General features: G+C 44.7%; 1 protein-coding gene across 1 annotated transcript; it reads right to left on the bottom strand.

Moving 5' to 3' along the window:
- Positions 1-13,682: 13,682 nt before the first annotated feature.
- Positions 13,683-59,137, bottom strand: ppp1r14c (protein phosphatase 1, regulatory (inhibitor) subunit 14C). Its single transcript, XM_028820816.2, has 4 exons — positions 58,625-59,137; positions 25,267-25,350; positions 19,366-19,398; positions 13,683-14,854 (listed from the first exon to the last, which is right to left on the bottom strand). Exons 1-4 carry the CDS (start codon positions 58,865-58,867, stop codon positions 14,780-14,782), a joined length of 435 nt encoding a protein of 144 aa, XP_028676649.1. The 5' UTR covers positions 58,868-59,137; the 3' UTR covers positions 13,683-14,779.
- Between the last annotated feature and the right edge of the window lie 9,458 nt (positions 59,138-68,595).

Here is a 68,595-nt window from a genome sequence, read left to right on the forward strand (position 1 = left end):
GGGTGCGCTGCCACTCATACTGGCTCATGCCAGTCCAATCTGAGTCTTAACCAATCAGCCTAGAGTAATTTACCCAAAATTACCCTACACAATACCCCAGAACACCAGCCAAGGGGTCTTGTTTTTTTAAATATTGTATAAATTGGAGCGTGAATATATGCATACCCCAAAAAACTCAAAACTGCAGAACCCCCAAAAAAATGGGGTACACACATTTGGACGCAATTTACCCTTTAGAAATCACAGTCATCTTGTAAATGTGCAGAAGTTTTAGAGTCTGTAATAAGAAATAATTTGATACAAAGAATTGGGGTGGTTGCCCCGTATAATGTCCGTTGGCCTTTGCTTAAAGGATTAATCAAAGTTGGAGAAGAACCAAAAATTGACATCGTACAGGACTGCGAGGGTGGTGTTTATACAAAAACATGGCTACAGGATGTGATGTGCCAGGAGATGATGTCACTGCTGTCGTCATGAGGAACCAGAAGTGACGGCATCTTGGTGGAGCTGGAAGTGACATCATCTTGGGGGAGCAGGAAGTGATGTCATCATTAGGAACCAGAAGTGACGGCATCTTGGTGGAGCTGGAAGTGACGTCATCATGAAGGAGCAGAAGTAACGTCATTGTGGCGGGACAGGAATTGGAGTGTGAAAATATGCATACCCCAAAAAACTCAAAACTGCATAACCCCAAAAAAAATGGGGTATGCACATTTGGACGCAATTTACCCTTTAGAAATCACAGTCATGTTATGGACTCCATTCTGAGCACATCAGTGCTAACAGTCAGTCAGTCAGTCAGTCAGTCAGTCAGTCAGTCAGTCATTGTCCAACCCACTATATCCTAACTACAGGGTCACGGGGTTCTGCTGGAGCCAATCCCAGCCAACACAGGGCGCAAGGCAGGAACAAATCCCCAGGCAGGGCGCCAGCCCAACGCAGGGCACACACACACACACACACACAGCAGGGACAGTTTAGGATCGCCAATGCACCTGACCTGCATGTCTTTGGACTGCGGGAGGAAACCCACGCAGACACGGGGAGAACATGCAAACTCCACGCAGGGAAGCGAACCCAGATCTCCTTACTGCTACCACTGCGCCACTGTGCCGCCCGGCTCAGTGCTAATAATGTACCCTTTTTGCAGCTAGGGAATTTTATTATACAGGTGGCTGCCCCAAACCTTTTTATGACTCTTGCGTCTGCTTTTCGTGACGCTCTTCAGAGTCGTAGATATAGATATCCTGATTTAGTCAATGGTAATTCCTGAGCAGCTTTTGATTTAAGGATCGGTATTATTTGCTGACTATGCTGTGATCTTCGTGGAGTCAATGGAGGCCCTGATGGGGGCACTCAAGAGACTGAGTGTCTGGGCTTGTGAGTGTCCTGATAAAAACCAACATCCAGGCCTTTACTGACCTCTTGGGCACGGCCGTCAGCAGTGTGTCTGTCTGTGGAGAGAGTGACGACCTCATCATCGAGAGGTTTACTTAACTCGGCAGTGACATTCGTGTGTGTCTGGTGACTCTTCCTATGAAGTCAGTAGACTGATTGGGAGGCCATTGGGGGGTCATGATATCGCTGGAAAGGGGTGTGTGGCGCTCTCGATATCTATGCAAAAGGATGAAGGGCCAAGTCTTTAGAATCCTGGTGCTTCCTGTTTCTGTGACATGAACGCTATCCAGTGACCTGAGACGAAGACTGAACTCCTTCATGTGTGTCTCTTCAGAGAGTCCTTGGGTCCCGCTGGTTTGACTTTGTGTTGCTCACGAGGTCCCAAATGAGGCACAGAGCCAGACTTCAGTCCAACTATGAGATCTGAAAATTCCCGTCCACCGATGGCCTCCATCCAACCTGACAGAGCTGGCAAGAATCTGCAGAGAAGAATGGTAGAAAATCTTCAAATCCAGGTATGGGAAGCTTGTCAGGTCAGAGCCAAGAAGACTTCAAGCTGGAATTGCTGCCAAAGCACTGAGTAAAGGGTCCGAACGCCCACGTCGATGGGATATTTCAGTTTTTTTATTTAATGACCTCTTGGGCACAGCCATCAGCAGTGTGTCTGTCTGCAGAGAGAATGTCGACCTCGTCATCGAGAGGTTTACTTACCTCAGCAGTGACATTCATGACTATGGTGACTCTTCCTATGAAGTCAGTAGACGGATTGGGAGAGCATGAGGGGTCATGAGGTCGCTGGAAATTGGTGTGTGACGCTCCCGATATCTATTTAAGACTTTAGAGTGCTGGTGCTTCCTGCTTGTGAGACATGAACGCTATCCAGTGCCCTGAGATGAGGACTGGTCTCCTTCATGTGTGTCTCTTCGGAGAATCCTTGGGTCCCACTGGTTTGAATTTGTGTTTCTCACGAAGTCCTGAATAAGGCACAGAGCCAGACTTGAGTCCAACTATGAGATCTGAAAATAACCGTCCACCGATGGCCTCCATCCAACCTGACAGAGCTGGCGAGAATCTGCAGAGAAGAATGGTAGACAATCGTCAAATCCAGGTATGGGAAGCTTGTCAGGTCAGAGCCAAGAAGACTCCAAGCTGGAATTGCTGCTAAAGCATTGAGTAAAGGGTCCGAACGCCCACGTCGATGGGATATTTCTGTTTTTTTATTTAATGACCTCTTGGACACGGCCATCAACAGTGTGTCTGTCTGCAGAGAGAAATGGGACAAGAAGTTTTATTCAGATGTTATAATCATAGGGGTCTGTTCTGCTCCCACTCTGTTCGATGCTTGCATGGACTGGGTGTTGGGCAGGGTTGTGGGGTCCAGCAGCTGGGGGGCCTCTGTTGGTGAAGAGAGAGTCACTGATCTTGATGCTGTGATCTTCACCGAGTCAATGGAGGCTCTGATCGGGGGTCTCGAAAGACTGAGTGAGGGATCCGAGTGTCTGGGCTTGTGAGTGTCCTGGATAAAAAACAAGATGGAGGCCTTTAATAACATCTTGGACACGGCCATCATCAGTGTGTCTGTCTGTGGAGAGAGTGTCGACCTCGTCATTGAGAGGTTTACTTACCTCGACAGTGACATTCATGTGTCTGGTGACTGTTCTTATGAAGTCAGTAGACGGATTAGGAGAGCATGGGGGGGTCACTGGAAAGGGGTGTGTGACGCTCCTGATATCTGTCTAAGACTTTAAAGTGCTGGTGCTTTCTGCTTCTGAAACATGGACGCTACCCAGTGCCCTGAGATGAGGACTGGACTCCTGTGTCTCTTCAAAGGGTCCTTGCGTCCCACTGGTTTGACTTTGTATTTGCTCATAGAGTCCCAAATGAGGCACATGACCTGCATTGTGAAGGAGCGTCAGTTACGGCACTACGGCCATGATTATCCGAGGGTGATCCGGCTCACAGGGTCTTTATTGTTGAGGACCAGGCCAAGGGGATGCCCCACGTGACATCTGGCTGCGACAGATGAAGGGTGGGACTGGACCACGTGTCTGCCTGGGGGATCCTGAGCTGTTTCGACGTGTGGTGGTGGTGCGCCAATGCTCCGTACCAGTGCCTGCTCCCCATCCTGGCCTGACGTTCAATGTTTTAATTCTACCAGATGCATTGCAACATGATAGGTGAAGGGTCCCCGAAGTCAGAGTGCGGGCCGCTCAAGGGTATCCATTTACTTAGGTACTCAGCACAATGAACCCAAGGGCAATCAACAAACTAAAATGACAGAATCGGAAACCCCACCTCGGGTCAATTTCTGTTTCAAGAATGTTAATGATGGCCGTTGGGTTTTTTGTAACGTTAAAATGTAATCGGTGCCATTTTCATAAGTCGTGAGGAGGATGTACATGTCTAGAAGCAGACACTGGATTGACTCACATGCGGATCACATTCACGGTTGAGTTGATGTACAATATATTTGCGCGATTAGTTCTTACACCTCTTGGGGTTGGTCCTTCAGCTGAAAGGAAAGGAATTAAAAAATCAAAAGAGTCAGAAAGCATGTGGTGGAGAAGAGAGGAGAGGGCAGATTGGCGGAGTCGAGCACGTGAACAGGTGAACAACACAAAGAGCACACGCAATCAACAGGAGCGCACTTGTGGCACGAGCTAGCAAGGGGCAGCTGAAGGGAAGGTGCAGATCAGAACCGACAACTGTCAACAAATCGACAAAAACTGAATGAAGATTAGATTCGGGTGGCAAGTAGATTTGATAATATACGGTAGTGCAATTTGAAAGTTATTCGTGTTGTGTGCTCGGTAATATCTGATGAAATGTATGGAGGAGTCGTTTGTGTTAATAAAGCCCTTTGTTAGGAGTACAAAAGTGCTGCTCCAATTTAGATCAGACTCATTACAGAAGAAAAGACAGGCAGCGTGGTACAGTGCTGAAGACCTTGGCTTTCAAATCCTGAGGTTGTGAGTTTAAATCCCACTTCTGACACCACGTGGCAGCAAGAAAGTCACTTCATCTGTCTGTGCTCGAATTGGGAAATGTAAAGAAATGTAGCCGATTGTATCTCAAGGCATCAGTCCGATAATAAGTTAAAAAAAATATGAAGTCATGGAAGAATTAAAACAAAACTCAAAGGAGACCTCACATGGTGTTTTTCTTTGTTTAAGCGTCGCCATTTTGACCATCACAGGAGTGATGCTCTGCAGTGCCTGTAAAAGTATTCAGCGCTTAAAGCTTTGCCCGTTGTACAATACTGAAGCCCACTGGATTGAATTTGCCATTCTGGATGCTGATCAACACAAAAAGACTCCTTAATGTCAAAGTGACCGCAGAGCTCTGCAAGGTGCTCTAAATTAATTACTAATAAATAAATAAAAAAGACTAAATCATTTTTCACAGTGTTGCTGGCTCTTTAGCGGGTGGACTGCTCCTGAGGTTGTGACCTGACCTATAGATAAACTAGAAGAAACAAACGGGGATGGTTCAGGTTGCTGATCAGTCAAGCAGCCGTGATTTACAGCTTAGGCCGATTGCAAGAAGCCCCCGTGAACAACAGAAATCCCCCCACGTTATTGCAAAGTCGGCAAATTCACGGCTGCTTAACAAAGATAAATGAATGCACTCGGCTCAGCCTCACCATCAGTTGCGTACCGCTGGGCTGAAGCGAAAACCCTTCAGGATTAATGGGGCTTTGTTATTACACGGCCTAGCGAGCGATTGATTTTACTTCTGGGTTTTTGTGAAAAAGATATATTGTGTTAGCGACAGCTGTGTAAATGTATCATAGAACAAGTTAAATAGTAAAAAGGCAGATCGTTCACTTCTATGTGTTGTTTTTGCCGTGATGGAACAGTGGGTTGAGTCGCCCGCTCACATCAATTAAACCAGAAAAGACAGAACCTAGAAAGACAGAAGAACGTAAGACATTTGACAAGTGAGGGGAGACCATTCAGTCCACCAAACTTGTCCTACTATCAGGATAGATAGATAGATAGATAGATAGATAGATAGATAGATAGATAGATAGATAGATAGATAGATAGATAGATAGATAGATAGATAGATAGATAGATAGATAGATAGATAGATAGATAGATAGATAGATAGGGACATGGCCGGCCTTTTATCCTGGCCAATACCCCCAGGCCGCCAGGTGGAGCCCTGCCTGCAACATAAAGATGCCCCGAGTTCCAGCAGGGCATCATGGACAGTGGAGTTTTTCATCACAGCCCTGCTGGATACCATGGGAACCTCCAGGGGACATTGCAGGAAGGCCCAAAGACTATTATGTGCCCAATAACCCGGAAGTACGTCGTAGTCATAGCAACAGGAAGAATGACGTGCTTCCGGGGTGAAGAAGAAGAGTTTTTATCTGACCCGGAAGTGTTCCAGGTCACATGGACAGAGAGGGCAAAACACTTCCGGGTCAAGGACTACAAAAGGACTATGAGAAATCCCAGATGTGGAGCTGAGCTGGGTGGAAGGGTGGCAACGCGTCTGGGAGTGGAGGATTGTATTGACTAGTGTATTGATTGATTTATGAGTATTGTGGAGTGGAGGGTGCTTTGTGCACTGTATATTGTTCAAATAAATTATATTTGGACTTTTACCTGGTGTCTGGAGTCAAGTCAGAGGGTTCGAGAGGACGATAGCGCCCTCTATCTGTCACAATAGATAGATAGATAAGATAAGATAGATAGACAGAAATGTATATGTCATTTCCAAACAACCTACATGAACATGCATCTGCTGTGCAATTAGCAGAAAACCAAGTCCCGCTAGCTGAACTTTACTATTTACTCAACGATTCAGTTTACCAAAAAGGGCTCCACTCCTAAAGCACAAGAAAGAGACTCACATTAAAGCTACAAACATGCCCCTTAATAAAAGGATAAGTGTCTATCTGTGTGTCTGTCCAGCTGGTATGCCTCTTTGATTCCAAAAGATGGCGCATCACATACATTTTTAGTAATTAAAGGTAATGCATGTGTCATTCCAACAGATGGCGCATCACAAACATTAACACTGATTTTACTAATCCCATACCAAATGACATATTACAGAGACATATGCATTGCATGATGCACTATAAACATTAACACTGAGGTCTGCATTGATTATTTAGATTTCCACCCGTCTTAGACAGGTAGCACAGCTAGTAATAGAAATAACACAAATACAATAAGATATTGATTTAAATATAAGAAAAGCAACAAGAAAACATAAAATCCATTTGGAGACCTAGGTGCAGTGGATGGACATCATTCTTTGTTGCTAATAGTGGGCAACTGCTATTATTAGACTTCCACAACCTGTGTCGGTGGTGGGGGGGTGGCAGAGCACATGAACTATCAGTAATATAAATTGCACCCCTTTGTTTATATTTCTCAGACTTTATGTAGCACATGCCCCTTGGTGTGCGCAGCGTATGCCCTTTTACTTTCATAAATGGCACCCAGCAGATAACAGCGCCCACCCAATATGATCAAAGTGTGACGAACATTCTCCCCCTCAGTTTCTGGAGTGCGTGCCCCTTCAGTGCCTCTTTGTATTTATTAAGGAGTGTGCACCCCTTGGCATACAGAGCATGCGCCCTTTAATTTTTCATAAACAGTGCCCTGCAGGTGACATTGCCCACTCAATGTCATCAGAGTTGAATGACCATTCTGCCTTGGTGTCTGGTGTCTTAAATTTCATAAATGGCCCCTAATGGATTGAGCGGCTGCAGCTCTGCATGAACTGCCCACAAACAGCTCCAGCCCAGGGCCTCCACTTCTGTCTTTTCAGGTTACTACGAGGACATTCAGTTGTTTTTATTTTTCTCCCTGCCCATACTAAAACATAGGTGGCTCGATATCAAGCGCCTTTTTGGACCCCATGGCAACACCAGCGAGCTTGACTGCCATTCACCAGAAGAAAATCATAGCAATAAAAGCAACTTCCTCCCTGCTTCTTTAAAAAATTCTGGACGGAAAGAAAATATGCAGTGTACTTAATTAGCTTACTAAAAATGTAAATGTTTGCACTAATTATGCACTGCACTTTCTGACTAATTTTTAAATTGGCTGACATTTTTATTTTGGGTTACTTTGATATGTAGAGGAGAGAGCAGAATAAAAGACTTCCTACGCCTCCGTGACTGGGACTAAAAAAAAAAAATATTCTATTATAATGTCAGCCCCCCCACCCCATCCCACTGAACAATCTGAAATGCCAAATATAAATTTACATGCAAGCAGTAAGCCAGGCATATTTCAACGGAATGCTTCCCGTCAAATTAAAATAAATGATTGCAAGTTATTATGATGGCATCGTTTTTGAGCACATCTGTACATTACAATACAGAAACAGCTCGGTCATAGGAAAGTGATCCGGCTAATGGGAGGCGTGTTACATTGATGGCAGCACTTCCACTCTGAGATTTTGCACTTAGAAACACCTTTAAACGGAAGATTCTGAAAGTCTTCAGACCCCTTCACTTGCTGCACACTTTATTGTGGGGTACATTTCATTTTAAATGGATACCTTTATCATTTTTACCCATCAATCTACACTCAATTACCCTTGTGACCAGTAGGGGGCATTGCAGCATCCCAAACTCCAGACACAACCACAATGGCACAAATCCCAGGTTCAAATAAAAGGTTTACTATAAAAAAAGTACCTTCTGCGTAATAATAATAATAAATAAATACCTGCACAACTACCTTCTTTTCTCATTTCCTTCTCTTTCCACTCCTCCGGGTGAGTTTTGTCCATCTTCCACCCAACTCCAACTTCCATCTATCTATCCATCTATTAAAAAGTGCTTTTCACATCAATCTTATCCTGCCTTCTACACTAAATTATTATCTATCTATTATTTAGTGCCTTTCATGTCTATCTATTTTATCCTGCCTACTACCCATCCTTCCATTATCCAACCCGCTACATCCTAACTACAGGGTCACGGGGGTCTGCTGGAGTCAATCCCAGCCAACACAGGGCGCAAGGCAGGAAACAAACCCCGGGCAGGGCGCCACACACACACCCATACACCAAACACACTAAGCACACACTAGGGACAATTTAGAATCGCCAATGCACCTAACCTGCATGTCTTTGGACTGTGGGAGGAAACCCACGCAGACATGGAGAGAACATGCAGACTCCATGCAGGGAGGACCTGGGATCACATCTATCCATCTATCGATCTAATCCTGCAAACTAAAATAAATAAAAATCAATGTATCTTATCCTGCCTACTACACTAAATTAAAATCAATTATATAGCGCCTTTCACATCTATCCATCTAATCGATCAAATCCTGCCTACTAAACTAAATTAAGATCAATCTATCTTATCCTGCCTACTACACTAAATTAAAATCTATCTTTTATATAGTTCTTTTCACATCTATCTGTCTATCTGTCTGTCTCCTTCAACTCCTCCAGTTGAGCTTTGTCCGTCTTCCACCCAACTCCAACTTCCCTGGATGAGGTAGAGAGGCTCCTTTTATCTGAGGGCAATGCCCTTGCAGCAGAAAGTACCCTATAGGAAACACTGGGATAATACATTCCTTGCAGTGCCTCCTGGCAGCACCCACAGAAACCCAACAAGGCTTCTCCATGGGACTGCAGTTCCCAGCATGCCTTGCAGATGTCACTACAGTTAGCGTCATTGGGAGGGGGGATACAGCCCTGACAGTTTCAACCCCGTCCTTCCATGTAGACTGGCCTCCCCGGCTGGGTAATATTCCTCAGGGTGGTGCACTGGCATATTCTGCCCACTTCCTGGCTTACACTACCCATAATGGCAAAGTCAAAACACGTTTTCATAACTTGAATTTACTTTGAACATGACTGTCGCCTCGATATTTCAACTTGTCACATCTTTATAAGTCCTAACGACTCCTGTCCCGACATTTTTGGAATGTGTTGGGGGCACGATAAGATCTTCAAAAAGCAATGGTGGTGATTATCTGAAGAAAATACAATGTCTGCCATACCACCTGCACTTCAGAAGAGCTCATCCACCTGACGCTCAGCATGTTCTGGCTCAGCCAGTACTTGGATGGGAGACCATGTAGAAAATGCTGGGGTTGCTGCTGGAAGGTGAGGCCAGCAGGGGGCGCATGCCTTGTGGTCTGAGTGTAGATCCCAATGCAGTGACAGGAGGACACTGTGCTGTAAAGATGGCGCCGTCCTTTGGATAAGATATAAAATTGTGGTCATAAAAGATCCCTGGGTATCCTTCGTAAAGAGTAGGGTGTATCCCAATGTCCTGGCTACCATAGCCTGGTAATTCTGGCCCCCTACTCATCCCCTGTCTCTAATTGGCAAATCACCCCACCACCTAACAGCTAAAGTGTGCGGAGCATACTGGCATAAAAATGGTGGTTCTATTCAATAAGGGCGCGCACAAAAAGGCGACCTTCAAAAGGGTGACCTCAATTGGGCGCGGAGAATAAAAGCGCACATAAATAAAAGCGATCTTCAAAAGGGCGACCTCAATTGAGCGCCGAATAAAGGAGCGCGTAAATAAAGGAGCGCTTCAAAAGGACGACCTTCAGAGCGAATTAAATTAATTGTCCTTGATTATGCTAATAGACCGCATCTCGAATATCTACGTGGCATTGCACATAATCTACAGCTTCAAGTGTAACTTGCTTTCACCTTTTTATACATTCAGTCATTGCCTTAAATCGAATTTTCTGTAATTTTGAAAACAACGAAATATAGAGAGCTTTAGAAGTAGTTCGTTAGAAGTTCATGCATTAATTAATTGGATGTTTTAATATTATTGCTTTCACCTTTTTATACGTTCAATCATTGCCTTTATCTAATAAATTTTCTGTAATTTTGTTGCGTTTGCCTTTATTCGCTGCGCCCAATTGACGTCACCCTTTTGAAGGTCGCCTTTATGTGCGCGCCCTTATTGACGGATACCAAAAAGGGCTGCCATCACATCATTCAGGTGGATGCTACACATTAGTGGTGGTTGAAGTGCCCCCCCCTTACTCAAGAGCTATTTAAATGTAAAGAATGATTATTATTATTGTTGTTCTTATCTGCGTTTTCCATAGTGTCTCAACCTTTTTTGGATTCAGTGTTATATGAAGTGTGTCCTGCGGTGGGTTGGCACCCTGCCCGGGATTGGTTCCAGCCTTGTGCCCTGTGTTGGCTGGGATTGGCACCAGCAGACCCCCGTGACCCTGTGTTCGGATTCCGCGGGTTGGATAATGGATGGATGGATGTTATATGAAGTATCCAGAACAAGATGAGGGACGATCTAACTGACCCGCCAACCTTTCCCTACCACGGAGTTAGACGCCGATTTGCATTAACGGACCAGAAAATTCTTATTTTTCGGCGTAACAAGTGGCTCATGCACTGCACCTCTCTATCCCACTGTAAAAATGTGGCACAAAGTTTACGATGGACTGTTGTTGGTCAAACTTTCTCCTCAGCCTGTAAAGCAATGCAATGCTCTGACTATTAAATGGGAAATGCTCAGAATAACAATAAGTTGAGCAAATTAAAGTAAATTCCCGTTTAGCAACCGATTTCAAATCCATCATTAAGCATTCTGCTCACAGTCGCTGCCTAACTAGATGGCGGATGGTTTACAGACGCTGATGCCACAAGCCTTATAACTGTATAGCAGAAGAATATATATATATGGGTCACAGAATTGAAATGCATGCCGTGAAGCACTTCCCTTTAGTTTCCTTCAGACACGCATAACTAAAATGAATTAATTCACCGAGATATTCTTGCGACATTCCGGGGGGTCAAAACGATGACTACTAATGAAGTTCATTTACACATCGCTCGCGGCTTTCAGTACGCAGCACATTTAAAAGCCCACGTGTGATTTGCATGCGGAAACGCACATCTCCCAGATCCTCACCTTTTCATAAATACTTTTAAAATGGAGCGATGATGAGCGCGATTCGTCTGGGTGACCTGTGAGCCACAAGTCTTACCACCTCTGCTTTTCAATAGAGGCGCCATCGCAAGGAGTTTCGCCTCTGGAAACTCGACTTTCAATTAACACGCTAGAGAACGTTCGGCAGAGTTAATTATTCCGTTCCTTTAACCTTCTGGTATTAAGAAAAATTCATCCAGGCTTAATTTTATTATGGAGACTACCAGCAGCCATACCATATTCTCTTCAGAAGAGATCATCCACCTGAAGCTAAGCTTGTTGGAGCCCCCAGCCAGTACTTGGATAGGAGACCATCTAGGAACAGCTTGGGTTGCTGCCCCGAAGAAGTGTTGGTGAGGACAGCCGGGGACACGTACCCTGTAATCTGTAATGTGGACCCCAATGCCCCAGTGGAGTGTTCTGTAAGAATGGTGCGGTCTTTCAGATGAGACATCAAACTGAGGTCCTGACTCTCTGTGGTCATTGAAGATCCCTGGACATCCTTCATAAAGCGTAGGGTGTATCCCAGTGCCCACCATGGCCTTGTCATTTTGGCCCCCTAATCATCCCTTTTCTCTGATTGTGTCTCTCTCTCTCACCACTTTACCACCTAATAGATAATGTGTGGTGAGCATACTGGCACCAAAATGGCCGCCGTCACATCATCCAGATGGATGCTACACATTAGTGGTGGTCGAAGTGGCTCCCCACTCACTATGAAAGCACTTTTGGTAGTGAGAAAAGTGTTATATTACTTTCACTTTCTGGGGATATTTAACAATATTTTATTAACCAATACATGTAGTTTGCATATTGTTAGCAGACGACTGGATTAATAAAGTATATCAAATCAAATGACTTGACATATGGATTATGCGACACGAGTAACGCGAGGTTCTTTCATGGACGTCTTTAATTTTGTTTGTCACTGTACAGTGTTGGTCATCGTTTGGGAGCCATTGGATCATAAACTTTGTTATCAGTATTCTCTGTGAAAACATGAGATTAAAGAAAGTGTTGTCAGCCATCACTATAAACTACATAAATATCATTATTGTTGGGTGGGGGTATTCCTTTAATCTAAGGGTCTTGACCCATTTTGGGTCACATGTTGTCTGAATTTGGGTCATGCCGAGTCGGGATTTACAGTGGTACCCAATGGTCATGTTTGGTTTGTGGAGCATCAGGGAATAGGTCATTGTGGTCAGTTCAAGCAGATGGCATTACAGACCCCCCAGCTATGACCTGTGTTTGTGACTCCCCAGGAAGGGAAAGGGGGGGGAACCCAGGGGGGAACCCACCCGAACCCACCCGACTCCCACGGATGATTACTGGTCATTCAAAGAGTAGGTGGGGAATCTCGATTTAAAATTAGGTTTAAGAAAGTTGAAGATCCACCGCTTTGAAGGAAAGACCCTCTCAAACAAGAATCAACCACATGCGAGTATTTAGGGATAAAGAGCATTGGTTTCATTTTTGACTTTGATTTCTGGTTGCTGTTTTGGGTGGAGAAGAGTGTCAGGAGTGATTGGTGACAGACGGGTATCAGTAAGAGTGAAAGGGAAGGTCTACAGGACGGTAGTGAGACCAGCTATGTTATGTGGGTTGGAGATGGAGGCACAGGAGACAGAGCTGGAGGTGACAGAGTTAAAGATGGTAAGATTTGCATTGAGTGTGACGAGGATGGACAGGATTAGAAATGAGGACATTAGAGGGTCAGCTCAAGTTGGACGGTTTGGAGACAAAGTCAGAGAGGTGAGATGGCGTTGGTTTGGACATGTGCAGAGGAGAGATGCTGGGTATAATGAGAGAAGGGTGCTAAGGATAGAGCTGCCAGGGAAGAGGAGAAGAGGAAGGCCTAAGAGGAGGATTATGGATGTGGTGAGAGAGGACATGCAGGTGATGGGTGTGACAGAGCAAGATGGGGAGGACAAAAAGATATGGAAGAATATAATCCGTTGTGGCAACCCCTAACGGGAGGACCCGAAAGAAGAAGTAGTAGTTTTGGGCGTTTTCCGATTTGGGTGCACAATCACTGATTGTCCAACTACTTCTACGAAAATTTCCTTAAACTTGATCACATCTCCTAACACACTTACTTTCACAGACATCTTTAGTCTTGTTGTCCACCGTTGGCCACCAGCGGCTTCCGTGATATCAGAAACTTCACGTCTTTTCTCCACAAAAACCACAAGATTACATTTTTATTTTCTTGGCCATATAGATGGGATAAAGTAACATAAATAAAAATATATCACGTTTGGGTGGAGAATTCCTTTAAGTGTGCTGAAACGTTCTTCTCATCCAAAAGAAGAAAACGTTAAGATCACGCAGCACGCTCGATGGTGTTCAAACAATCAAACAGAAAGAAGTTCTCCAACTCTTTATTTTCAGCAAAATACAGTACGTTAAAAAAAATCCATACAATACAAAAAACTGGTCTTTAGACGCAACAAAACATTTGGAAACATTTCTTTTAGAGAGTTGATCGATTTACCTATAAAAAGTAGGGTCATAACATGCAAATTTCACGTAAATCGGGTTCCTACTGAAAAGGCGAACATGGGACTCCTGTGGGGTTTTCTCCAAAGCTTAACCAGCATAACGGTGTTTCAGAACTCCAGGGGCAGCTAAGAAATTACTCTTTGAACGATGATGAACCATGAAATAGAAATCCCATAATTCCTGGTGGACTGCAGGGCTCCATATTCTCCTCCTGTGTTGACCAGTCATCTTCATTCTCTAGTAAGGCTTTGATGGGGACGAGAACATAATAATAAAAATCAAGAAACCAAAAGCGGCGGAGCGTAGCTTCTCGATTGTACGCCAAGCTGCTTGGCACGTTTTTGTGCTCATCGTCGCCATTTCTTTTTAAATTTAAAAAAAACAAATCAAGCCAGAAAGACCCTTGGGGAAAAAAAAAGGTAACGTGTCTGTCTCCAGACGTAGAACTGGTAAGCTTGTGCGGTCGCTATTAAAGTTAACTCAGCCAGATGAACGTGGACGATAACAAAATAAAAAGATCTTCAATATTTGTTTGTGTAATGAAGTTTGATCACTGAATCGGCAGACATTTACAAAAAAGAAAAAATTTTTAAAAAATAGGAAACGTTAAAAGCAAACAACTCTACAAACTTCGAGATGGGTAACGAGAGCAATAGGAACAATGAGACACACGAAATCTCCAGTCCGCAGTCACAGTCTGGCGCGCTGGGTTCAGAGCGTCCAAAAAAATAAATAAATAAAATTAAATCATTGATCACGGTTAGTTGGATGAGGCGGCTTAAATGGTGACAAAATTATTAAAAGCTAAAAAGAAGACAAGCTTCAGACGTTTTCTGTATAGAAATAGTTCTTCTGAAAACGGTTACAAAAAAAATTTGTTGAGGGTTTATTGAATCGTCTTTTGTTATTTTTGTCCCCCAATCCAATGACAGGATTTCCATTAGGGGAGAGGCGATGACATTATAAAGGTTTCTTTTGAGGGGCACTGAGTTTTCTCATTCCTCTTATCCTTGACAAGAGTTCTTTAACAAATTCCTAGAAGAAGGAAAAAACAAAAAGTTGAAATCAGCAATAAAATTCATTCACTCATTCATTCATTGTCCATAACCGCTTATTATAATAGAGGGTTGCTGGCGGTCGACGCCATTCAATAGACTCCAGCTGCAAACGAGACACTCTGAAGCCTCAGGCTCATTCAGGGATCTGAGACACTCGGAGGCCCGTAAGCCGACGCCCATCTTTAGACCCCGCCCACTCATTAGAAATCTGACACATTATCAAGCCTCAGAACTAAATATTCTTTAACTCTTTGAGGGCTGAATATTTTTTCCAAAAAAAACTCAGTTTTCTGAAAAGCACACAAAGCAATGGTTTCACACTTAAGCCAACATAAAATGTCTGTTGCTATGTGCTGCGGCTGATGTCGGCACATGTTCGTCATCTTTGGCGGCAGTGGCTGCGTTGGGGGCACCTCCATGGTCGGCAGGAATGCACAGAGGGCAAGCTGTCTGGCTGTCTTCGCACAGCAGGTGGGTGGCAGTGGCGTTTGCATTGTGATGCTGTATGGTTTGTACCTCTTGTCATCATAAGTGGTGGTCCTCCCAGGCAAACGTTGCTGTAGGTGCATCACCTACACAAAAGTGTTTACCACCATGATCAGCTAGGGACCGATCAGATGATGCTGGTACCTCACTTTCGTTTTTGATATCCATCTCCAGATCACAGAGTCCAATGAGTCAGAGTTCTATTCAACGAAATTACGTAAAACGTCCATTGAGTATTTCGATTTGTACATTCGCTTTGGTCTTCCGCCAGATGTTGGTGCCATTTTAGAGGTTGTTTGCTCTTCGTTACTCCTGCACGCGTAGGGAATCGAGGTTAAATCAACAAAGCTCTGTAACTTTCCTTCTGGCAAAGAGAGTCGAACTAACACGTCAGAGCGAGGTTTGTTGCAGTTAACAGCTGATTACCGTCCTCTACTCCTGAATTTTGACAAAAGTTGACATCAGCCCTGAAAGAGTTAAATGCACCTTAGGAGCTGTCACAAAAAGTGATTTGTTTGTGTTACACAATGACAATAAAGTGCTTGAACCTGAACTTATTTTATGAATATTTCAAGTTATACATGATGCGATCAGAGGGTAAAGATTTCCCATATATGTCGGACCAAACGAATCAAAAGAATCGATTCACTTAAAATGGGCTGATGGAAAGAATCACACCAGTGAAGTGAATCAAAATGGCCGCCCCTACTACAATGGAGTAGGGTCTCTTCCAGGGTTGGTTCTTGACTTGTGTTCAATGCTCCCTCGTGACACCTGAATTTTAAATAAGAATTTAAAAAAAAAATGCATAGATGGACAATCCTGTGTGATGCCTCTTCACCTAAACAAACTTGCATGAATGAAAGTCAAATTAAATCATTTTATTCATGTGGCCCAGTCGGCGTCCAACACCATCTGTGGCTGTGGCGGAGAAACTTGCAATCCGGCGAGAGTTTGCTCACTGAACTGAATTAGTGCAGCTGATCTTTCTCGCTTCAGTTATTCGGACATCTGAGGCGTATGCCAGTCAGCAGATCTCTTTGCTCAGGGTGTCCCATGAGGGGGGGGGGGGGGGGGGATACAGATGTGGTACAATCTAAAATATGGAGGCCACGTCTAAAAAAAATCAATGAACTAAATAGCAGTGGTATAAAAGGTCAGGGAACATAAGTTACTGGTGCTAGCACTATGCAGGGTAGTACTTGTGGGGAAAAAATGTAGTATGTGTCTTGGAAATTTTCAAAAAAAAAAAATAATTAATTAAAATCACACACACACACACACACACACACACACACACACACAGACAGAGTATTTATCCAAATCTATCAAAGCACAGCAAGTCACCTAAAGTTGAAATTCGACCCATATGGAGCTCCTTTGGTGCTTCTTCAATACAACTTGGTTAGGCATGCCCATGCCCAAGTCACCCACAGTAATTAAACTTGGCACTTGTGATTCAGGCCGACTACGCCAAGCTCCTTCTTCATGATGAATGCCGGCGCTGATCCTACTCTTGTTACTTGACAGAGGAATTCTGTCCCCAAATTACAATGTCAGTTGCCGGTCAGGAGACACGAAGGCTCCACACCTGTAGTTGTGTTGTGGTGGACACAATGCCTGTCCAATAAGACTGCTTGGCTCATGCATGAATAATTCTTTAATGTGGGGGTGGGGGGGGGAATACTCTTTGGTATAAATATCTTTGATTGGTAGGTGATCCTCCAGCAAATATGACTGCATTTCGTACCCAAACTGGTTAATGTGCGGTGATGGTAACCCGGTGTTGCCTTCAGCAGGTGCTTGTACAGTGTGTGTGTGTCTAAAGTCACCAACGTAGACCACAGATAATTACAAAGTAGTGCACATTGACTTAAAAAAAGTAAATAAATAAATACCAGAAATTGACTATTTAAATTACATGATTCTGTTGCACCACAGGATCCCCATATCTACAAACTACATAAGGTAAGTAACAGAAAAATTATTAATTATTTTTGGATGGAGTATTTCTTTAAGTTGCTATGCTGTCATGACACACATCAGTACACACATCAATATGTACAGTCAGAGAACTCTGTGCCGCCCTGATGTAGAAGACGCGGTTTCTTTTATGCCAGACCCGGGAGTTTGTCCGGTGCCACAGCACTGCACATTGGAAGCATTTCCTAGCAAGATGGAAGCCCACCAAAGTAGCGGTAGTGTTCCTGTGGTGGCTTCCTATGTGCAAGCAAACGATCAAAATTAACGGTTCAGGTTCCTATTTAACCGACTGAGAACATTTTGTCGTTACATCAGAATTTAAGCGGAATACCAGGAAGGCACCATTAGCATGCAAGCTTATAGAAAATAAAACAAATTTTCAGTTATCTATGTAGTTATATAATAACGTTTATACCGTTGCAATCAAATACTTATGCAGCTTTGACGTTAAAAACTTTACAGGAGTGACACTTGCAGGCATAAAGCAGGACCCCACTCTAGAGGGCATCAGTCCATCTCCTGGCCTGCACTGCTATGGACTCCTACTATAAAGCATCTCAGTTAGCAGATCTGTAGTGTGGTGAACTAGCAGGGGTCTGCCGCAAACGCACAATGTCTGGTTCAGAAGTGGTCTCCTTACAGCATGAGCAAACAGGAGAACTCCTGGCCCCGGCCGAGCAGCGACTGCTACGGCACACTAAGAGCAGAGTACTTCCTGGTGACTTCCGTGGAGCTGTCATGTCAACCCCCACTGCCCTGCACAGCACTGCAATGCATCACACTGCTCCCAGGCACAGTGAAAATCCTGCCTACTATGCCAAATGTATTGTTGTGGAATCACATCAGTAATACAAGGCTTAATATTGTTATATAGGGTGGTCCAGATCTAATTATGCAAGTTTCATTATGCAATAATTATGTAATAAACTTAATAAGAGAATTCACAGCACCTGCCCTGCACATAGAGATTTCACTTAAAATTCTTTTTGTTGCCGATAGATGGCAGCACCTGCCCTGCATTCCAAAATGGCGGGGAGACGGTTGTCAGTCAAACAGTTACATAATTAGATCTGGACCACCCTGTCTGTACGCACATATTATGTACATATTATACAGTATACACACACACAAATATATAGATATATACATGCATACATACACACACTTATATAGGCACTGTATATATGTTTTTATACACCCACACTATATATAAGAGTGGATGTGTGTGTGCGCGCATTGTGAATACCATAAAGTAGGGACTGGAATGCCAACCGCGGTGGATGACAATTCCTTGCCTGGCCAGGATTCCACAATGGAAACATGTGGAAGGACACGCATCCTGGCCAGGTTGGTTGTCGGGACCTTTCCCAGCTGAGATGCCACAATGGAAGAGCTTAGGGAGACTGCTTCCCAGGGCCATATATATTACCCCTATACACAGGGTGACAGCATCCCTCTGGTGGGACTCCCATCTGTACACTCACAGGGCATACTGGGAGCTGTAGTCCTGATAGGCAGTCCTGTTGGGGTACTTGGATGCCACCAAGGTAACACTACCTCTATTCTGGGGGGCTCCCACCATCCTCAGAAATGCTTCCAGCATGTAGTGCTGTGGCACTAGAAGTACTCCCGGGTGTGGCATTAATGAAGCTGCGTCCTCTGCATCAGGGAGTCAGAGTCGGGAGGAAGGGGATGACACTGGTGGAGAAAGGAGAGAAATGTGGCCAATTGTGTGTTATTATCAAGCTGAACTGATTGAACCCAATAAAGAAGTCTTTGTACATTAAATTACATTTTACTGTACCTAAATGTGTATTTGGTTGAGCTGTGTCTAGTGTTTATGGCTCTGAAGCACCCCCTGGTGGGCACAATATATAATTAGCAAATAAATAAATAAAATAAAGTGATACGAGACCCCTTTCTGTCCACCAATTATTAAATAAGAAAGCCAAACTGCAAAAGGAATTCTTAGCCAAATCAGCACAGTCAATCAGCATGCTAACAAGCAAAAGTACTTACTTCTGTAGGTTTGTAACAGTCTACCAACGACTCCTAAACAGAAACAAAAGAGAGTTGACATTAAAAAGCACAATTCAGTAAAACTTCACCCAATTCCCATTTCTGTATAAGCAACCCACACAGCTCCCGGGTCAACGTGTTTAAATCCCAGTCTGGATGCTATCATTGTGGAATTCACATGTTGGTGTGGCTTTTCACGTTTTCTTCCCACCCATGTTCCAAAGTTGTGCAGGTCAGCAGGGCACATTGGCCACATGCAGCTCCTAGAAGAAACGATTCACCCGCTTTGGAAATTTTCTTCTTATTATATTTGTATACAACATTAAATCCCAGTGGAATTCCTTTGGCTTCTTTGACACTGATCAACAGTAAAAGTGAAAAGACATCTCTGCAAAGTGTCACATCATGTCATTTTCTAACCTGCCTAATGCAAACCAGGGCCACAGTGGGGCTGTTATCTGTCCCAGGTAGCCAAGGGTGTAAGGCTGGAAGAAACCCTGGGCAGGGTGCCAGTCCATCGCAGCACAAATACACACACGTCAGAGTCAATTCATCGTCACCAGTTCACCTAACCTGCGTGTCTTTGGACAGTCGGATGAAACCCAGACATGGAGAGAATATGTAAACTCCACACATGGAGGACACAGGGCATGAACTGTAGTCTCCATACTGTAAGGTAGCAGCACTGTCATGGCACTACTGTGCCAACCTCTCCATAAAGTGGTCAGAATTAATTTACAACATAAGGCACAAAACAAATTCATCCCATGTATATCCACCCCCTTTAATGGGATACATCTGAATCCTCAGCGGTGAAGCCACATTAATAGTTCAATGGAGGTCACCTGTCTGGGGTCTCAGTTCACAGCAGTCAAGATGCACCTGAATGTGGAAGGGCCAGCTCGTGGTGTGTCAGTACGGTGGCCTGGTCTACACAACAAAGACAAAGGAACACTCCAAGCAGCTCCATGAAAAAGCACAAGAGAGTCAAGGGATGGAGAGAGGAAAATATCCAAGTCACTGAATATCCAGTTAAAAATCGGACATAAAGAAATGGAAAGAGTGTAGCACTGCTGAAAGCCTGCTAGAGAAGGTCGTCCATCTTCAAGAATATGATGAGTGAAGGAGACCACCAAGAAACCTCTGAGGACTCCAAAGTCGAATGGGGTTGATGAGACAATAAGTGCCACCCAGGTTCTTCACCAGTCACGAGAAAGAACACACAGGACATCATGTCGACAGGCACCTGGTAGACTCTGAAGTTGGCTGGAAGAAGGTTCTGGGGTTTCGCAAGGTCAAAAATTGAGCCTTTTGGCCATCAGACTAAATGCCATGTTACACTGCACATTATTAAAAACACACTATCCTCACCATGAAGCCAAGTGGTGGGCTTTCATCAGGCTGTGGGGATGCTTCTCTGCAGCAGGCTCTGGAGGTCTTGTGAGGGGAAAATGAATACAGCAAAATAGGGGGAAATATCCTTGAGGAAAAAAAGGATGGAATCTGCAAGAAACCTGCAGCTTGGGAGAAGATTTGTTTCCCAGCAGGACAACACAACCGAGCATAAAGCCAAAATTACACAGAAATGACTTTAAAACAACGACGTGAATGTTCTGGATTCTCCGAATCCGAGTCCAGATCTCGATCCAATGGAGAACTTGAGGCTGGATATGACAGAGGCTGCTCAGTCACGATCTCCATGATACCCGACAGAGCTGGAGCAGATTAGCAAAAGAGACGAAGAATGGAGGAAAACAGACAGAGTTGACAGAGCGAGACCTCCAAGGCTCAAGCGGTCATGGCTGCCATCTTGAAGGGGGTGGATACTTCTGTGAGCCGTTTCATATTTGTAATTAACTTAAACTACTTTGCAGAGACCCGTTTACACTTTGATATGAAAGACTTTTTCTGCGGATCAGCGTCACACCAGTCAAATTAAGTCCACTGTGACTCAATGAAGGTGAAAATGGGAAAGCGTCCAAGTGGGTGAATACCTTTTATTGGCGCAGCATGAGCGAGTACTGGTGGGCGAGTTAGAGGGCCCAGCGATGGACTGTTGCCTCATCCAGACTCGGCTAATACTTTGTGTGTAGTTTGTGTGACTTCCCATGGCCCACGAATGGACAAGCAGGTTAGGCCGCTGTCCCAAGACACGCCTTTCTTTACATTATCTCAGCGACTCGGGGATAGCTACGGTGCACACCAGGGACAGCTGGTAAAGACGTGTGACATCTCCAGTGACCCAAGTCACAACATTCTGTGACCACTAGAACTGAAGAAATTAGACAAAATGAGAGGAAACCATTCAGCCAATCGAGCTTGTTTGTGTAGCTAATAGCTAAGCAGTTTCCCATATCTCATCATGATACTTCTTAACTCTTTTAGGGCTAATTATTTTTTTTCCTTTTGTCCCAGGGCCTAATATTTTTCTTTAAAACTCGGTTTTCTAAAAAGCACACAAAGTAATGGTTTCACATATAAATCAACAAATACTTATTTTTTGACAAACGTCACTCTGTTTTATGTTCCATGAGCCTCTTCTTCTTTCGGCTGCTCCCTTTAGGGGTTGCCACAGCAGATCATCTTCTTCCATATCTTTCCGTCCTGTCACACCCATCACCTGCATGTCATCTCTTATCACATCCATAAACCTTCTCTTAGGCCTTCCTCTTCCCTGACAGGTCTATCCTTAGCATCCTTCTCTCAATATACCCCTCATCTCTCCTCTGCACATGTCCAAACCAATGCAATCTCGCCTCTCTGACTTTGTCTCCCAACCGTCCCAACTGAGCAGACCCTCTAATGTCCTCATGTCTAATCCTGTCCATCCTCGTCACACCCAGTGCAAATCTTAACATCTTTAACTCTGCCACCTCCAGCTCTGTCTCCTGTGCCACCGTCTCCACCCCATATAACATAGCTGGTCTCACTACCGTCCTGTAGACCTTCCCTGTCACTCTTGTTGATACCTGTCTGTCACAGATTACTCCTGACACTCTTATCCACCCACTCCACCCTGCCTGCACTCTCTTTTTCACCTTCTCGTCCACAATCCCCATTACTCTGTACTATTGATCCCAAGTATTTAAACTCCTCCACCTTCGCCAACTCTCCTCGCTGCATCCTCACCATTTCATTGACCTCCCTCTCATTCACACACATGCATTCTGTCTTGTTCCTACTGACCTTCATTCCTCTCCTCCTCATATCTCCACCTCTCCAAGGTCTCCTCAACCTGCTCCCTACTCTCACTACAGATCACAATGTCATCAGCAAACATCACAGTCCACAATGACTCCTGTCTAATCTCGTCTGTCAACCTGTCCAACATCATTGCAAATAAAGGACTCGGAGCCGACTCCTGATGTAATCCCACCTCCGTCACTCCTACCACAGACCTCACCACTGTCACACTTCCCTCGTACATATCCTGTATAACTCTGATGTACTTCTCTGCCACTCCCGACTTCCTCACACAATACCAATGTTCCATGAGCCTCTGCAGTATGTAAATTCACATACGTATCGCACACCCTTGTCTCATCACTTATTAGCCGAAAGGCACTTTCTGGAAAAATACACCTTGAAGTAGTGGAGTGGCTGCTAATCCGTAGTGTCCTCTAGCACACCGTGTCGTTTGATGAAGTCTCGTGTCAGATTGCCTCCCACAGATCTACTGTATGTCTGTGTAGTCCTCCCTGGTGGATGGGTACTGTAGGCACTCCCACTACATGAATGTGTTCAGCACTACGATCAGCGGGGAACCGATCTGCTGTGGGACAATCAGCTTATGCAGTTGCTTGACTTTTGTTTTCAATCTCCAGACCACTTTGCATCAAAATCGAAATTCGATAAGTCAGAGTCCAATTCAGCAATAATACAGGAAAAATAAATACTCGCGTATTACTCGCTTCACTCTCAATGTCGATGCCATTCTAGACGTTTCTTACTTTACGACTACTCACGCACACGTAGAGATTCGATGTTAAGTCAATGAGTCTAATAGTCCTCCTAGCAAAGAGGGTCTACCTGTAAACGTAACTGAGTTTTATCGACATTTACAGTGCAAGAGATGGCCAGCAGCTCAACCCTGCCGGGATGCCCCGGTGATGGAAGGACGGGGGAAGGCAGCTTTTATAGGACACTGTCTCTCCCAAGACACTAGATCTATAGGACCCTCCAGTGGCTCCTATGGCCACAAGCTGTGGCTGAAGAATGAAAGAATAAGACTGTGAGCAGAAGCAGCTGACATGAGATGCCAGCTCAGGTTTGAAGAGATAACTCTCTTGGTTCAGAGAGGGAGTAACACGCGTGAGTCTCGTTATACCAGAAACCAACCCAAGATGGGACATGCAGCGTACACACTGTGAAGGCCCAGGGTGCGTACAGCCGCCCTAACCCCGACACAGACAGGCAGGAGACAGGTTTAGCACCCAGCTCACTGTTCATCTCTACAGTTCAGTGCACAAATCACTAAAACACAACAGAGTCCAGTCCCTACTCTGCTGCCAGTCCTTCTGCCTCCACTCCTCCTCCTCCTCAGAATTTGTCCTCTTCCTCCCGACTCAACTGGCTTTTGTTGAATGGTGGGGACTGGCCCCTTCCAGGAGCCCAACAAGCTTCTTCCGGCAGCACTTGTTGACTTTAGGAAGACTAAGAGCGACCATCTGCCACTGAACATTGACGGCTCAACTGTGGAGGTCATCAATAGCACCAAATTCCTGGGTGTCCACCTGGCAGAGAACCTCACCTGGTCCCACAACACCAGCTCTTTAGCCAAGAAAGCCCAACAGCGGCTCTACTTCCTATGTAGGCTGAGGAAAGCCCATCTTCCACCAGCTACTCTAACAACATTCTACAGAGGAACCATAGAGAACCTCCTGAGCAACTGCATCACTGTCTGGTTTGGAAATTGCACAGTCTGGGATCGCAAAGCCCTACAACAGGTAGTGAAGACAGCTGAGAAGATCATCGGTGTCTCTCTTCCTTCCATCATGGACATTTACACCACACGCTGCATCCGCAAAGTCACCAGTATTGTGAACAATCCAACACACCCTTCACATTCATTGTTTACAGTCCTGCCATTGGGAAAAAGGTACCAAAGCATTCGGGTCCTCACCACCAGAATGTGTCACAGTTTCTTCCCCCAAGCAGTCAGACTCCTAAACACTCATGGACCAGACTGATATCTGATGTATGTGTTCTGTTCTGCAGTGTTGCACGTTTGCACATTTGACTCCCATGCACCTCGTTATATATTATGTGTTTCTATGTTATGTGTCGTGGATTCTTTGTTATCTTGTGCTTTATGTAGCACCATGGTCCTGGAGGAACGTTGTTTTGTTTCACTGTATGCTGTACTACTGTATATGGATGACATGACAATAAATACTCTTGACTTGACTCTTGACTTCCAAGTGTGGTGGAAGTGCTGCGAAATAGGGCCCTGTAAAAGTCCATGCACCCCCTGGTGGTTGGAGCTCCCATTCTTGTGACCAATGGCCCCTGCTGGAAACCAAGGGGGCTGCCCTCAGTCAGCCCGGGGCAGAAACAGTCCTGAAAGTATTCTCTCTCCTGATCCTTCCTTACTCTTTTCATCCCAGCTGGGTAAGGGCTCCCGCTGTCCGCCACACACTCAGAAATAGAGTACTGAACTGAACATCTGTCAGTGGGACAGATGAGGAAACTGGAATACCAGAGAAAACCCAAAACTGACATGGGGGCAGAGTGCAGACTCCAAGGGTCAGGATTCGGGAACATTAGCAATGTTACAAGCAAAGTAAAAACACAAAATCTGAAGACAGGATTCAAAACCAGCCACTCTGGTGATCTCACCAAAAGGATCAGATCATTCTGCATCCCCCCCAATTATCATTTGTGGATTAGTTCTTCTCCTACCTGCAGTTTGGTTGCCCGCTCATCATCATTGCTTACATCCAAAAGGTCGTCAATGTCAATTTCTACTTCGGGCATTTCTTCCTCCTAAAACAGAGACATAACATTTTGTTAAATCCAAGTATCTCTGCTAGACAGAGGCCATGGTGTTATTTTTTTTGTACCTTGTCTGGTTTTGCTTAAAACAAAACTTCCACAGCGTATTCTAGAACTTGGTTAGAGTCCACCTATAGCAAACTGAACGGACTGGACATCATTTAGTAAGGCACACATGTCGCTGTGTATAGAGGGTCCCACAATTCACACTGCATGTCAGGACAAAAAGAAAACCATGCCATGAACTCTGTAGACCTCCATCACCAAATTGTGGTGAGGCACAGATCAGGGCAAGGAGATCACACCATTTCTAAAACCTTGAGTGTCCCCAGGAGCACATTGTGGCCTCAATAATTGTGAAACGGAAGAGTCTTGGAGCCACCAGGAGTCTTTCCAGAGTTGGCTTTCCAGGCCAAAACGGGGTATCCAGGCAAGAAGGGTCTTGGTCAGGGAGGTGACCGAGAACCTAACAGTCACTCTATCTAAGCTTCAGAAGTCCTCTTCTGAGATGGAGGAACCGGTCAGAAGGATGACCATCTCAGCAGCACTCTATCAATCAAATATTTAAAAGTAAATTGGATAAAGAGGAGCCATTCTTGAGGAAAAGACATATGAAGGTATTCAAAAGGACTCTTTTGAGAATGTGAGGAAAAAAGATTCTCTGGTCTGATGAGACATAAAAGTGAACTCTTTGGAAAGAACTTCAAGAACAATGTCTGGTGAAGACCAGGTACTGCTCAATAAATGCATAATAACATCTGTACCGTGAAGAATGGTGGTGGGCGCATCATAATATGGAGTTGCTTATCAGTGGCAGGGACAGGGAGACTGGTGAGAAATGAGAGATGAATGAATAAAGCCAAATACAGAGAGGTCCATGAAGAAAGCCTGCTTCGGAGTGCACATCATCTCAGACTGGGGCGACGCTTCACCTTTTTAAACACAGAAATGACCTGAAGCAAGACCGTACTGGAATGGCTCAAGGACAAGCCTCTGATTGTGTAAGACAACAGAAAACGTGTGGAGTGACCTAAAGATGGCAGTTCACAGACACTTCCCATCCAATCTAACTTAACTTGAGAAGATCTGCCATGAAGAACAGGACAAGGAGTGCAAAGCCTGTAGAGACCTATCCAATAAGTCTCAAAGCTGGAATTTGAGCCAAAGGGGATTCCACAAAAGTTACTCCAGTAAAGATCTGAATAAGTCTATGAATCTGGTCCTGAATACTTGATTTACGGTACGGATTGAGATCTCCTTTCTGTGCGCGGCTGGTGTTGTTCTGCCTGAGCTCATCTTCTAGTTTCATGCTGCTCTCCATTCTCCCAGCTGCTTCAGTTGCATCCTGATTTGCTGAATTTCAATGTAAAACCCACCACATATTCTCAGTGAAGATTCATTTCTTAAGGTCTGTGCTACCCCTTCCTAGGATCACCTGGTTATCCAAAGGCTATTCATCATTGTTTGGCATTTCCAGGCAAGGCCTCCACAGAGATAACCCCACAAGCAGCTCAGATTTCTATGGCTGCATCAGAGAAACTCAGCAATTTGATCAGAGAAAGTCAGCAATTCCATCGGAGTCGCCTTCTCCTGCACTTCTGATTTGTCTGCGACTCCCAAATTAGAACCTCTTAAGGTGGTATGTATAGTTCTTGTTCTTAAGGTGGTATGCTTCATTGACGAATAAGCCCCTAGACTGAGGGATGTGGCACTGCCATGTCACCTTTCTGAACTGATAGACCATATTAAATCCATTTTTGTGGGAAAGACTAAGTAGACAGCGAGTCTTAGGCTACACCCACACTACTACATTTCTGTTTTTGCCTTTCATCTACGCTACCCCAACATTTTTAACCCCTGAAAATGGACCTTTGAAAGCACTTTCTGAAGCCTAATGCTTCTGGAAACATCAACTCGGTGTTACGGTACTTGAGGTGAAAACACAGACTGACATCTTAATTGGTTTGTGGCCCTTTCCTGATTGGATCCTGGCTCTGTATAATGTGTCATTGATCGACTGGTCACCCTTCATAAAAGAAACCTGCTATCCAACATAGTGGGCATTGAACGGCATCGCTCTGGTGGAGGTCCCATTTCTACACCAGTGGGGCATCATGGGAGTTGTAGTCCTGATGGATAGAAGGGGTGCTTTCCATGGCGCTTGTTGTGTTACTTACTTGTATTCTCTTAAATTTGCATTTTGTAGTTTGAAAGCAACATACAAGAACAACAAAGACAAATAATTTACAGATTGGTACAGTTCTGCAATAAGTCCCACGGCCGTTGGCGTCTCCATCCCTGCAAGGAGGGCACTTGCTTACATTTGGTGGAAATAGAAGCGACAGGTTTCATATGAAAAGTCCTCAGAGCTGGTGTGCTACAGAGAGGATGTGCAGCATTGTTCATACTGGCACTCAGGTTTGTTTTCATTCTTTCCACTACCACCGCCAGCATGTCCAGAGAGCATCCCATAGCTGAGCCTGCTCTTTTAATCAGCTGGTTCATTTCTTGGACCTCTTTTGAAGGATGTTACTAAATCGGATTGATGCTACACACGTCACTGGCCATCACAGAGTTGAAGAAGATGTGAAGGATGTCACTACCCACATTCAAGAAGCTCAGTCTTCGAAGAATAAAGAGCCTACTCTTCCCTATCTTCTCTAGTTCCTCTGTGTTACAAGTCCAGTCCAGCATGTTATAAAATATTTGTAGAAATGCATCCCCTTCTAAATGTACTCCCTAAATAGCGAGCAGACGTAGAGGCTCTTTGGTGCCGTGAAAGTCAATAACCAGCTCCTTGGTTTTGCTGATGTTAAGTGGCAGAGAATTCTCAAAGTTCTCCATGTGACTCCTCTCCTCTGTCTCACTCAATCTTTATCAATACAACTCCATAAGTGTGCAATCATCTGAGAAGTTCTGCAAGTGACTTGACCTCCCATTATATTTATAGTCTGAGAACTGCTCTGTGATGATGCAGGTCCCTATCCATGCTCCCATCTCCCTTTTGGGAGCCTCTTGAACCCGACACCATCGGTAATGTAACCAGATGAGCTGGACCATGAGGACACCAAATGAAGCAAGGGGAAGGTGCAAAGTGCAAACAGTGCTTTTATGAAAAACGAACAAAACAAATCCAAATAGGGTTCAAAAGAAAGTGCAATGCTTCAAAAGTTAATAAATGAATAATCCATTAAAACAGGGTGAAAATGTGGAGGTTAAAATCCCAATAAATATTCCATTTAAAAATGAAGTTTAAAAATCAATACTGGCTGGAAGCAGTCCCTTCAATTTAAAAACCTGGTGCCTTCTTTAGCTGGCATCCCCCTTGTTTCTCCCATCCAGACCCTGCACCAGGGGAGTCGCCCTACCTGCAGCTGACCTTATCCTTCTGGTTTGGTAGCCTTTCGATCCCTGGCTCTGCAGGGTTCCGCCAGACCGAGACTCGGGTTCCCCAACGACCAGGGCGCTCACACTGGGGCTTCCACCTCCCAAGCTTCCGACTCCCACTGCCTTACACAGCAAGCCGTCCTCGATTGTTGTCGTCTGCAAAACTCAGCTGGAGTGACCCAACCCGTCTGCCCCCGAGTGCCAGCCAAACACCCCGCTAGGGCCCACTTCCCAGCTGCCTCTCCTTATTACAGCGAGCCTACTCTCATTTGCTCATTTCTGCACCAGCTTCTTCACCTCCTACCTTCTCTCTTAACCTCCGTCTTTCTCTCTTTTCCCTCCCCTCCGCACTCGCGCTCCTACTATATGTAATGGGGATGTGGAACAGGTGCAGTGATTACCAGCTCCCGGCATCAATTACAGATACGGACCTGTGCACATAAGCGAGGAAACGGCCACACCACATCGCGTTCGGCCACACTACCACGCCCCCTCTTTAAGCCACGAGTGCACCGATTACACTATGTAACAATTTTTGTTCCTGGCTTCCAAGAGTTATATTTCAACTGCTTATGTCTAAAGCCTATGGAAAAACGACTACATTCAGCACAAACTTTGATTTTATGACCACAGCCCAGAAAACTTCGTATTTCTAGTGACAAAACAAGGGAATTTTTATCTATTCGTTCAAGCGGTCTGATAAAGAACAGCACTTGCATGGTAAATAGACAAAGACAGTCAAAACCACTCAAAAAGGTTCAGAAATGAGTAGGTTTTCTAGTTTTGCAACTGTACTGTAAATCGCTTTCTCGAAGAAGCCCCCAAATGTAGTCCCCCATCATGTTTTCGTTATACTGTCCATGGTAACGACGTTCAAAGTCCAGTATATCCTGATGAAAGCGCTCGCCTTGCTCCTCTGAGTAAACTACCATGTTCTCTTTGAATTTGTCAAGATGAGCGTCAAGGATATCTGCAATATCTTCCTCGCTGTCTGACTTGCTGCTGTCTCCTGAAGATGGCTGATCCCTCTTTGGAGGAGTGGGAAAGGGCAGCTCGGGGCAGTGTAGTACTGGGGCAATGGAAGAAGGAATGTCTGGATAAATGATTTGAGGCGCATTCTTGCCAGTGCGACGTTTGGTAGGATCCACCATGCAGAAGTAGCAGTTGCTTGAGTGGTCAGTCGGTTGCCGCCAAATTCGCGGGATAGCAAACTTCATGGCTCTCTTTTCTCCCCTGTACCAACCTTCAAGAGTTTTCTTGCAATATTCGCATGTGAAATGAGGTGCCCAGGGCTTGTCTTGATCCCCGACAGGCATGCCGAAGTATGCCTTGTAGGCCTCGCACATCTTACGACATGCTTTCACGGAATACTTTCTCGCTCTTGTCTTTATAAATTGTCCACAGACGTAGCAAAATGCATCTGCTGGGTGCAAGCTACCTCTTGATGCCATCTAAATCAAATCAAAAAAATAACATAAACCAAATTGTTGGTTCGAGTCACCTGTGCTTCTATACTTGTATGACTGCTATTGGACAGTCAGAGAACGTTCTAGAAAGTTCTAAAAGTTTCTTGAAAGTTCTAGATAATTCTGGAAAATTCTAGAAACTTCTGGACAATTCTAACAGTTCAAGAATATTCTAGAAGACTACTCAGTATTGAATGCAAATCGAGAATTTTCTGGAAAATGGACAAATTTCAAAATATCATTGTCCTGATCACAAAAGCAAAGTTTTTGTGGAACAACAGCTATTTTCTATTTTTTTAGGCATAACGAGTTAGGAAAACACACTTTGTACCTAGGAACAAAATAAAAATAAAAATTTGTCACATAGTGTTATTAAAAAACTGGCCTTTCCTTCCGAGCCACGGACCCGCTATATCACATGCTCAGACACTAAAAACATCCCAACTGCCGAACTGCAGCATTCAATGGTGTCTGTAACCTTAAAGGCCATGCCACCTGCCAGAGGGTGAGCCTGTAACATAATTAGGATACCAATAAACCCCCCTGTAGAGGTGCAAACCACACTGTGCACCCCTTGGCCAACAGGAGGTTGGGTGCCATCTCTATTGTCTCTATAACATTTTACAGCTTTTCATATAAACTAAGTAAACATGCATTGGATGCAAAAGGGGAGGGGGGGGGATTAAAAGAGACGGTGGGCAGGGAGTAGAAAGGGCGTGTAGGTGACGGCCACCAACATCTGGAAGAAGTCGACCTCATTTATCCTCTGCTGACTGCTTGAGCCACTAAGCATAAGCAGATGGACCAAAGGATTAGCAAACCATCACATAGCAGGCCAGCGTCACAGCGAATTGAGCAGAGAGAATGAGAGGTAAAAAGAGGAAGAGGAGGAGAGCAGGCCTTTGTATTATTTAAGAAGAAAATAACACGAAACGTCACAGTCACCACAATGTACTGTATTTTGACCTTCTGAATTCCAAAAAACACTCTAATGCAGCGACCTTTGTCAAATCGATTGAATGGCGTCTAATATTGCTGAAATGAAAAAAAAAAAAATCCTATAGTCATCTCTTATTTCCCTTTAGTTTAAGGACGTGTTGTATTACCGAAAGCTGAGCAGCAAACAAAAGTGAAGTTCCGTCAGCAGAGGGAGGAGAGCTTGGCTACACACAGTAGTTCATATGGGGCTCTGGCAGCCACGTTCAGGCTCTGCTCTTCACCCCTGCTGAACCCTGAGATTACCAGCAAAGCCTCAACTCTTTTCCTTGGGCCTCAGTGGGTCAGGGTGGGATGTAGGGTCATGCTAAGCACACATCACAAACCCAATTTTGGGTCAGATTCAGCCCTTCCAACAATCACAAAAGGTGTCCCGACTTCAGGTAGGTCTTAAATGATGATCTTAGAATGAAGAGTACATAGTAGTGATCAGTCCTAACTAGACCCCTTTAACCCACAAGTCAGGGAGGGTGTAGAGTAATACTAGGCACACGTCACAGTTCTGATTTACATCAAGATTCAAACCTTCAGATGATCGCAAAAACATATGCCGATTTCAGGCGGATCTTAAACATCCACCTTCCTAGATTATCCTGTAATGTGTGGTACCTGAAGTAGGGTTGGGTGGAAAAGGTACATGAAAATCTAAATTTCAGAACGCTACGTTATCAACATTTTGGGATTTTTGGTCCTGCAAGCAAACCTCAAATTATCTCTCAATCCCCAAACACTCGCAACTGCACTTGTTTACAAAATGGGGATTTCTTAGACTTTGAGACACAAAAGTACATACTTTGACGTGACTGGAACTTCACGTGGGATAACCCCCTTATTGTGTTGCTGTGATCAGGACTTCACAGGGGGATAACTTCTCTTATTGCTTCGACGCAATTGGGACTTAACAGGTATAGGTGCCAGGGTAGGGTGGCACGGTGGCGCAGTGGGTAGCGCTGCTGCCTCACAGTTAGAAGACCCAGGTTCACTTCCCAGGTCCTCCCTGCATGGAGTTGCATGTTCTCACCGTGTCTGTGTGGGTTTCCTCCCACGATCCAAAGACATGCAGGTTAGGTGCATTGGCGATTCTAAATTGGTTTGTGTGTGCTTGGTGTGTGTGTGTGTGCACCCTGCGGTGGGCTAGTGCCCTGCCCAGGGGGTTTGTTTCCTGCCTTGCACCCTGTGTTGGCTGGGATTGGCTCCAGCAGACCCCCCGTGACCTTGTAGTTAGGATATAGAGGGTTGGATAATGGATGGAAGTGCCATGGTGGTTCTTTACCCAGACCAGAGGCCATAAGGGAAGGATTTGGATGGACAGACAGACAAGCTTAGTTTCAGGTGGATGACCTCTTCTGAAGTGCACGGGATATGGCTTCTTAGAAATTAGGTGGTGAAGGGGTGAGAGAGATAGCTAGCTAAGTAGAGACAGAGATTGATTGTGAGGCCAGAAGGGATGAGAACATCAGGGTACACCTTACTCTTTTTGAAAGATCCATCCATCCATTTTCCAACCCGCTGAATCTGAACATAGGGTCATGGGGGTCTGCTGGAGCCAATCCCAGCCAACACAGGGCACAAGGCAGGAACCAATCCCGGGCAGGGTGCCAACCCACCGCAGGACACACACAAACACACACACCCACACACCAAGCACACACCAAGGCCAATTTAGAATCGCCAATCCACCTAACCTGCATGTCTTTGGACTGTGGGAGGAAACCAGAGCGCCCGGAGGAAACCCACGCAGACACGGGGAGAACATGCAAACTCCACGCAGGGAGGACCCAGGAAGCGAACCCAGGTCCCCAGGTCTCCAAACTGCAAGGCAGCAGCACTACCCACTGCGCCACCGTGCCACCTTTTTGAAAAATGCACAGGGATATTTCATAACAACCGAGCGTCAGGACCTCGGTTTTACATCTCATCATTTACTGTACCATATTTACAGCATAGTGTCCTTGTCACTGTACTAGAGCATTGGGATCCACACATACACAGACCACAGGGTAAGCGCCCCCTGCTGGCCTCACCAACACCTTCTTCCAGAAGCAACCCAAGCTTTTCGAAGATGGTCTCCCATCCAAGTACTGGCTGGGACTGAATGTGCTGAGCTTCAGGTGGATGACCTCTTCTGAAGTGCAGGTGGTATGGCTGCTGACTAGGTAAAGGAGCGAGAAAGATAGTGAGCTAAGTAGAGACCGGGATTGATTGTGGGGGCCAGAAGGGATGAGAACATCAGGGTACACCCTACTCTTTTTGAAAGATGCCCAGGTATCTTTCATAACCACAGAGAGTCTGGGCCTCGGTTTAACTGCACCAGACTTACAGCACACTGTCCCCGTCACTTTCACAGGGGCACTGGGATCCACTTTCAGACCACAGGGTAAGCGCCTCCTGCTGGCTTCACCAACACCCCTTCCAGCAGCAACCCAAGCTTCTCCTAGATAGTCTCCCATCCAAGTACTGGTTGGGCCTGAACAAGTTTAGCTTCAGAAGTGGTGCATGTGGTATGGCTGCTGTGACTTGCAATTGCCTACCCTTGTGGCATAAATCACTTTGGATGAAAGTGAGCAAGTGACGGTAAGAAGCTACCCTGGCGTCAGGATGAGAAAACATCTGCTGGAACATGGAGCCACGGGTGTGACACCACCTGTGGAGTTTCAGCACACCACCATTTGCACGTGTCCGTCCTGAAAAGCGACAACCTCTCTCCGCCACAAAAGTAGCCCACTTATATAAAACAGGCCTGAGTGAACCAACGCTCGGGGACAAAAGACGGCAACCAAGCACATCAGCCCACCTGCAGGTGCCACGTGTTGCATGCCAGCCCAGTGGAGAATGTGAATCATCTAATGGTAGATGTACCGGCTATTTTGGAAAGGCACAAAAGCAATTCTGACCGTGCTCTTGACATGCGACGTAATGTACGACCCGGAGCAGGTGTTCTTTTGTTAAAATGCCTGTAACGTGAAAGACAATTTTGAGAGAGTGCTTTTATCCGAGGCATTGATACTTCACTTTGATTGAACGGGTTGGATTTTGTTAACATTTGTCTGTGAGGCACTCCAAAGAGAGAAGTCATTCTGTATAGAAGGCAGGCAAAAAGATCCCACTTATGACCAATTTAACAGACTGTGCTGGAGTGGAGCAAACTGGGGTTGGGGGTACAAATCCATGAGAGGACACATTGACTGAAAACACCCACCCAACAAAAGTGGGCCCTGTGCTTGAAGATGTGGGGAATTAAACTCATGAGGTCAACGTAACAAACACAGGGACAGATGGCAAGAGTGGAATCAAAGACCCCACAGCTGTGACGACAGCGCTGTCCTCTTACTGCTGAATGTGACATCATTATGAAGTACAATTACTAGGAAGGTGTTTTAGCTCATCTTCATTTCGGCTTAAGGATTGTACTAAGGAGCGCTATATAGCGCCCGACCCGGCACAGAACGACACAGAGGCACGTATAAACTCAATGGACTTTATTTTCTTCTTCACCCGTGGGCGCACGTATTCCCCGTGACCCACAGGTAATACACTGTCCCAAAACACAAGTCCAACACAAAGCAACACACTCTCTCTCCCACCACTCCTCTACAAGCTTAGTCCTCCTTCCTCCCAACTCTGGCTCAGCGTCTGGGCTTTCCCACAGTCCTTTTATATGCCCGGACCCGGAAGTGGTTCCTGGCCAAACCCACAAGTCCTTATTCCCTCCGGGTCAGGGTATAAACAGTCCTTTCTTCAGCCCGGGAGCACGTCGTTCCTTCCTGTCACGTGATGATGACGCACTCCCGGGTTATAGGGCACATAAGAGCCCACTAGCCCCCCTACAGCGACTCCCGGTGGTCCCCAAGGTATCCAGCAGGGCTGTGTATATAAACTACAAAGTCCATGAGGCCCTGCTGGAACTCGGGGCACGATCATGCTGTCCAGAGGGCTCCTCCTGGCGGCCTGGGGGTGAGGGCCGGAGTAAAATGCCGGCAACCCACCACAGGATGTATGAGGAGAAAAAAATGTTCAGAATTCCAGTTGAAGTCAGAAGTTTCCATACACTCTGGGGGAGTTCTTCAAAATTCACATCATAAGCCCACCGCATTTTAACAGGTGGAAAGAAGCCAGTAACCGCAATGGAAATGGTGGGCACTTACACCTGATTGAGTTTAGGGGCGGGTGATCCTTTACTCATCTCAGGATTCCTTGTTTTTGATTTTTTAACATTCTTCTCAACTGTAGCTGTGAGATCTTTCACTTGGATGTTATAGATTGCATTGAGTAAGTCAAACTGGAAAAAAAAAATATTGGTTTGTGTGTTTTCATTTAAGGCTGTAAAGCAAACAAAATGGGAATATTTCAAAGAGGGGGATTCTTTTCTCAGGGTGGCACGGTGGTGCAGTGGTAGCGCTGCTGCCTCGCAGTTAGGAGACCCAGGTTCGCTGTCCGGGTCCTCCCTGCGTGGAGTTTGCATGTTCTCCCCGTGTCTGCTTGGGTTTCCTCCCACAGTCCAAAGACATGCAGGTTAGGTGGATTGGTGATTCTAAATTGGCCCTAGTGTGTGTTTGTGTGTGTCCTGCGGTGGGTTGGTACCCTGCCCGGAATTGGTTCCTGCCTTGTGCCCAGTGTTAGCTGGGATTGGCTCCAGCAGACCCCCGTGACCCTGCGTTCGGATTCAGCGGGTTGGAAAATGGATGGATGGATGAATTCTTTTCTATACCCACTGTAAATATGAAAGTCACCAGAGAAGAGATTATCGCCAAGTGTGGTTCAATCTTCTGACATAAAGACCGACAATCCTAACAAGAAAATCATTTGCCATTTTGAGCCAGACCTGCTGCTATCTGCAAGTATACACTTAGGTCCATAAATATTTGGACAGAGACAACTTTTTTCTAATTTTGGTTCTGTACATGACCACAATGAATTTTAAATGAAACAACTCCGATGCAGTTGAAGTGCAGACTTTCAGCTTTAATTCAGTGGGGTGAACAAAACGATTGCATAAAAATGTGAGGCAACTAAATCATTTTTTGAACACAATCCCTTCATTTCAGGGCCTCAAAAGTAATTGGACAATTGATTCCAAGGCTATTTCATGGGCAGGTGTGGACAAGTCCGTCGTTATGTCATTATCAATTAAGCAGATAAAAGGCCTGGAGTTGACTTGAGGTGTGGTGCTTGCATGTGGAAGATTTTGCTGTGAACAGACAACATGCGGTCAAAGGAGCTCTCCATGAAGGTGTAAGAAGCCATCCTTAAGCTGCGAAAACAGAAAAAACCCATCCGAGAAATTGCTACAATATTACGAGTGGCAAAATCTACAGTTTGGTGCATCCTGAGAAAGAAAGCAAGCACTGGTGAACTCAGCAACGCAAAAAGACCTGGACGTCCACGGAAGACAACAGTGGTAGATGATCGCAGAATCATTTCCATGGAGAAGAGAAACCCCTACACAACAGCCAACCAAGTGAACAACACTCTCCAGGGGGTCGGCGTATCGATATCCAAGTCTACCATAAAGAGAAGACTGCATGAAAGTAAATACAGAGGGTGCACTGCAAGGTGAAAGACACTCGTAAGCCTCAAGAATGGAAAGGCTAGATTGGACTTTGCTAAAGAACATCTAAAAAAGCCAGCACTGTTCTGGAAAAACATTCTTTGGACAGATGATACCAAGATCAACCTCTACCAGAATGATGTCAAGAAAAAAGTATGGAGAAGGCGTGGAACAGCTCATTATCCAAAGCATAGCACATCATCTGTAAAACACGGTGGAGGCAGTGTGATGGCTTGGGTGTTCATGGCTGCCAATGGCACTGGGACACTAGTGTTTATTGATGATGTGACACAGGACAGAAGCAGCCGAATGAATTCTGAGGTGTTCAGAGACATACTGTCTGCTCAAATCCAGCTAAATACAGCAGTCAAATTGATTCATGATACAGATGGACAATGACCCAAAACATACAGCCAAAGCAACCCAGGAGTTTATTAAAGCAAAGAAGTGGAAAATTCTGGAATGGCCAAGTCGGTCACCTGATCTTAACCCAACTGAGCAGGCAGTTCACTTGTTGAAGACTAAACTTCAGACAGAAAGGCCCACAAACAAACAGCAACTGAAAGCCGCTGCAGTAAAGGCCTGGCAGAGCATTCAAAAGGAGAAAACCCAACATCTGGTGATGTCCAGGAGTTCAAGACTTCAGGCTGTCATTGCCAACAAAGGGTTTTCAACCAAGTATTAGAAATGAACATTTGATTTCCAGTTATTTCATTTGTCCAATTACTTTTGAGCCGCTGAAATGAAGGGATTGTGTTCAAAAAATGTTTTAGTTGTCTCACATTTTTATGCAATCGTTTTGTTCACCCCACTGAATTAAAGCTGAAAGTCTGCACTTCAACTGCATCGGAGTTGTTTCATTTAAAATTCATTGTGGTAAAGTACAGAACCAAAATTAGAAAAAAGTTGTCTCTGTCCAAATATTTATGGACCTAATTGTAGTTTGTGAAGTCCACGAGGACAACATGCAAATTCCCCATTGTCCGCGCCCAGGATACGTCACTTATACCTGGTGTCATAGAGCTGTAAGGCAGCAGGATTAAACTAAAGGAAATTAAATTTGGAGAAATCGTTCAGTTAGAATATGTGGGTCAATGTGACACTGTGGCCTGTAGTAAGGTGCCGAGGCTGGGATACAGACGGACAGCATTAGAAGAATTAAAACCCTGTGTGTGCTTAAAACTTTAAATAGAAAATAAATAAATAAATGAGGCAAAGCAGAGCGCGCGCCCATCTGGGTCAGCGGTGTTGAACAGCAGCCTCCTGCTGACCTTGAATGAGCAGCACTGACTAATCCATGCAGACAGTCAGCCGCTCGTCTGACAAAACTCACGGACGCCTGCAGCTTTAATCTGAAAATGTTCACAGAAGGAACCCTGCGCGTTCCCTCAAAAAGTTTAGGAAACAGAACATCTAAAAAATGTAATTTTCCACTACCAGTCAAACGTTTTAAAACACCTCAGATTTTTCTTCAGATTTAATCAGTTGAAATGCAATGAATGACCTAAAATGGTGAAAAGATAAGCAGTAAAATGTCAGAGGATAACATTTAAAGTTTAGGTTAGCAGAATCTGGAAAAATCTGGACCTTCTTCGGGGAACAACTACAGGGTTACAACAAACAGATGTTCTGCAGCCATTCAAGTCAATGAAGCCTTTCAAGTTGAAGCACACAATTTCTGCAGGTGTCCCAATTTCGGCTGATTACTTAAAAACCCTCAGCAGAGCTGGAACAGACTGTGTCACTACACCCTCTGAAGTCCTACTTGGACAATATTGGTACACTGGCACAGAACAAACAACGGCAAATAAGAATGAAGAGTACAAAATTTGATTCAAATTTTTGATTCATCAAAGTGGCGTTCAGCTTTTGCTGATCTAACAGCCAAACTGTGGTAACCATTTTGATTCAGAAGGCCCGTCACTCTGTGCAAGTCACCAACTCTGTCTCCAGCAGAAGAGCTCCAGACCATCACACGTCCTTCTCTTCCATGTTTGGCAGTTGGTGTCACACACTGAGGAACCATCCTTTCACCAACTTGACAGCGTACAAACACCCTCCGTGATGAACCAAAGATTTCGAATTTTGATTCATTGGCCCGTATGACTTTTGTCCAGTCTACAGTAGTCCACAGCTGGTACTTCAAAGCCCTATTTTGTCCTTTAAGCAATAGCTTTTTCTTACTGCCACTTACTCTGTCACAAAGTCTCCTCTTCACAGTACAAACGGACACTTGCTTTGGTCGACCTGCACTGTGAAGCTGTGGTGCTGTGAGGCGCCCATCACATAAGCTCTCGTTTCCGGATTGGCTTATGACTTTGGATCTGCCAGATCTCCTCCTATCAGAGTTTCTTCCACTTCCAGTAGGACACCACTGGACTCACTGACACTTCTCTAAATGAAAGGCCTACACTTGTAAGGGTTAGAATGCTCCGTCACTTTATAATTTGTTAATTGCCGTTTTCTTGCCAGTCCACAGTGTAATATTTTTCAAGTAGCACTTCACAGGGTGAAGCAACACAGTCTGTTCCAGCTCTGCTTGAAGACACGCAGACTGTGGGTTTTTAAGTAATCAGCAGAAATTGGGACACCTGTGCAAATTGTGTGCTTCAACTTGAAAGGCTTCATTGACTTGAATGGCTGCATAACATCTGTAGGTTGTAACCGATTAGCTGTTCCCTGAAGGAGACCCATTTGTAATATTCTAAAATTTCCTCTTTTTTCAAGTTTTGCTAACCTAAACTTTAAATTTAAACCTCTGGCAGTTTACGGATTACCATTTTAGGTCATCCATTGCATTTCAACAGATTACATTATAAAAAAAAACTGTAAAAAAACCTGAGGCGTTCTAAGACTTTGACCAGTAATGTGTATCTAAATAATAGTGTTTTATGTGGCACCTTTTTTCAGACCCAAGTTTTATAAAGTAAACTAGGGGGTTTACACCTCCCTGCTTGCTTCGCTCACCAACCCCCCCCCCTTGCCACTTCACATCTCTGCCGCACACATTGTAAAGAGGGGGGCTGAACGCACCCCAAGGAGACGCGGTTGCTCCTCTGAAACCCCCTCTTAAACGGTGACACAATGGGAAACAAACAGTTTATTTTTACCTCCTCTTTGCTCGATCAGCTGCTGGATTGCTGCTCTGATCTGCTTTTCAAATATTTAAGTCTGTACAGCAGCTGTCCTACTCTTTGTCTTTTAATATGTTAAGAGTGGTGTTCTACAGGGGTCAGTGCTGGGGTCGCTGCTATTTTTAATATCTATAAATGATTTAGATAGGAATATAACTAACAAGCTGGTTTAGTTTGCAGATGATACCAAGATAGGTGGATTAGCAGATAATTTGGAATCCGTTATATCATCACAGAAAGACTTGGATAGCAGACAGGCTTGGGCAGATGAAATTTAATGTCAGTAAATGTAAAGAATTACACATAGGAAGTAAAAATGTGAGGTCTGAATACACAATAGGCGGTCGGAAAATCGAGAGTCCACCTTATGAGAAGGATTTAGGAGTCGTAGTGGACTCTAAACTATCGACTTCCCAACAGTGTTCAGAAGCCATTAAGAAGGCAAACAGAATGTCAGGTTATATAGCGCCTTGATGTGTGAAGTACAAGTCACAGGAGGTTCTGCTCAGTCTTTATAACACACTGGTGAGGCCTCCTCTGGAGTCCTGGGTGCAGTTTTGGCCTCCAGTCTACAAAAAGGACATTGCAGCACAAGAAAAGGTCCAGAGAAGAGCGACGAGGCTGATTCCAGGGCTACAGGGGATGAGTTATGAGGAAAGATTCAAAGAGCTGAGCCTTTACAGTTTAAGAATAAGAAGATTAAGATACTTAAAAGGTTGAGAAACGCTGGGCTAAGGTGTGTTTCAACTTACACCAAAATTCGGGTTACATCACTGTTGTAGAAACGGAACTGTGTAGTAACCCGAGGAACCCCTGTATTTGAAATTGGAAAAAAATCCAATTCTCTCTCAAAACTTTTTCAAGACCTGGCAGGATCAAAATCAATAATATTTAAGAATAAGCATTCATTTATAATTTATCTATTCACTTATCTTTACTAGTATAAAGTCTTACACTGCTGGCTCAGCTCTTTTTCTCAGGAGTGGGGGTTGATTTGTTTCAAACCTTTTTCTTTTTTTCTTTTTTTTTGTAAAACTTGAGTTATGCGTATGGAATGTTATTTGATTTTAATAAATTCTTGGACACCTCCCTGGTGAGTTGTTACAGGCACGTCTAATCGGAAGGAGGCCCCGGGGAAGACCCAGGACAGGCTGGAGGGACTATGTCTCTCGGCTGGCCTGGGAACGCCTTCGGATTCTCCCGCTAGAAGAAGTGGCCGGGGAGAGGGAAGTTTGGGCATCTCTGCTCAAGCTGCTGCCCCCGCGACCCGACCTCGGATAAGCAGAAGAGGATGGATGGATAATAATAAATTTCCAGCTGGGAGAAGGTCCATGTATTGGAAGGCGATATCGATGGCATGATCCCCTTAGGTTTGATTACAAACTACTGAATAGCGGTTTGCATGGAGAATTACTGCCAGGATACGAATTTAAAGGGGATCCTGAGCAGGGGTCGGTTATGTAATACCTACCACTAATTTTTTTATTCTCTTATGCTTGATGTTAGGTTCCTGTGTAACAAACAGCCCACTCATTTTTGTCACAGCAGTCTGGGGAAGAAAAAAAAAAAAAAAAAAAACAGAACAACACTCAATGGGAACGACATTGCCAGATCTCATTTTTCCTCTGTGGAGCATTTTGACATACCGCTCAAGTATTCAGAACCTTTTCTTCACATTTAATCGGTGTTGCAACCTTTTGTTAAAATCGTTGAAATTCCTTAATTCCCCCCCTCATTGAGCAACGTTCAATACTCCAGAATGACAATACAAAAACAGGAATTTTGCAAATTTACCAAATGAGGACATTAGAGGGTCAGCTCAAGTTGGACATTTGGGAGACAAAGTCAAAAGAGGTGAGATTATGTTGGTTTGGACATGTGCAGAGGAGAGATGAGGGGTATAAGGAGAGAAGGGTGCTAAGGATAGAGGAAGGCCTAAGAGGAGGTTTATAGATGTGGTTAGAGAGGACATGCAGGTGATGGATGTATCAGAGCAAGATGCAGAGGACAGGATGTGTAGATGCCACACTAGCTGGACGGACATCCCGGCCAGGAAAGGAAGCAGACCTGGAAGGAAGAGGTGGATAGACAGCCCCTATAGAAGTAGAGAGATCACTAATGAACTGTTATTCCCCCCAGCACGCTAGATGGCAGCAGTCCCGGATATCCACACCCAGTGGGAAGCCAGCAGGGCATGCTGGGAAATGTAGTCTGTCAAGGCAGTCCTGCTGGGGTCACGGCATGCCGCATTAGGGCGTTCCAGGGAAACAAGCTCCCTACTCTAATGATGGACTGCCATGTGACCCGGAAGTACTTCCATCGGGCAATTGCCCTGGCGCCGGAAGTACTCCCGGGTCTGTAATAAAAGGGTCCGCACTTCCTTATTCAGGCAAGTCGGAGCTGGGAGGTGAGGAGGCAACACTCGACTGGAGGAGGGCAGTGTGGTGGCGAGAGAGAATAGATTGTGGAGAGAGAAAGACAAGTGTTTTGTGCTTAGTGTAAATATTTTTTTCGAGGTATTTAAAATAAAACCTGTTTGTTTTGATAAAGGACTTTGTGATCGTGTCAGGGTTTGAGCAGGCTGATGCCTCGGTGTCCATCACCGACGATATGGAAGAAGATCATCCATTGCAACCCCGAACAGGAGCAGCTGAAAGAAGATCAAAAATTTAAAAAGCTGACCTATCCCATTGACAAGTGATCAGACCCTTTGCTGTGACACTTGTCATTTGGCTCAGGTGCGTCTCATTCTATTCGTCATCGCCGAGATATTTCTACAACTTGTTTGGAGTCCACCTGCACTTAATTCTGTTGATTGGGCTGCTTAGGAAAGGTGCACCCGCCAGTCTACAGAAGATCCCCACCGCAGAGCACAAAGCAAACCATGAAGTCAAAGGAATGACCTGCAGCGCTTAGCGACAGGATTGTGTTACGACACACACATCCAGGGAAAGGCTACAATAAAAAGTCCTACTGCATTAAAGGTTCCCAAGAGTGCAGCAGCCTCCATAATCCCTAAATGGAGTAAGTTTGGAACCACCACAACTCTTCCTAGAACCGACCATGCAGCTAAACTGAGCAATGCCAGGCCATGGTAAGAGAAGTGATAAAGAACCCGAGGGACACTTTGGCCAACCTCCAGAAAACCTCTGGGAAAGAAGCTTTCAGAAAAGACAATCAAAGCTGTCACACTCCACCAATTGGGGTTCTTCTGGCAGAGAGGCCTGCAAGGAGTTTTGTACAAAGACACGTAAAGGACTCTCAAACTGTGAGGAACAGCTCTCTCTGGTCTGAAGAAACCAAGATGGAACTGTTTGGCTTAAGTTCGGAGTATTATGTCTGGAAAAAAAAAAAAAAAAAATCAGGCGCCACTCATTACCTCGGCAATACCATACCAACAGTGAAGTACGGTGGTGGCAGCATCAGGATGTGGTGTTGTTTTTCAGTGGCAGAGATTGGAAGATGAGACAGGGTTGATGGAAAGCTGGACTGAGCAAAGTGGAGAGATAATCTTAATGAAGACCTGCTCCAGAGCGCTCTGGGCCAAAGACGGGGCCAAAGGTTCACCGTCCAACAGGACAAAGCAAAAGCAATGCAGGACTGAAAATACAAACAACTCTGGAAAGGTCCCGGGGGGAACCTCCCCGGAGAGACCTGAAGATAGCTGAACACCAATGGTCTGCAGCCCACCTGACAGAGCTCAGGGGGGTTGGATCTAAGTGTCGCGCTTGGGTTACACAGTTGCCCAGATTCATTCAGGGTTTTTAAGAAACAAACTTTATTCGTAAACAGCATAATAAAGCATAAAGAATAGAAGAATGGCTGAAAAAAAAAAAAAATAATAATAATAAAATCCCCAAATCCAGGTGTGTGTGAAGCTGGTCAGCTCGATCCGAGAAGACTGGAATGTCTGCCAAAGGGGCTTCAACAAAGTACTGAGTCAAGGGTCTGAATACTTGTGTCAATAGGAATCTTTCAGTTTTTTATTTAAAAATTTTTTTAGGTGCAAAGTTTTTCGCTTTATCATTCTGGGGTATTGAATGTTGCTTGATTATAAGAAAAACTGAATTTAGTCCAAGGCTGCAACATCACAAAATGTGAAAAAGTGTAGGGGTCTGAATATGTTCTGTCCAATATTGAAAGAGAAAAAAAAAAAAAATCCAATTTGCATCGTGATTCATGTAATACTAGATTCTAGAAATAACCCAACGAGAAGAATAATGAATGTAGGAACTTCCACCCCCTCATAATATAAATCAAAACTATCTTGTTCAATCAAGCCCCCTCTTAATTGCCGTTTTGACAAGCCATCCTGTTGATTACTTACACTCTTCTCTCGCTTTGGGCTGTCATCTTGTTTACGCAATGCACACTTTGACAATTTTTCATTGCGAGTCATTTGCTTATTGCTATGGAAGACCAGCAACACACAAAATATACAATAAGTGTCCACTTTATTAGGACCACCTATCTCGTATTAATAAAAATGATTAATTATCTTTATATAATGCTTTAATATTTTAGTATTTTAATATTTTAATATTATAGAAAATATTTAATATTTTATATAAGTGCTTGACATAGACAGTGGGGAGTCACTTCCACCAGCACCAATTTGTAGCACCCATATACATAGATAGACAGATACTTTAGTGTAGTAGGCAGGATAAGACACATACAGATAGACAGATATTTTAGTGTAGTAGGCAGGATAAGATAGATATAGATAGAATTCTTTATTGTCATTATGCATACACAACGGAATTTTTTGTTGATAGGGCTCGGCTTCAAGGCAGAATACTTAAAATAAACAATACACTATAAATAATAAACATAATAAATATAAAAGACAGCAGCAATAAAATATCATCAAGTCCAGACTTTTCCTGAGGTTGTCCGCCTGCAGAGACCAGTGATCTGTGTGTGTAGGTCTGCAGGGGAGGAATACGAGTGTGTGTGTTCGATTACGAGGGAAAGTGCATGTGCACATCTACAGGGGGGCAGGTTAGGGGTAGATGTATGTGGTGTGTGTGGGTATCAGCAGGGGCACATGGACTTCACAGCTCTGGGAAAAAAGCTGTCTTTCAGTCTGCTGGTACATGTTTTTATGTTTCTGTACCGCTTTCCCGAAGGCAGTGGTACAAACAGTCCATTTCCTGGATGGGTGAGATCTGCAGCTATACATTTGGCCCTCTTCTGCACCCTTCCAGCATATACAGAGTCCAGATCTAGGAGAGGACTTCCCACAATCCCCTGTGCTGTTCTCACCACCCATGCCAAGTCCTTCCTGTCCTGTGCTGTGCAGCTGCCGTACCACACGGTCATACTGTGACAGAGAATGCTTTCTATAGCGGATTTGTGAGCAGCCGAGAGGAGAATCCAGCACATCTCATCTTCCTGAGGAAGAAGAGTCTTTGTTGGGCCTTCTTTACCAGGTGAGATGTGTTCAAAGACCAGGTCAGATCTGATGTGATGTGGATACCCAAGAACTTGATATTGTCCACACACACACACACACACACACACATTACAGCCTCCTCATGTATGAATATAGGAGCATGTTCTGTTCTTCTGGACGTCCTATAGTTTGGTCTTGCTGGTGTTCAAGGTGAGGTTGTTGGCTGAGCACCATAGTGCTAGGTGTTCTCTCTCCTCTCTATAGTGAGTCTCATCATTGATCTGATATGAGACCCACCACGGTCGTATCATCTGCAAACTTCACAACCATATTTGTGACATGGATGGCAGAGTAATCGTGCGTAAATTACGTGAAGAGTGCTGGGCTGAGCACACAACCCTGTGGCAGGTCTGTGTTCAAAACCAGTGTGGCTGATGTACGATCTCCAATTCTAACCACCTGAGGCCTGTTGGTGAGAAAATCCCTGATCCAGAGACACAACGATGTGGACAGACACAGATTATGAAGCTTTTGTACCAGCTTATCCAGGATTACGGTGTTAAACACTAAACTAAAATCGTCGAATAGCATCCTAACATAAGTGTTGGGGCACTGCAGATGAGTCTGGGCTGTGTGAAGTGCTATTGAGACGGCATCCTCTGTAGATCTGTTCCTCCTGTAGGCGAACTGATGGTTGTCCAGTCCAGCAGGGATGGCATCCTTGATGTACTTTAGGAGGATTCTCTCAAAGCACTTCATTATTACTGAGGTCAGAGCCAGCCATTCTCACATTTTACTATTAGGTGGTGAAGGGGAGAGATAGTAAGCAAATAAGGGACAGGGGATGAAAAGTGGGCTAGAATTGAGACCACGGCGGGCAATTCAGTCAGGACATCAAGGTGCACCCTATTCTTTCTGAAAGATGCCCGGGTATCTTTTACGATCACAGAGAGTCAGGAGTTCAGTTTTACATCTCGTCCAAAGGATGGCACTCAATTTTTCATAGCATGGTGCTCTGATCACTACGTTGGAACATTGGGATTAGCACACCAACCTCAGGGTCAGCACCCCCTTCTGGCCTCACAGCAACACAAGCTTTTCCTAGATGGTCTCCCATCCAAAGTCCTGGCCAGACCCTGACATGCTTAGCATGGTGGGCGACCAATTCTGAAGTCCAGGAGTTATGGTATTGAGCAGCACTCCAGAACTAATGAAATTCTTTTGAGATTTGGGCTCAACAAGGTGTTAAGAAGTTTGGCTTATTTCCACTCAAAAGTGTTAACACCTTCTTGTTAAATTACAGCCAGGGTTTCTTGCCCGGCTTTTTTATTAATTTTTACAAATTCATGTATTTCTGTTATGCTTGTCTATGATTTAGTAATTATGTATTGATACTTTATACAGTTAGGCCAATAAATAATTGGACAGAGACAACTTTTTTTCTAATTTTGGTTCTGTACATTACCATAATGAATTTGAAATGAAACAACTCCGATGCAGTTGAAGTGCAGACTTTCAGCTTTAATTCAGTGGGGTGAACAAAATGATTGCATAAAAATGTGAGGCAACTAAATCATTTTTTGAACACAATCCCTTCATTTCAGGGGCTCAAAAATAATTGGACAATTGACTCAAAGGCTATTTCATGGGCAGGTGTGGTCAAGTCCGTCGTTATGTCATTATCAATTAAGCAGATAAAAGGCCTGGAGTTGATTTGAGGTGTGGTGCTTGCATGTGGAAGATTTTGCTGTGAACAGACAACATGCAATCAAAGGAGCTCTCCATGCAGGTGAAAGAAGCCATCCTTTGCTGAAAAAACAGAAAAAACTCATCCGAGAAATTGCTACAATATTACGAGAGGCAAAATTTACAGTTTGGTACATCCTGAGAAAGAAAGCAAGCACTGGTGAACTCAACAACGCAAAAAGACCTGGATGTCCACGGAAGACAACAGTGGTGGATGATCACAGAATCATTTCCATGGTGAAGAGAAACCCCTTCACAACAGCCAACCAAGTGAACAACACTCTCCAGGGGGTAGGCGGGCGTATCGATATCCAAGTCTACCATAAAGAGAAGACTGCATGAAAGGAAATCCAGAGGGTGCACTGCAAGGTGCAAGCCACTCATAAGCCTCAAGAATAGAAAGGCTAGATTGGACTTTGCTAAAGAACATCTAAAAAAGCCAGCACAGTTCTGGAAAAACATTCTTTGGACAGATGAAACTAAGATCAACCTCTACCAGAATGATGGCAAGTATGGAGAAGGCGTGGAACAGCTCATTATCCAAAGCATAGCACATCATCTGTAAAACATGGTGGAGGGAGGCAGTGTGATGGCTTGGGCGTGCATGGCTGCCAGTGGCACTGGGACACTAGTGTTTATTGATGATGTGACACAGGACAGAAGCAGCCGAATGAATTCTGAGGTGTTCAGAAACATACTGTCTGCTCAAATCCAGCTAAATGCAGCAGTCAAATTGATTCATGATACAGATGGACAATGACCCAAAACATACAGCCAAAGCAACCCAGAAGTTTATTAAAGCAAAGAAGTGGAAAATTCTTGAATGGCCAAGTCAGTCACCTGATCTTAACCCAACTGAGCAGGCATTTCACTTGTTGAAGACTAAACTTCAGACAGAAAGGCCCACAAACAATCAGCAACTGAAAGCCGCTGCAGTAAAGGCCTGGCAGAGCATTAAAAAGGAGGAAACCCAACATCTAGGGATGTCCAGGAGTTCAAGACTTCAGGCTGTCATTGCCAGCAAAGGGTTTTCAACCAAGTATTAGAAATGAACATTTGATTTCCAGTTATTTAATTTGTCCAATTACTTTTGAGCCCCTGAAATGAAGGGATTGTGTTCAAAAAATGCTTTAGTTGCCTCCCATTTTTATGCAATCATTTTGTTCACCCCACTGAATTAAAGCTGAAAGTCTGCACTTCAACTGAGTTGTTTCATTTAAAATTCATTGTAGTAATGTACAGAACCGAAATTAGAAAAAAAAGTTGTCTCTGTCCAAATCTTTATGGACCTAACTGTATTTGCATCCTTTCCCCGTCTTCTGTGGGTGTTACACCCTGACGTCACTGTTGAGAGACTTCCCTCTCCATTTATATTCAGACAAGGAAGAGGATCTCAGCAGTGGGTCATTGAGTTTGTAAAGGTTGTTCTAAATGCATTTTCTTTTGACATTTCTGGTCTTATGGATTTTTTCCTTGTGTTCTTATTTTATGCATATTTGATCACGTACTGGGACTCATTCACCTTAGCATTGCCTTTTAGACAATCCTTTAGGGCTTTTTTGATACATTTTCCCATACTTTTAGTAAACATTTTTCTTTTATAAGGATGTTTAGGTGAAACTTGATAGACTCTGGTTTGTAGAGACCATACCAAATGGCATATAAAACGGGGACATGTGTATTATATGGTGCACTGACAACATTAATGCCGAGGTCCACGTGGGTTACTTAGATGGGTAGCACAGCCAGTGCATGGCAATCCAGCAGGGTTTCTCTGCCTTCCTCGCTCTGTGTCTGTACTAACTTCTGTGCCATCCGAGAATATTGGCTACCCTTTTGCCAGCTAGATCCTCCACCATATTTACACACAAGCTCATTTTGATTTGCTTATGTCGATGAATGTACTTACTTTCAAAAACGCGTAGAAAAGAACGTGGGAGTCGGAGTCAAGTGATGAGAATGGAGTGCAGAACTCCACATTCATTCATGTAGAAAACAAACAGCTTTGCTGAATTTCTTCAAAAGTGAAAGAGAACGCCTTTGAGAATCTCTCAGAACTGAAAGATGTAGGAGGAAAACAAGATTCTGAGCTCATCCAACTTTTATGAAAATGTCAGACATTCCCTCCTGCAAAACGATCTCGGCTTTATGATTTTGAGGCGTATGATGGCATTCAGAGCCACCAGTTTCACGCATTGTTAAGTCACACTGCTTACTATACGTGTTGCACTTGCCAAAGCCACTTTTTCAGCAGCACTCGCATTCTCATCTTCTTTTGAAAGCTCAAATTCCAAGTCCTCAACTGTTGCACTCAAGAACTAGCGAGATCTTTCTGAAAACTAACCGAGAAGAGAAGACGTAGTCAAAAGCGAGGTAGTCAGACAAATCGTTGCCAAAGCCAAACTGCAAGTCAAAAATGCAAACTAGCAGGAGTCGAAACCACAGAAACCTCATTGGAAGGAAAAAGCGGTTTTGGAAGCCACCAACTCAGATAGGTAGTGAACTCTGTGATATCCTTTTAAACTCTTCATGCCATTGACAAAGGTGATGCCCTCGGAGGACAAACCTCTAACAACACAGGAAGCTTCCCAACGAGGATAGCAAACAGGGCCGTAAGCTGCTGCGTCTTAGTTCAGCTGCTCACCATTTAGGGGTCACCACAGCAGATCATCCTTCTCCGTCTCTCCCGGTCTTTTACATCATTTTCTGTCACACCAACTGCCTTCATGTCCTCCCTCACTACATCCACAAAGCTCCTCTTTGGCCTTCCTCTTGCCTGGCAGTTCCATCCTTCACATTCTTTTCCCCCCGATGTACCCCTCATCTCTCCTCTGTATGTACCCAAACCCTCTCAGTCTCACCTCTCTCACTTGGTCACCAAACTGTCATACCTGTGCTGTCCCTCTAATATCTTCATTTCTAATCCGGTCTAATCCTCCTTACTCTGAGCAAAAATGGCTGCATCTTCAACTCGGCCACTGCCAGCTTTGCTTCCTGTCTTTTCAATCGGTACTACCATCTCCAAACCATTCAACACAGCTGGTCTCACTACCGTTCCCTTCCCTTTAACTCTTGCAGATACTCTTCTATCACAAATCACTCCCCCACTCCACCCTGCCTGCACTCTCTTCTTCACTTCTGCTTGCTATGGACTGTTGAACCCAAGTATTTAAATTAGTCTCCCTACACCACCACTTCTAAATGGAAGCATAAAACGGTAGTGAAAATGACCCAAATAAAATGTATAAAATTCAAACCAAGCTGTTAATCCATAAACAAACAGTAAAATTGGATTCTACTGTATTACCCCCCACCCCTAGTCCAAAAACCTTATAAAAAAAATTCACGAGTGGTCTCCCCTCAACTTTCTCGTATACTCAGATATGGGGATGGATATTTAAGGAGTAACCCGCAAGACAGTGATTTAATTTTTATGTACATTAAAGAACCATCAACAACAAAACAAAATAAAATTAATAATCGATTGAACAATTGGGCGGCACGGTGGCGCAGTGGTGGCGCTGCTGCCTCGCAGTTTGGAGACCCGGGTTTGCTTCCCGGGTCCACCCTGCGTGGAGTTTGCATGTTCTCCCCGTGTCTGCGTGGGTTTTCTCCGGGCGCTCCGGTTTCCTCCCACAGTCCACAGACATGCAGGTTAGGTGGATTGGCGATTCTAAATTGGCCCTAGTGTGTGCTTGGTGTGTGGGTGTGTTTGTGTGTGTCCTGCGGTGGGTTGGCACCCTGCCCAGGATTGTTTCCTGCCTTGTGCCCTGTGTTGGCTGGGATTGGCTCCGGCAGACCCCCGTGACCCTGTGTTCGGATTCAGCGGGTTAGAAAATGGATGGATGGATTGAACAATTATTATAAAAGTAAAAGCTGAATTAATCAGATTCTGCAGCTGCATGAATAAAAGGTAAAATACCACTTCCAGTTAGCGAAAATAGCCCAAAAGTTGATAGAAGTCTTTGTGTGACGGATGGCTGGGGCCCATGCCCGGCCGGGACGCCCCTTCGACACATGGTCTGGGGGGGAATTGCTATGGGCTACACACTACTTCCCCTGGGTTGCATCGGGGCCACAGGCATGGGATTTCGGAGCTTAACCTTGTTGGACTCCGCAGCCACAGCTGGAAGTGCAGTCTGAATTAGTTTAATTACCACCTGAGGCACTACCGGGTGGGCTATACAAGGATCCAGCAGCCACCACTCCGAGAGCCAGAGTCGGGAGGAGGAGTGGTGGTGGTGAAGACCAGTGTGTTTGTTTTAATGCATTTACTTTGTGCTTTTGGGACTGTGAGACACGGAGAAAACGTGCCCCACATGTGAAGACAATAAATTTGTGTTATTTTTACGCGTGCCTCCCTCAGTCTTTGTGCCGGGTCGGGCGCCTATATAGCACCTTTTCACATTTGGTTGACCTAAGTGAAAGCATACTCAAGTTATCGTGTTCACATACACACACACTTCCAAAAATGGTATTTTCGGACTCATTGGTCTAAAATGTCGAAATTCATCAAAATCTTGAAATCAAATTTTTGGAGGATTCCAATACTTTCCCTATACAAGAAAGTAAAAAGTAGTGGATTTCATAAAAAAAGAAGAAAAAAATTATTATAAAAGATACTTCTTTTGAAAAGCAAGGTCAGAAGTCATGGTTGACGGAAAATGGCGGAAGTGCACAGGATTTAGTTTATCCGTCTGGTGCATAAAAATATATTCTAGGAGACTTTCCCCCCCCGCAACATTTAGCCTCCTACCCCTTGATGTCTACTTTTGGTGACACTTGCCTTGAAAGAGCGAATTAAAGTATGCAGTTTAAACTGAACTTCAAATTTTAATTCAGGCTAAGTTAGGAGTACATGAGGGAAACCAATTTAGGTTCTTTTAGGGGTAAATAAATAAAAATGTACCACAAATCCCAGGGTACTGCATGAAGGTAGCAACGAGAGGTGGGTCTTAAAATTCAAATGCTCGGTTGCATTCACCAGAGGTAGTTCAGTTACCATTAATTTTAATAAAAACAAATGTGTTTGAGACACAGTGAGCCTTCATCTGGACTTGACGTGAGGATTACATAACACCAATTAACATTATTCCCCCCCCCCCCCCCCCCCCCAACGACTTTTACCCCTTGTTTGCTGTTGGCTAATGTTGGTCTCTACAGACACCACCTATTCTACTTAAAACTTTGTTATCTGCTTTCTCCATGAACATGAGATTATAAAATTTTTCTCAACCTGCACTGCAAAAGTACATGCGATAGGTAACAGGTTTAAATAGATAATTTTTGGGTGGAGTATTTCTTTAAGACTTAACTGCTTATAACAATTCTGCTTAAGCACAAGCCACCTAATCGATAAATATAAAATCATTAAATCTGTCTGATGCCGTGATGCAAGATGACATACGAGATTAGGACATTGTAAAATTGTTTCCATAAAATTTTTGATGATTATAGGATGTGCTGGGGGTCACGCTCTGATCCTTGCGGTTAAAGGTCCTGAGCCTTAGCCACTATGCCACTCATACGAATCGCATAATGACACTTTGTAGCTTTTGAGCACTGCCACCAAGGGGACTCCAAGGCCAAAGCTGGATGTTGTCACTACAAATATTGCAATTCAAAACGATACACAGTTCACAGAAATGATTCATGCTTTAAAAAGGCTCAAGTTCAAATCCTTTCACCTCATTGTTATACCTGCTTAATTCTGTTTCAGAGTCGTGGGGAGCAGGAGTCAAACCCAGAACTTTTGGGCACAATAAAGGAACCAGCCCTGGAATCTATCACAAAACATACTTACATAGGACACCAAACATACAGAATTATTCCAGGCCAATTTCACAAATCACTTCCACCACTTATGGGCACAAGAAAGGAACTTAACTAAGAAGTGGGCGTTCAGGGTATGGTGTGTAGGTGGGTGCAGAATTGGCTAAGACACAGGAAGCAGAGGGTGACGGTGTCAGGAACCTCATCAGAATTAAGAGTGGTGTCCAGCAGGGGTCAGTGCTGGGGCCAATGCTATTTTTAATATTTATAAAATGATTTGGAGAGGAATGTAAATAACAAGCTGGTTATGTTGGCAGATGATACCAAGATAGGTGGGTTGGCAGATAGTTTGGAATCAGTTAAATCATCACAGTGGGACTTGGACAGCAGATCAGCTTGGCCAGATTTGTGAACGATGAAATTTAATGTCAGTAAATGTAAAGAATTACATTCAGGGAGTAAAAATGTGAGGTTTGAATACACAATGGGAGGTCTGAAAAAAATCGAGAGTATACCTTATGATAAGGACTCAGGTGTCACAGTGGACTAGACACTATTAAACTTCCCAACAGTCATTGAGAAGGCTAACAGAATGTCAGGTTATATAGCACCCTGATGTGTGGAGTACAAGTCACAGGAGGTTCTGCTCAAGCTTTATAACACAATGGTTGAGGCCTCATCTGGAGTCCTGGGTGCAGTTTTGGTCTCCAGGCTACAAAAAGGACATAGCAGCACAAGAAAATGTCCAGAGAAGAGCGACTAGGCTGATTCCAGGGCTACAGTGGATGAATTTTGATGAAAGACTAAAATAACTGACCATTTTCCGTTTAAGCAAAAGAAGATTAAGAGGAGACATGATTGAAGTGTTTAAAATTATGAAGGAAATCAGTCCAGTGGATTGAGACGGTGACTTTAAAATGAGTTCATCGAGAACTTGGGCATAGTTGGAAACTTAAGGGTCAATTTTCCACAAACATTAGGAAGTTTTTCTTTACACAGAGAACGATAGACACTTGGAATGAGAGACCATGTAGAGTGGTAGACAGTAGGAATTTAGGGACTTTCAAAACTCGAGTTGATGATTATATAGAAGAATTCAGTGGATAGGACTGGTGAGCTCTGTTAGGCTGAATGGCCTGCTCTCATCCAGATTGTTCTAATGTTCTAATCCTGGAGGTCAGCCCATCACAGGACACACTAACACAATACGTTCAGCTCCAACATGCACACCTACTCATGTTAGGCCAGTTCTAAAGCAGGAGTCTATTCCCACTATTATTATCAGTTGCAAGGAAACAACTAATTCCGGGTGGGAGGCTATCCCATCACACAGCAGAACCAGCACACACACTCCTCTAGGGCTCATTTAGGTGATGTCGGCATTTTCTAACAAAAATGTAACGGTGTAGACATCAGCCTCCATTTTTGTGTAGAGTCGACAGTTCACTTGGTCAGTTTTATCGTCGATTCTCACATATAAGTGGATCGAGTTACCAAGCTGTGTAGCCAAAAGTAGCACATTTAAGTTCTTCAATTCTCGACTCAATGAAATTCTGGAAAAATCAGGGAATGGGAACTGAGGAGTAAAATTAGGCTAAATGGCCTGTTCTCACCAATGATTTCATTTATCTTGAAGAAAGAACATTCATCACCAGGAGACCATAACAATTCCACAAAGATAGCAATTCTGGAGCTGTAAGGCAGTAGAGTTAAGCATTGCACCTCCAAGCTGCCCAGCTGAAAACTATACCAAAGTTTTAAAAAAAATTAAATAAATTTGCTCAATGAAATACACCTCCATAAAGATCTTGATAACTTAAAATAAGTGCAGAAAACAGTTTAAAGTCATATCCACTTTATAGCTTTCAAATGGTTAGTAAAAATAGATGCAATGACGCGTTACTTACATCAAAATATAACATTGATTACCTTCCAGTTGGCAACTTCCTGGTATCCCTGATTCAAAAATCCATTTTCATTACCCATGCGGAGTTTGCTTGTTCTCCCTGGTGCAGTTTCTCCCAAACACGTGCCAGTTAAGTTGCTTGGCAATACCAAACTGTCCAGTGATGGACTGGTGTCCGCATCCAAAGCTTGGTTTCTGCTTTGAGCCCAGTTTTGCTGGGGTTGGCCCTGTTCCCTGAATTAGATTAAGCAGGTGTAAGAATGCCATCTTATTTCACAACGGTGATGCCTTTAGGATACTTCGTAGAAAAAAAAAAAAATAGAGGCTCCTGAAAACGGTTGACTGAATTGAAAAGCAGGTTATTGCTCTCCCCTGTTGATGGTTTAAACTATCAACAGAGGTAGAAACGGGCAATCAGGGCAAGCTTGAAGGACTGAATGGCATTATCTCGTTTCGTGCACAAATCCGGAATTCACCAAGTAAATAGCTCTCATTGGTCTTCATGCAATAGCAACAATGCAAAGCTCACAGAAGAACACCTAGAGACAATACGTACACATCCAACATACATACCTACTCATCCCAGGCCAGTTTGTGGATCAGGAGTCGATCCCAGCACTGCCTGATACAAAGAAGGAACCAGCTCCGGATGTAGAATACACAAGGCGGTTGGTACTTTATACTGTAAGTTCTCATTCTAACCAATATTGGGGAGCTGGAGTCCGACACCAGTATCCAACACATGAATAGGACCAACCCTGGATGGGAAGCCAGTCCAGTACAAGGCTCACGAATATTAAACGCTCGCCACATCACAGGTCAGTCTGGGGAGTGGGAGTCTATAGTATATCCAGCTTTATCAAGAACAAGGAAAAGAAGCAACTCCGGGTGGGAGGCCAGCATATCACAGAGCACACTCACCACATACAACTGCTCCATGACTCATTTAGGCTACATCCACACTGCTATATTTTCATTTTAATCTCCATTTTTGCCTTTCAACTATAATACTCCAGAACTTTTAACCCCTGCGCACTTTTGAAAAAGTTTTCCAAAGCTGAAGAACATTGCAGCGTGGGAGGGTGAAAACTGAGTTTTGATAATGCAGACTCTATTCTCACCCTGATTGATTTGTGCTTATTACGGGACAGTTCCCTAATGGAACCTGGTTATCACATCATCTCAATCTCTGATTGATCACCCTTCATGGAAGAAACCCATATTCCAACATAGCAGGTAGACAGGAGCTGCTTTCCATGGCGTTTGTTGTGTTGTTTACCTGTACATGTCTAAATTGCATTTGAACAGTTTGAATACAGCAAATGTGCACAAATGTCAAAATAATCCAACGGTCCAGACAGTTTTGAGATAAGCCTTGTGGTTGGCAGCATAACCATCTCTTCAAGGAGGACACTTCCGTCTCCTGTCATACAGGTGATGTACGACCGCCTACCGTAGGTGAATAGCTGCGTCATATGCTTTTTCGAGTCATATCACTGGCAAGCAGAGATATTTTTGCAAACGACGTGAAAATGCAAGTCGAACGGATAACGTTTTTCATTTAAAAACATTCTCAAATAAAAACATAGCAGTCCGGACGCAGCCTTAGAGCCGCACGTTAACCTGTTCCATCTCACTATTGATTCTCACAGATATGTGGATCAAGTTAGCAAGTGGTATAGCCGAGAGCAGCGCCTTGAAAATCTTCAAATCTCGAGCTAACAAATCAGCGAATGGAATTGAGGTGTCGTGTAAAGTTAAATGTTGTGTTCACTTCTCAGGTTCTCTTTTAAGAACGGATATTCATATGAACACCAGGAGACCACAATAACACCACACAGACAGCTCTACTGCCATACAGCCCCAGAGTCGCTAAGCAAGTTGTGAAAGCCAGCCCAACCTCAGACAGACAGACACTGTTTTAAGTCCACCACACACGATTTATTTACAATATATACAATGTCCACAGTCCCGCACAGCACACACTGCTTCCAGCACCAAACACCACTCTCTCGGGCCTCACAATGGTCCTCTTAGGGCCGCCTTTCCTCCACTCTTCCAAGCCTTGTCTTCTTCCTCCCAACACCAGCTCCTCGACTGTTGGAAGGCAGCCCCTTTTAAGTTGCCCCGGATATGCTCCAGGTGCCCCTTGATGAACTTCCACCAGCATTTCCTGGTGTGGCTGAAGTGCTGGCTTCAGGATCCATAACCCATCCCCTGGTGGTGGCCACAGGCCCCTATAATGTTGTGCTTCCCAGCTCGGTTCCCATGACCCCCATAGCAACCAGGGCGGCTTTCCTCTCCTGGCAGAGGTGCTATAAATGCGTCCCGGCTAGATATGGCACCCAGTCGCCCGTGACAAAGTGAAAACTCACAGTAAGTACAAGATGTTTTGCTCATTTAAATACACTAGGGGGCTGAATCCAAACACAGGGTCACGGGGGTCTGCTGGAGCCAATCCCAGCCAACACAGGGCACAAGGCAGGAACCAATCCTGGGCAGGGTGCCAACCCACCGCAGGACACACACAAACAAACCCACACACCAAGCACACACTAAGGCCAATTTAGAATCATCAATCCACCTAACCTGCATGTCTTTGGACTGTGGGAGAAAACCAGAACGCCCAGAGGAAACCCACGCAGACACGGGGAGAACATGCAAACTCCACGCAGGGCAGACCCGGGAAGCGAATCCGGGTCGCCTAACTGCGAGGCAGCAGCGCTACCACAGCACCACAGTACCGCCCCATAGGCAAAATGAAACACAAAAATAAAGCACAAAAGATTAACATTAACATAAATTAAAGAATCAAGAATGAACAAAACAGACAGAAAAAAAAAATGAATTTGAACCCCAGCCATGATGGGGTGAATCCTGCCTGAAATATAACAAGAGCATCTGGTATCCTGGGTATAAATATCCCTTTTCGTTACTCTATGGAGTCTGCATGTTCTCCCTGGTGTGTGTTTCTCCTACGTCTCCAAACAACTGCACCACATTACGTTACTTGAAGATATCAGACTGCCCACCCTGGACTGCATGGTGTCTACGTGCACTCCTGCCTTGTGCCCAGTGTTGCTGGGACAGACTGCAGTCCCTCAATAACATTAAGCGGGGGTAGGAATTCCATTTTACTTTGCAAAGGTGTCACGACCGCATCTTGCTGCTGTCGGGATATTTCGGAGAAATAGAAATTGAGGTTAATGGAATTAAAAAGGAGATTTTTTTTTTTTGCCTCGGGATTGTTTAAACAATCAACAAGGGAAAAAACGGTCAATCAGGAGGTGCTTAAAGGACTGAATGTCATCGTCTCCTTTCGTGCGCAAATCCTAAAACACACACACACACACACACACACACACACACACACAAATCACCCCAGCGCACGCTCGCATTGACTCATTAAGACTCCCAGTGTTCCCTTATTACCCTCAGCTGACACGAAACGAGCATTTCGGGCTGCACAATGGAGCGGAGCCGCTGCAGGTGCGCGCAGGTACAAACGCCCGACAGGCAGCCAAAAAAAAAAAAAAAAGCGCAGGATGGTAAAGCCCCCTTGTACGGTGCCCAGCCTTAAATTTAGCTTCCCTAGGAGGAAATGCAGTCGCCAGTCTCTTTGGCATCCATTAATCAAAACGAGGATTCCCACCTCCGCCCCCCTTATTTTTTTTCTTCTCCCGTTGGCTTTAGTTAGCCCGCCACGTTAACCCCTTGCATGCCGCATCGTCAAGATTAATGAAGTGCAACACCACAATGAAAGGGGTCGACCCCTCGAGATTCTTACCACCTTTCAAGGTAACCCCGGTTTTGCATTAAATTAACGGAATATTTTCTAATCGAGCTAAAAGGAACGTCTTGTATATGTATTTAAACAACAAAAAAATTCATCGTTAAGCCAAGCAACGGTACCTCGCAGTCGTAGAGCTCGCTGAGCTGCTCAATGATCCACTCCTCCAAGATGAGCCGCTTCCTCAGCTCTTTCCTGTCGTATTTCACCGTGACTTTCCCCTGCTTCTTCTGAACTGAGTCGTCCCGACTCGACGCTCCATTTCCACTTCTTCCTCCTGTGGAGGCTGCTTGGAAAAACACCCTGGCAGAAGGTGGTGGTGGAGGGGGCAACTGGGCGCTGGTCTCTGTGCCACTGGTGGACATGCTGCTGCTGAGGCTGCACAGAGGAGACACTCGAACTGCTCCCCGGCTTCAGACACCTGCTATATAAAGAAGGAGCTTCTTCGCTTTACTGCTGGCTCATCAAGAGGGAGGCGCTTCGCGAGCCGAGACTTTAACGCTTTCACTGCTGCTTCTCATCGGTGCCCTTACCGCTACTTCGTCTTCTTCATCGGGGGAAGAGGGGTGGGGGTCCCTTAACGCTTGGAGAGCTCAGCACAAAAGTAGCCATTCCCTAGTGATCAACCACCCCTTAATGCGTTCACTGTTCTTTGTCAAGCGGTGAACCGAAAATTGCGCGCCTGCATCTTAACGTTAATACTGGCAGCGATCTGCCCGACCGGTGCACCTTAACTGTCGTTAATGCGGAGCACCACCTTACCGAGCAGTGGCACGGCTGAACCTCTTAACACATGTGGTGCTCTGGTGCACCTCCCGACACTTTACTTTGTGTGGCCCTTTTGGAGCGACGCCGTTAAGTTCTCTTCAGTAGCTGCTTAACTGTGGGTGCGTTTGGCACTGGCTTCTACAGTGGCCCATTTCGAATGGCATTGTTTAATATTTTAAAATAGGAAAAGCATTGTTCTGGTTCATTATTCCAGTGGAATAGAGGTGAGTTTGCGCGTCATTTGAGGTAGGTGACAAGACAGGGGGCGCTGTCACTAATGTTCTGTTCTCCGCAGCACCTAGAAACCGTCCAATTAGGGCACTTAGCCCCGCCCCTTCTGGACTACATAATATAAGAAGCCCAGCCGCCCGGAAGGAAGCAAACAGAGAGGACCGTCGGGCGGAGTTTTAGTGACTGACCCCGACTTACCCCGACTTGTGTGTGTGTGTGTGTGTGTGTGTGTGTGTGTGTGTGTCACGCTCTCTTGCTCACTGCACAGGAAATGCACAGGGAGAGACTGAACATGTACAAACCGAAAGGGAACCTGGCTTGTTTGTATACCGAGTGTGTGGTCGTGAACCGAGGAAAAGGTTTGGCGAACTTTTTGGTTGTAAACCGATTTGTGCGTGTACTGAGACGTTTGTGAACTGAGGTTCCACTGTATACAGTATATATAGTGTAATAAGGCGCTATATATATGCCCGACACAGACTGACAACCTAGACACGTTAAAATAAACCAAAGGAATTTATTGTCCTTCTTCTGCTGGAGGTCCATGTCTTCCCCGTGTCCCTCAGCCCCAACACAGTCCCACAAAACCACAAGTCGCAAGCACAAATAAACTCTTCACGTCCTCCACTCCTCCTTGGCAGCTTTGTCTCCTTCCCCCCGACTCAGGCTCTCGGAGTGGTGGCTGCTGGCTCCTTTTATAGCTCACCCAGAAGTGCTTCAGGTGCTTGACCACCTGCTTCCGATTGCACCTCCGGGTGTGGCTGAACTACGGCCCAGACGGGCCCAGGAACCCCTGTAGCACCTCCTGGTGGCCACCCAACAGGGCTGTGGAGAACTCCATCTCCCATGGAGCCCTGGGGTATCTGAGGGTCCACAGTCACCCCGGGGTGCCACCAAGTGGTCCAGGGGAGATACTGCATGGGCTCCAGCCATCTGTCACAATATATATACATATACATAGTGGGCAAAACTCAGCAGAGGTGGAGAAGGGAGAGGGATTGTCAAGTATCGAATATTTGTTGTATACTTCTGTCTTCTTATTAGGGAAGAAGTGAGATAAAGTGTCTGGAAGGAGAATAAAAAATGTATGATTTTATTCTATTAAGGTGTGCTGTATTACTGGTACTATGGTTTTGGGCTCTCTGGCACCCTCGTGTAGTCACAACTGCCTAGCAATATTTAAATTCCGAACATAGGAATGGAGTGCACCATCTGCTGCCATTACTAACTCGCTGTATGTGGCTAAGAAACGCTTACAGACTTTCTCGTTCTGTGAAACTCTTTCTAACCGATAACGGCCTTGATGTCAGTTTCTTTATACCTAAGACAAGAGTAACTAGTCATGTGGTGCTCTGTTTGGCTTGGGTTGAGTGGAACTCTCCAATTTCGTTATCTGATTGGTCGATTCTGTCAGCATAAACTTCACATTTACTCTATGGCCTCTTTGCTGCCATTTTGTGGCCTTGTGAACACAATGAGGTCATCCGTTATGAGGGACATCGCTCCCAGAAAGTCGCACATTGTGATGTCCCTCTTGTGTTGTACAATTATACAATACAATTTATTTTTGTATAGCCCAAAATTACACAAAAAGTGCCACAATGGGCTTTAACAGCCCCCCAGTCTTGACACTCTAAGAAGACAAGGAAAAACTCCCAAAAAAACTCAAGTATGGAAAAAATGGAAGAAACCTCAGGAAAGGCAGTTCAAAGAGAGACCCCTTTCCAGGTAGGTTGGGCGTGCAGTGGGTGTCAAAAAGAAAAAGGGGGTCAATACAATACAATACACAGAACAGAACAAATCCTCAAAACAGTATAAAAATAAAAATATTACAAGTATGGAGCATACTTTAACAGTAGATGATATCCCATAATATGATTTGGATTTGTTTAGAGTCCTGGAGACCTCAGCCATCAAGCTGCCTCACCCTATTGGCCAGTCCACAGCTGAGACAGCGCTGGGCCAGCCAATCCAATAAAAGGACCCCTCTACCCGATGAGTCCTGTGATCCTCCATCAGAGATGACTTTACCTTAGGCAGGCAAAACAACTTGGCAGGTGGGCCGTGGGCACCAAGTGACACATTTGAGTACAGAGAAGAGAAACAAAATAGGTGAGAGTTAGTAACAAATTATAACTATCACGTTACTTATGTTTTAGTGCTAATGACAGCCTGTACAGTTAATCAGCAGCTCTAGTCAGGGTGTGCTAAACTGAAGTCGTGAGTCTTCAGCCAGGATTTGAAAGCTGAGACCAAAGGGGCATCTCTTATAGTAGCAGGCAGACCATTCCACAGTTTAGGGGGGGTCTTGTAACTAAAAGCTCGACCTCCCACTGTTATTTTATTAATCCTCGGAATCATAAGCAGACCGGCATCTTGAGATCTTAATGTGCGCTCAGGTTTGTAAGTCATGATAAGTTCAGACAAGTAAGCTGGACCTCGGCCATTTAATGCTTTATATGTTAAAAGGAGGATTTTGAAATCTGTCCTAAACTTAACCGGGTGCCAGTGTAAGGACTTGAGGACTGGAGTTATGTTTTCATATTTTCTTGTTCTTATAATAATTCTTGCAGCAGCATTTTGGATTAACTGGAGGCTGTATAAAGAACAGTTTGAACGTCCAGTGAACACCGCATTGCAATAGTCAATCCTACTAGAAATCAGTGCATGAATTAATTTCTCAGAATCCTGTTTATTCAGAAAGCGCCTTAATTTCCCAACATTTTTAAGATGGAAGAAACATGTTTTGGAAAACTTTGTGATGTGCGCTTTAAATGACCTGCTAGAGTCAAAGAGAACTCCTAGACTGCGGGCTGATTCAGTAAAATTAATGGGGATTCCAACTGACAGAATATTGTTGTGATCAGCGTCATTCCCTCCAACAATGTTGTGTGTTTTAGTGAAGCACCCTTTGCTTTCTTGACTTCCGTTTAGATGCTCTGTGACTTCCATTTCTTGCTCACATTTTGGGTTTGACGAAAAGATTCTGTTCTCGACCCAAATGTTCATTTCTTTTAATTCCTCTGGTCCTGTTCCTATCCCCGTGCCTTTGTGGTCTGCCATTACTCCAGCCACTAGTAGAACAAGATGATGCACTGGCTGATAATTAGAATTGCTGCTGCAAAGAAACAGGATAATTAGACACATTTAAGTAGTTATAACAAAACCTAGCATGATGTTAATGCAAGGCATCGTTCAACGTCTCCAACCTCAAATGAGACAAATGGCTGATTGGATTTTTAAGTGATAAGAGTTTGGCTGGAAGTAAAACGGAAAGCCCTATAGTGCGGACGGTTGCCAAACCCGTTGCCATCAATCTCCTCGGAGACTCGATGTGCAGTGGATTCAGAGACCCCTTCACTTTCTCCACACTTTCTTGTCTTGTAGATTTCATTTTTGATGGCTACATTTGACATTTTTGCCCATCAGTCTACACTTAATTATCCATAGCGACCATACTCTTGCATTTTGCTCTGTACTCATACAGAGGGTGATTCCTTGCCCCGACGGGATTCCACAATAAAAACAAATGGAAGAACAGGCTTTTTGATCGAATGGGAACAGACCTCCTTACCTGGGTGGTAGGCCACTACTTTTGAAGGACTGGTGGAGACAACAGCAAGTGGGTACTGTACCCCCCGATAGATCAGGGGGCAGTGTCCCTGGAATTCATTTCTCCTTCAGGAAGTCACAGGGCATAATGGGAGTTGGAGTCCCGGAGTACTGCACTGTTGGGTTTCATGGGTATATGGTCGCTACTTTGTGAGACTCCCATCTGTCCCAGAAGTGCTTCTGATGGACCATGTCCTAGCCCCGGAAGTACTCCCAGGTCAAAGATAAAAGGAGCCACTTCACCTTGGCCCAGAGAGTCAGCGTTTGGGAGGCACAGGACTAAGCTCTTGCAATGCGTGGAAAGTGAGAGGAACAATTCTGTATAACTGCGTCTTTGAGCCGACTTTGTTTGAACCCATGGTTGGGTACAGTTTGAGTGTCTCTGGGGTTTGGGGCTTAGTGGAACCCCCTACTGGTTTTAAAATAAAGGATTTTATTTGCCACAAACCCCTGCTTCACAATAATTCAAGTCAATTAAATCAATTCAATTCATCAGTCTCTCCTTCCAACTCTAAATGTGTTGACCTCTGCCTCCAGACTCTGACTCAACTCCAGTGAGATGGTGGGCACTCTTTTAAAGTCAACCCGGGAACTGCTCCTGGGTTTCCTGTCCAAGTCCACTGAGACACTTCTGGGTCAAATGGAAACCTGAACAGTCCCCCCCAAAGCAGCAGCATCTGGCAGTCCCCAAAGACCCAAACCAGGCAGCGTCTCTGGACTCCAATTCCCATGCCAGCCTGCAACTAGTCCTGCCCCGAGAGATTAACCTGCTCCTGGTGAGCCCATTCACCTAATCCTTCTCTTGTGGCCTCATGGCCAGGTAGAAACCTTTCCTTTATCATGGCCAGGATACCTCTCCTTCTTTCTTGGCATATATAGATTGTGACAAGTAATTCACTCCAGACATCATAAAGGTTTGGGGCAGCCACCCATATATTATATCCTGTTCACAAGACTGAGTTCAACGTAGAACTGTCAGACTGGAGATAAAATGGCAGCTTTAAAGGCCTGTAGAGGAAGTGACATCATCATGGCCGAAACCGGAAGTGACATCCTCCAAGGCCCCGAAACCGGAAGTGACATCATCCAAGGTCCCAAAACTAGAAGTGACATCATCCAAGGCACTGGAACCTGGTGGGATTTCCTGGGAATGGCCAACAAGGAACTGAGAATGACAGTACATCCTGCCACCCCCTGGTCTGCGGTGGTATTACAATTACTCAAGCTCTTTAGCTGCTTCCTACTCTCATGTGTGTAACAATATTTATATATATATATATATATATATATATATATATATATATATATATATATATATATATATATATATTTCACTCACATGCACATGGAAGGCAGTTAAAGGGTCAGAATGAAGGTAATTCCATGCCAGACCAGGGGGTGGCAGAGTGTACTGATCCTTTCTCTCTTTCCACTGCAGACCGATTACGGGAAATTCTGCCTGCTCCCGATGATGTCACTTCTGGTTCTGGCCCTGATGACCTCACTTCCTCTACTCTCCCTTAAAACCTCCATCTTTGCCTCATCAAGTCAATTCTGTATTGGAGTCGAATCTGTACACATATGTACTCTTTATCCAACACTTTTGCAGCCAGGAAAAAGTATACAGGTGGTTGCACAACACCTTTTTACGACTCTTTTGTCTCATCTTTGACAGTATATATGTGTTGTGGCGGGTGGCCAGGTCCCATGCACGGCTGGGACGCCCCTTCTACGTATGTTCTGGGGGAGCAATCATGGACTGCTCAATACCTCCCCCTGGGACACTTGGTGGCAGCCTCCCTGGCTGAGGATGGTGCCTCAGTTTCCCGCAGGGCTCCATGGGAGATGGAGTTCTCTACAGCCCTGTTGGGATCTGGGGTGGCCACCAAGGGGTGCTGCGTGGGTCCTGGAGACGGCCTGGATGAGTCTTAAGCCCCACCTGGAACTGCAACCGGAAACAAGTGATCAGGCACCTGGAGCTATTCCGGGTGGGCTATAAAAGGGCCGGCAACCACCACTCCGGGCCAGAATCGGGAGGAAAAGGACGAGGTTGCATGGGAGGAGTGGTGGTGCCAGAGGAAGGATTGTGTTGTTGAGTAAAGTGCTTTGGGACTTTGTTGTGGTTGGAGGGTTCATGGGGAAGATGTGCCCTCCAGCTGAAGAAAAAATAAAAGTCTTGTTGTGTTTTTACACATGTCTCTGTGTCAGTCTGTGCTGGGTCGGGCGCAATATAGTGCCTTTCTCACAGTGTATATATATTTAAATATATATTTATCTATATATAGTTTATCTTCTATGACATATTGCAGAAAATTTCACTAAAGTTTCAAGCTTTTTCACAGATATTTGGTTATCCACTGTTATGAATGATGTAGCTTTATCAGGCTTAATGCTTGGCAACATGACGACACTGGCCACTTAGCACCATCGTATGTGTCCTGACAGCGCTCCCATGTTTAGAGGGCAGCCAGATGGCACTAAAGGGATGATTCTTTTAAGCTGAGGTTAGCTGTTTGAGGATTGACCTTGTGCCGTGAAATTTAATTCAATTCAATTCAAATTATCCTTATTAAGTGCACTTCCATTTTAGAGCTTATCATGATATACAACAATGGCAAATATAGTACTGTATGATAAATGAAATTGAGGGTGGTGGGTGCTGTGGTAGCGCTGTTTCCCCACAACAACAAGACTGGCATCCTGTCCCGACCCATGTGCTCCTTGCTCAGGAGTCTGCATGTTCTCCTCATCTCTATGTGGGTTTCCTCAGACAGTCCAAAACATGCAGGTTCTGTGGACTGATGATTCTAAGTTGGCCCTAGTGTGTGTGTGTGTGTGTGTGTGTGTGTGTGTGTGTGTGTGTGTGTGTGTGTGTGTGTGTGTTCACCCTGCGAAGGATTGCGCCCTGTCTAGGGCTTATTCCTGACTCATGCTGGATGTTTACTGGAATTTGCCCCAGCTTCTCTGGATAAGGGGGTCTGGAAAATGAAATTGACATTGTGACCAGTAGGGGGTGCCACTGAGTCTAAGCCCTCAAATACACCAACACATGTCTTGGGTTCAAATAATTTATTTTAGCAAATATGTCTACTAGTGACTTCTTTATATAGCTAATTCTTCTCTCCTTCTCCTTCCAGTCCTCCAGTTGAGCTTCATCCTCTGCTTCCCGACCCCCTGAGATTAAGAGTCAGACCCTTATATTCCAGACCCGGGAGTACTTCCGGCGGTACAGCGCTGTACGTCATAAGAACTTCTGGGTTGGGTGGACCTTAAAGTAGGAGCAGTTTGTTCCTGCAGTTCACCATGGCGGCACCCATGGGCTGTCTCACAGGACTGCAATTCCCAGCCTGCCCAATGCAGGCATCATAGCCCAGGGGGACAGCCACCTATTATATTGAGGGAGCAAGTAGTCCATGTGGGTGGACTCCCCCTGTCCCTCCATTATACTGGCCTCCTGACTGGGTAAAGAACCCTGAAACATCCTGGTTGGAACATCAGCCCAAAGTTGGTGGCCATAACAAAATAACTAAATTTTTGGCTGAGTGTAGAGAACTTAAGGAAGAATGGATTTCAGTCATGGAACAATCTCATGACCCTGAGATATTCCTAAAGTTATTCCTTAAGAAAAAATTAAAGAAACAGAGAAAATCGCAATGATGTTTTGCATTTAATAGTCGGGAATGTCAATTTTAGTGCTGCTCTATGACAAATACAAAATGGTGCAGAGGGTGACTTCTGTTTCCATCCACATTAAGACCTTGTTCTGATCAGCTAGCACTCGTACTTTTTACTCTGTCTTTGGGTCAATGTAAAGTCCCATCTAGCTAAAGTTCAGATTTGATCTTCATATTTTTTATAAGTTCGTGTGTCTGAATTGTTCATGTACAATTATTTAGCTAGTGTCACACATGTGCAAGTAGGAGACAGCTAAAGGGCCTGAATAATAGTAATTCCACGCCAGACCAGGGGAGCAGCGAGGTGTACTGACTTTCTTTCTCAAACCCTTGCAGACCATTCTCAGGAAATCCGGCACGGTTCCGGCGCCTCCGATGATGTCACTTCCGGTTCCGGCGCCTCCAATGACGTCACTTTCGGTTCTGGCAAATAAAGCCGCCATCTTTTGCTGTCGATGACAGTTCTGTTTTGGACTCTGACCTGTGAACATCTCACAAGAATTTACCCATTTTACAGCCAGGACATATTACACGGGTGGCTGTCACAAACCTCTGATGTATTTTTGTCGTTTTTGTGACAGTGGCGTAGTCGGCAGGATGAGTAAAGCCCAGAAGACACCAGAACCGGAAGTGACGTCATCGGAGGCGTCGGAACCGTGTGGGATTTCCTGAGAATGGTCTGCAAGGGATTGAGAAAGAAAGTCAGTGCACCTCGCCGCCGCCCCCTGGTCTGGCATGGAATTACTATTACTCAGGCCCTTCAGCTGTCTCCTACTCTCACGTGTGTGACACTGGGAAGTTGAACTTATCACTCCAGCTCAGTGTTTCTTAAGCTTGAATCGGGTCCCGGACAGGCCCGTGATGGGTCGCTACATAATTGTGTGGTAAAATTAACCAGTTTTGTCCAAGCAAGGATTCTGTAACAAATGAAAAACTGCCTGCTACTTAGCATAGTGTTTGTGGCTGTGGACCACGTGAAACAATGGCGTTGACGCATCACAGAGAGCATTCGTCTCTGTGGCACTAAACTATAATAAGTATTCCCACCTTACACCTCACAACCAGTCAAACAATTTAACCGAGAAGACTGACAGCAAAGACAGGGGTAGACAAAAGGAATTGATAGACGCGCTTGTAAGATGAAGGGACCGCAATGCAAGTTTGAAATGTCGAAATGAAAATAGCAGGTGTGGCACCAGAATGTGACGACTTTCGAGATTTTGTGAGGGGTGAGTCAACAGAGTGAGAGTATTACGAAAGAAATGTCAGGACAAGGGTAAAGTTTTGGGCCACCTTATGACCAACCCCATATACTTCTAAGCAATAAATTGAAAGAAAACGCTCATTAGGACTCAAAAAGTGAATCGTTACGACTTCCATCAGAAGGGATGGGCAGCTACTCTGAATGTAAGGCATTCTGGCAGGAAGAGGCGGGTCCAGGTGGACGAACCTCAGATGAGGTGATGTCAGATGGAGCGGTGTCAATCATCCTTGCTGCAGAAGGAGAAGGAGAGATGTTGTTACTACACAGTGCCACCTCCTGTCTTGGTGGAGAATTACCGTCACCCAGGCCTTCAAGCTGTTTCCCATGCGCGCGTGTGTGACTTTATAAATGGTACCGTGGAAGTGTTTCATACTGAATGAAGTTTCAGAAGTTATGGACAACAGGTTGGTTCCTCATTACGTGTTCGGCCTTATGGCATACCCACATTGAATCTGAATCTGTAACTGAGGTGCAAAGAGTTGATTAAGTTGAACATGTCCTGGTGAGGACAAATTCCTTCTTACCGCACTATTTTAATGTGTGT

Source organism: Erpetoichthys calabaricus, chromosome 15, assembly GCF_900747795.2.
Source record: "Erpetoichthys calabaricus chromosome 15, fErpCal1.3, whole genome shotgun sequence".
NCBI lineage: Eukaryota > Metazoa > Chordata > Cladistia > Polypteriformes > Polypteridae > Erpetoichthys > Erpetoichthys calabaricus.

Bases quoted from the DNA above. Each gene is read 5' to 3' on its own strand.
- ppp1r14c (XM_028820816.2), bottom strand. From the start codon at position 58,867: ATGTCCACCAGTGGCACAGAGACCAGCGCCCAGTTGCCCCCTCCACCA. The intron at 25,351-58,624 runs GTACCGTTGCTT...TCTCTGTTTTAG, and splicing joins GCGAGCTCTACGACTGCGAG to GAGGAAGAAATGCCCGAAGT. The intron at 14,855-19,365 runs GTAAGTACTTTT...TCCTTCTTCTAG, and splicing joins ACTGTTACAAACCTACAGAA to GAATTTGTTAAAGAACTCTT.